At 43.0% G+C, this 70,918-nt stretch overlaps 1 protein-coding gene across 1 annotated transcript; it reads right to left on the reverse strand.

Annotated features, from left to right (window-relative positions):
• Window positions 1–2,095: 2,095 nt before the first annotated feature.
• LOC126176850 (collagen alpha-2(IX) chain-like) lies at window positions 2,096–38,215 on the reverse strand. The gene is made up of 3 exons (XM_049924038.1): window positions 38,057–38,215; window positions 8,222–8,415; window positions 2,096–2,465 (listed from the first exon to the last, which is right to left on the reverse strand). The coding sequence occupies exons 1-3, from the start codon at window positions 38,163–38,165 to the stop codon at window positions 2,289–2,291; spliced, it is 480 nt and encodes a 159-aa protein (XP_049779995.1). The 5' UTR covers window positions 38,166–38,215; the 3' UTR covers window positions 2,096–2,288.
• Window positions 38,216–70,918: the final 32,703 nt, after the last annotated feature.

Raw genomic sequence — 70,918 nt, forward strand, 5'->3', positions numbered from 1 at the left:
GTGCACGTGCCCGTCGACCTGGGACCGGACCGCAGCGGCGCACGGATGCACGCCAAGACCGTAGGATCCTACGCAGTGCCGTAGGGGACCGCACCGCCACTTCCCAACAAATTAGGGACACTGTTGCTCCTGGGGTATCGGCGAGGACCATTCGTAACCGTCTCCATGAAGCTGGGCTACGGTCCCGCACACCGTTAGGCCGTCTTCCGCTCACGCCCCAACATCGTGCAGCCCGCCTCCAGTGGTGTCGCGACAGGCGTGAATGGAGGGACGAATGGAGACGTGTCGTCTTCAGCGATGAGAGTCGCTTCTGCCTTGGTGCCAATGATGGTCGTATGCGTGTTTGGCGCCGTGCAGGTGAGCGCCACAATCAGGACTGCATACGACCGAGGCACACAGGGCCAACACCCGGCATCATGGTGTAGGGAGCGATCTCCTACACTGGCCGTACACCACTGGTGATCGTCGAGGGGACACTGAATAGTGCACGGTACATCCAAACCGTCATCGAACCCATCGTTCTACCATTCCTAGACCGGCAAGGGAACTTGCTGTTCCAACAGGACAATGCACGTCCGCATGTATCCCGTGCCACCCAACGTGCTCTAGATGGTGTAAGTCAACTACCCTGGCCAGCAAGATCTCCGGATCTGTCCCCCATTGAGCATGTTTGGGACTGGATGAAGCGTCGTCTCACGCGGTCTGCACGTCCAGCACGAACGCTGGTCCAACTGAGGCGCCAGGTGGAAATGGCATGGCAAGCCGTTCCACAGGACTACATCCAGCATCTCTACGATCGTCTCCATGGGAGAATAGCAGCCTGCATTGCTGCGAAAGGTGGATATACACTGTACTAGTGCCGACATTGTGCATGCTCTGTTGCCTGTGTCTATGTGCCTGTGGTTCTGTCAGTGTGATCATGTGATGTATCTGACCCCAGGAATGTGTCAATAAAGTTTCCCCTTCCTGGGACAATGAATTCACGGTGTTCTTATTTCAATTTCCAGGAGTGTAGTTCTAATGGAATGTTGTCTACTCCTGGGGCCTTGTTTCGACTTAGTTATTTTAGTGCTCTGTCAAACTCTTCCACGCAGTATCATGTCTCCCATTTCATCTTCATCTACGTGCTCTTCCATTTCCATAATATTGTCCTCAAGTTCATCGCCCTTGTATAGACCCTCTATATACTCCTTCCACCTTTCTGCTTTCCCTTCTTTGCTTAAAAATGAGTTTCCATCTGAGCTCTTGATATTCATACAAGTGGTTCTCTTTTCACCAAAGGTCTCTTTAATTTATCCCTATTGATATATGCCTCTACATCCTTACATTTGTCCTCTAGCCATCCCTGCTTAGCCATTTTGCACTTCCTGTCGATCTCATTTTTGAGACGTTTGTATTCCTTTTTGCCTGTTTCGCTTGCTGCGTTTTTATATTTTCTCCTTTCATCAATTAAATTCAATATTTCTTCTGTTAACCAAGGATGTCTACTAGCCCTCGTCGTTTTACCTACTTGATCTTCTGCTACCTTGACTATTTCATCTCTCAAAGCCACCCAATCTTCTTATACTGTATTTCTTTCCCCCGTTCTTTCTCTAATGCTCTTTCTGAAACTCTGAATTGTGTTACATCTTCCAAAAAACGGAAGTTTATAAATTATTAATTTGAGTCATGGATAGTTCTTACAATGAACAATTATGTATGATGTTATGTAACAGTTTTGTGAACTTCAGTGGATGTAGAGAGATCTTGTGACTTTGTGGCTATTGAACAACAAGAAGTGGAAATAAACGGCAGATATGCGAAAATTAAACAAAAACTTTTGGCTATGCTAATGAAAACTAAGAACCTTTTTTTAACAAGTTTCAGCAGACGCTGACACTCAAGTTCAAGGTAAGTAAAACCTTTCAAATTGTCATAGAGCTCTCTCCTTAAAGTTTATGCACAGTTTACTGCATTGACAGTTGTATTCAGTAGTTCGCAATGCATTCTGGAACTGCTATCTGTAAAGTTAATACATGAGAATGTAACTCTATACAGGGATGAGGGTGTGAAGCGGGTTGGGGGAGTTTGAGCCAGGATACAAAGATTTTTTGAATGAATTTTTAACATAAACTCTATTTTTCAGAAATACACTATTATATGAAAATATGCTTAACACGAGAATGTAATCAGTAAGTGAGCAACACTGGATAATTAGCTAATATGCTAGATCTAAGCAACAGCAACAGCACAATGCACGTCACCTTACTGCATTCAGGATGTATAGCCTGCATCTCAAACAACCAGGTTCACTGTGGTGGCAACACATGTCGAAGGGTGCTGCACTTGCAGCCAATGAAGGTGCTCCTCAGCTGGTGCAGCAGCTCCTCGAATGTCAGACGAAGCTGATGAAGTGACTCCTCTTGCTTCACTTGCAGCTCGTACAGATTCTGCTCCAGTTTCTGCAAGTCTTCACTCGACTCGCACTGTGAATATACACATAGAGGCTTTATAATGAGGAAATACCATAGTCACCATGTTGATTAAGACGCCATCAGACACAGACACAAACACACTCATCTACACGCACATACACACTTACACACACACACACACACACACACACACACACACGACAAACTGTAAGAAACACATCACAGTTCCGATGTCTTATATAATTGAGGGATACATTAAACTGAGCTGTGTTTTACTGAGAGTTAGTAAGCAGAGTTCAGAGTTACATTAGCACAGGTGAACTGACAATCTTGCATGAACAATCTCCATCGTTTCTACAGGCCATCTGTCCATCTCAGACGCGAAAAGAAGGGGCATCTGGGGACATATCACAGATCAGTCAGATGTAAGGATTTATAAGAACACGATGATGGCAAATGATGACGCCCAACAGAAACACCAAAATCATATTTGCTGTTACATCATATTAAAAATGCGCTGAACTTGTTTATTTATGAAGCATTAGATGTAGTTCTTTAGAGTGAGTTCAAAATGGACAAAAATGTACAAGGATGCACTTGCATCACTGTAGCTCACGAGGACTTTGCCTATCTGAGTCAGTGTTCAGACTGACAGAAAAACTGCAGTTATACGTCATTTCCTGAACAACTGGAAAGACTATGTGTTAACAGCCAAACCCGATTTTAGGATGAACTAGTTTCGCCTAGGTCGAACTCGTTCATCCTGTTACCGATAGGATACGACAGTTTAGCCTAGGTCGAATCGTTTTATCATAGTAAGAATTTACATGCCTCAGGGTAAACTTGTACGTCCTAGTCTAAACTAATTTCACCTAGTTTGTATCTTCTACAAGATTTTCAAAGTAAACTGAACAAAGGAATAGAAATAAAATAGTTAATTAGTTATTTTTTAACTAATCAGCAATTTCACATCTATCACTAGATCGACTTACATATACCCATCCACAGAAATCTTCTTATCTGCAATTTGGTTATTTACTTATTTTTCCAAGGTTTACTTTGGAGGCACTTAGAATTGCAGAGTACTTTTTTTTCTTACAGTTGCATTTGTTGTACAGTTTTTCATGCAACTACATTTCACGAAGCCTTCCCTGATCCAACAGAATGTTTTGTGGCTGCAGTCCTTAAAGATATTTCAATATCCTGGTTAACATCTCTCACATCTAAAAACTTCTGCATGCAGACGTCGAAATCAGTTTTAAAAATAAAAAAGAAGTTACAACAAATATTATTTAATATTTTATTACAAAAATTATGGAAAATTTTAATAAATTTGTATATGCAATAATGTTTTTGAAGTATGCCATGTTTGGTGCCACCTTTGTACAGGCCCTCATCAGTCTTTTGAAGTATTACTCCACTTATGTTTCCAAGGTCACCTCTATCTACATCTGGAATAGGTATGGTTACGTTGTCTCCACTGTCAGTTGGTGGATGAGATTTGTCAGAGGAAGCTTTCATTCTTTTAGCTTGTTTTTTTTTAAATTTTCTGTCGCAATTTTTCTAGCGTTTTGAATGTCGTTTGTGTCAATTTCCATGATGTTATCATCATCACTGTCTTCGTACTGTTCATTATTGCTGTCATCTTCGATTGCCTTCTTTACGTCATCTTCATCCTGAATATCATTTATGATTTCTTGAGGCAACGAGGAAGTGGAAAGTCTTACTCCAGGTTCGATTGCGATTAATGCTTTGTAAGGTGATTGTCTTATGCCAGAGTGGTGAGCTCGATTTTTCATGAATTGGACATACCTTAATCCTTCTGACCACTTCGTCGAATTGTTGTCTTTTAACCAAGAAGTTATCATATTTTCAATGTCTTGGATGGCACGTTCATCAGATGCCTGACTCTGGCTGTGCCTCGGTTTTCCACGCACAATTTTCAGTTCTGACCAAAGCTTTGCGAGTTCACTTATAACATTATTGACAAATTCTCTGCCATTATCAGATTGAAGAATGCACGGCGTCCCTACAATTAGGAATATATCATTCAAATGATAAGCCTCTTCTTCAGCCCTCTTTGATGTTAACGTTAGAAGGAGAACAAATTTTGTGAGATGGTCTTGGTAAACTAGAATGAATTTTAAATTCCCGTCTGGTTATGTTTGGAAATCAATCAGATCTACTTGGCATCTGCTATTAATTTCCGAGTGGAGAATTGGCTTTGAATCTAGCCCTCTTTTCTTTTTTGTCTTCTTTTGTTGACAAACATCACACATTATAAATAGAGGCATACCATTTCCTTTGTGATGTTGGCATATTTTTTTGATGTCTCGGCTAACATCCTATCGCGACCACCATGACGCACGGCTATATGAGCAGCGCCAATCACATCATCATAAGGTTCATCAACTGGAACAAGGTATTTTATATTCACTTCACACCGTGCAATGAGTTTTTTCACATCTCCAATTTTCAAAAAAACCAACCGTTTCAGTCTTCTTTTTTGTAATGATGTTCTTTTTTCCAATTTTTCCGCGTCTTCTACTTGTTCGACCAAACCCGCATATTCGACTACTGATAAAACATTGTAATGAGAAGACATTTTGTTTTCACTCTGCAAAATTTCCTGCATAAACTTTTCTCTTCGCAGATTTTGATTGGTATGTCTACTACACGAAGGCTCCTCCATGATGAAAGGCCTCACAATAATTATACTAGGATTATAATAAAATCCTTTAAACGCAACCAGCAACTCAACACGCGTACTCGTCGATTCAAAATACCGTTCAAAACAAAGAACAGTGCGAAAAGAGAGCGGTTGGCAGGCGAGAGGGCCGAGCCAGAGATGATTCGGGGATCCCTCGTTCGTACAGGCAGCGACATGCGTTCCGACTAGGCAAAATTAGTTCAGATTAGGATGTACCATTTTAAATTCTAACTAGGATAAAACGATTCGACTTAGGCTAAACTATTTTATCTTATCGGTAACAGGATGAACGAGTTTGACCTAGGCAAAACTAGTTCATCCTAAAATCGGGTTTGGCCAGTAACATATGCACTATTCTCCTGGTTCGATTAGCCGACCGCTGTGGCCGAGCGGTTCTAGTAGCTTCAGTCTGGAACCGCTCTACCGCTGCGGTCGCAGGTTCGAATCCCGCCTCGGACATGGATGTGTGTGATGTCCTTAGGTTAGTTAGGCTTAAGTAGTTCTAAGTTCTAGGCGACTGAAGACCTCAGATATATATATTGTGCATATTGTGCTCAGAGCCATTTGAATCTCTTGAACCAGGTTCGATTTTCTATATAGGCTTGCAAAGGAAAGATCTGAGCGATATATTCCGATTTTCAAATCTAACTCTAAGGGTTTCTTGTGGTGATCTAGTTTTATTCTGTACTCTATCATTTCACTCCACTTTATCGTTCATTTTTGTATACTGTCAGCAATATTTAGCCTTCTTGTATGTCTAAAACTTAAGAGTTTTTTAATTATAGAATACGATTCACTAACAATTAAGTAATTACTCTTTCCAAGACCAAGATACTAGAAGGTATCAGATAGATTATATAACGGTAAGACAGAGATTTAGGACCCGGTTTTAAATTGTAAGACATTTCCAGGGGCAGATTTGGACTCTGACCACAATCTATTGGTTATGAACTGTAGATTAAAACTGAAGAAACTGCAAAAAGGTGGAAATTTAAGGAGATGGGACCTGGATAAACTGACTAAACCAGAGGTTGTACAGAGTTACCGAAGAGGAATGGGTAGCTTTGAGGGATGAAGTAGTGAAGGCAGCAGAGGATCAAGTAGGTAAAAAGATGGGGGCTAGTAGAAATCCTTGGGTAACAGAAGAAATATTGAATTTAATTGATGAAAGGAGAAAATATAAAAATGCAGTAAATGAAGCAGGCAAAAAGGAATACAAACGTTTCAAAAATGAGATCGACAGGAAGTGCAAAATGGCTAAGCAGGGATGGTTAGAGGACAACTCTAAGGATGTAGAGGCTTATCTCACTAGGTGTAAGATAGATACTGCCTACAGGAAAATGAAAGAGACCTTTGTAGAAAAGAGAACCACTTGTGTATATATCAAGAGCTCAGATGGAAACCCAGTTCTAAGCGAAGAAGGGAAAGCAGAAAGGTGGAAGGAGTATATAGAGGGTCTATACAAGGACGATGTACTTGAGGACAATATTATGGAAATGGAAGAGGATGTAGATGAAGATGAAATGGCAGATACGATACTGCGTGAAGAGTTCGACAGAGCACTGAAAGACCTGAGTCGAAACAAGGCCCTGGAGTAGACAACATTCCATTAGAACTACTGACGGCCTTGGGAGAGCCAGTCCTGACAAAACTCGACCATCTGGTAAGCAAGATGTATGACACAGGCGAAATATCCTCAGACTTCAAGAAGAATATAATAATTCCCATCCCAAAGAAAGCAGGTGGTGACAGATGTGAAAATTACCGAACTATCAGTTTAATAAGTCACAGCTGCAAAATACTAACACGAATTCTTTACAGACGACTGGAAAAACTGGTAGAAGTTGACCTCGGGGAAGATCAGTGTGGACTCCATAGAAATGCTGGAACACGTGAGGCAATACTGACCTTACAACTTATCTTAGACGAAAGATTAAGGAAAGGCAAACCTACGTTTCTAGCATTTGTAGACTTAGAGAAAGCTTTTGACAATGTTGACTGGAATACTCTCTTTCAAATTCTGATGGTGGCAGGGATAAAATACAGGGAGCGAAAGGCTATTTACAATTTGAACAGAAACCAGATGGCAGTCGAGGGACATGAAAGGAAGGCAGTGGTTGGGAAGGGCATGAGACGGGGTTGCAGCCTCTCCCCAATGTTATTCAATCTGTGTATTGAGCAAGCAGTAAAGGTAACAAAAGAAAAATTCGGAATAAGAATTAAAATCCAAGGAGAAGAAATAAAAACTTTGAGGTTTGCCGATGACACCGTTATTCTGTCAGAGACAGCAAAGGACCTGGAAGAGCAGTTGAACGGAATGGACAGTGTCTTGAAAGGAGGGTATAAGATGAAAATTAACAAAAGCAAAACGAGGATAATGGAATGTAGTCGAATTAAGTCGGGTGATTCTGAGGGAATTAGATTAGGAAATGAGACACTTAAAGTAGTAAAGGAGTTTTGCTATTTTGGGGAGCAAAATAACTGATGATGGTCGAAGTAGGGAAGATATAAAATGTAGACTGGCAATGGCAAGGAAAGCGTTTCTGAAGAAGAAAAACTTGTTAACATCGAGTATTGATTTAAGTGTCAGGAAGGAGTTTCTGAAAGTATTTGTATGGAGTGTAGCCATGTATGGAAGTGAAACATGGACGATAAATAGTTTGGACAAGAAGAGAATAGAACCTTTCGAAATGTGGTGCTACAGAAGAATGCTGAAGATTAGATGGGTAGACCACATAACTAATGATGAAGTATTGAACAGAATTGGGGAGAAGAGGAGTTTGTGGCACAACTTGACAAAAAGAAGGGACCGATTAGTAGGACATGTTCTGAGGCATCAAGGGACCACAAATTTAGCATTGGAGGGCAGCGTGGAGGGTAAAAATCGTAGAGGGAGACCAAGAGATGAATACACTAAGCAGATTCAGAAGGATGTAGGTTGCAGTAAGTACTGGGAGATGAAGAAGCTTGCACAGGATAGGGTAGCATGGAGAGCTGCATCAAACCAGTCTCAGGACTGAAGACCACAACAACAACAACATGACCAAGGAGCTAAGAAAAGTACAAACCATACAAAATAAACCATAAAAAATTATACCGCAACAGATGGGTCTTCTACTATCGGTCCAGCACGTCCAGGAGGTCCGGGAGGTCCAACTGGCCCAGGAATTCCAGGTGGTCCAGGTGTTCCAGGTCGCCCGGGATCGCCCTTCCTCCCCGGTGGCCCGGGAACACCAACATATCCAGGTCTACCAGGTTCTCCGGGAGGGCCGGGAGGGCCTACCCGTCTGTCTGCAACAGACCTGGCCACTGTCATGCAGTCTTACAATTAGCACTGTCTTTACTCAAACTAATGCAGTCATAACGGTAGAAACTAGTGAGACTACCTGTTGAGGGGAAAGCTCTTTGAGGTACACCGTAGGAGTTTAAAAAAGTAACATAAGTACCAAATTATAAGAAGTTAATATCTATAACTCAGACATTTACCTTGACATATGATATGCTAGAAGCAATACATAAGTAATTATTATTTTGTAACTTGAGTAGAGTTTTAGACTGTATGAATCATGAGACACAGCAGACCCAACCGCATACTGAAACAGCGTCATACTGTTTGCATAACCAGGACTCGCCTGTAAAGACGACATGGTGCCACTGCTGTGTTTGTAATTGTTGTTTTTCGCATCTTTGTGGCGCTACTCTCTCTGCTACCACTTCAAAGGAAGCCAGAACAGTGGTCGGCCTACTGACTGCAGTGCTGCAGACATCAGCACACTGCGCCTGTTGATACCGGTCTTGCTGTAAACAAGCGCATTTGTTCATGGAAGGTATGTGACCCGCCTATACGGTGCTACATGAACGAGAACCCACTGTCTCGACTCTCGGGCGCTAGTGGAGTGGAGTCGTTGAGAAAGTGCATGGCGTTGGATAGGTTAGGTTAGGTTAGGTTAGTGTTTAACGTCCCGTCGACAACGAGGTCATTAGAGACGGAGCACAAGCTCGGGTTAGGGAAGGATTGGGAAGGAAATCGGCCGTGCCCTTTCAAAGGAACCATCTCGGCATTTGCCTGAAAATCACGGAAAACCTAAATCAGGATGGCTGGAGACGGGATTGAACCGTCGTCCTCCCGAATGCGAGTCCATTGTGCTACCACTGCGCCACCTCGCTCGGTGGCGTTGGATATGTCGCTCCTGTATCAATCGCTCTCATATTCGCATGAGAGTCTTGTTATTTCGACCACACCAAACAGCAGTATGACGGAATGATGAACAGCAGTCTCAATAGGCGACGATATCGCCGCTGCCACTGTCGAATTCTGAAATGTGCTTCTTACAAACAACATCAAATGCGATTTCTTAATGAGAACTGGCTATGTGTTTTTTGCCTTACGTACAGAATATACTCCTACCTATTTTGTGGGGTCTCACTGAAATGCTAATCATTTGCATATCCCATCATGTAGTGGACTTCTTGCTAATTTGACATTGCTTGCCTGTCACCTTCGTGGCGTTCCACTTTTAATGGTCAGCAGTTTATACATGTATAGCAATAGAATCAGACCACTACCAAATTGAAATGAATAGTTATACATGTGTATTTGTTATTGAATATTGCTTTCTGACATATGCAGTTTATTACTAATGCTGAACCACAAAATAATTTACTGGGCACAACTGAGTAAAACTGAGACACCTACCATGGCTAATGCAAGAGAGTACAGAAGCAGGTCACACCAGAGTCGACTGGATGCTGTTATATCGACAGTCTGCTGATACAAGAACTATCGCTATGACGCCAGGCAATTACCAAATCACAGGCAGCTGAGGGACCAGTATTGTAACATCAGCAGAAAGGCAGAGCAACTGCTGTGTTGGTTACCTGTTTCCTTCACATCCAAGCAAGATTTTTCTGTGGTTTAAATGATAGAAATTGATGCTGTAGCAAAATAAGGGTGTGTCAGGTTCGTATAAATACTCTTCGTTTTTAGTCAAAGGTATCACACTCTGCCAGCCACCAGTCCTGAGGATTTACCTAAGTCAGTCCGCATGTCTATGAGTCTGTGGGTCTGTGAGTCACCCTACCTGTTCTCTGCCACTACCCTGCTGCTGACGAAGACTGATGCTGTGACCTTAGCTTACTTCAGCTTCTATCCTGGTGGTCTATAGCTTGAGCCAGTGGCTATGCGGCCATTCATCCACAATCGCCCGTGGAGGACAACTCCTTGCTGCTTGCCTCTACTTGCGTGACCAGCCACCTCTGCTGCTGTCAGCCGTGTCACTCGCTCTGGATCCAGGACATAGTTCAGAACGCACCTCTGCATGCTATGTACTGGGTTGCCAGCAGTCTAATCTGCATTACGAGTCGCTGCTCACTGTTGTGGTCAGTGTCCTTGTAGAACCACTGCTGTAATCACCTCAAATGGTTCAAATGGCTCTGAGCACTATGGGACTTAACAGCTATGGTCATCAGTCCCCTAGAAATTAGAACTACTTAAACCTAACTAACCTAAGGACAGCACACAACACCCAGTCATCACGAGGCAGAGAAAATCCCTGACCCCGCCGGGAATCGAACCCGGGAACCCGGGCGTTGGAAGCGAGAACGCTACCGCACGACCACGAGCTGCGGACTGTAATCACCTGTGGGTGTCCAACACTGCCCCCTGTCTGGCCCCCAGCTGATGGCTGCACCTCCCTGCAGGCTACACACGGGTTACGTCGCAAGGGGGTTTGGCTTCTTAAAGTACCATCATGATAGTTGTGGCTGATGAACAAAATAGGAATGTCGTAACAATAATGTTTTAATGACAACACGTCAGACGACTACCAGGCATCCATTCACCACTCCACAACTATCCTGGCCACAGTGGTGAACTATTAGCTACCTCACTTCTGCCAGCCCATTACCACCACCGACCATAGAGGCTTACCACAGCCACCTCTGTACTAACATGCTCCGTATCCTCACAACACCTGTCTCAAACCACCAAAGCACTTATTAAAATTTGTACTCATAGCAATGCACTAGGTGTACACTAGAAAGATGTGAAAATTAAAGTCATGTGTCCTGGCTGTGTTATGCTAATAATTTTTAAATTTAATTAACAGGTGTGCAGCTCACTTCCCACAGAACCGTTATTTACAAGACATCAGCTATTAACAGTCAAAAGTTTGATGCCTACATTAATCGAATACATAACAGTTTGATGACTGCTACACGCACAATAGATGGTGCTGAAAGTTCATACATATTTAATACACAAATAAATAAAACAGTAAACATATTCAACATATATGGAACCCTACAAATTATGCTACAAAACCGGCTGAGAGTACCATACAAACTTTCATAAAGGATCGTTATACGACGACCACTGCATCAGTTTAAGAATCATTCCATCAGTCATAATGTCTACGTAATGACAAGGTATGGAACAAATGAGAGGATACATTAAGGCAAGCACCACTCCATCGTTCCAAATGTCTACCCATAAAAACTTCTATCAACAGAGGTTAGCTGTCAAATCTACAAAACACATGGAGTGCTGAGGAGATGTACTGTACAAAGTAGTTAGTGCATCATAAGTGCATTATCTATCTTAAATATAACTGTTTTCTCACTAAAATTTCGCTCTAAAACCACCAGACAAAGGTAACATAAATTTTACATTGTTATATGTTGATAAAACAGAGGACTGATCAACTGCCTTTATGAAACCTTCTTATATACTCTAAAGATCCAGGATGTAAGCGACAGATGGAAATAATGTTTGAGAAACTGACTCATCCTATTTTAAATAGCAGTTGCACTATTTAGTGTATGTGGAGTGCAGGGGCGGGGTGGTTGTGCAAATCGTGGGTTCCTCTGAGCCTACAGCAGCGTTCAGACGTGCATTCATCAGTGTTAAGTTCAAGGAAATGTTCAAAGTTGTATCCACCGGCATTAGTTGTGGGGCAGTATCCGGAGGTGGATCCACCTGCACAACGTAGGGTGTATGCAATGCTGTTAACCCTGTGTTATCTGTATTAATTAGGAATGACTTAACTGACCTGAATGCACCGCACTGAAATAGTAACAGTCACATGCATTAGCTTATTCAAAACTTATTCCGTAATATTTTGTTAAAGCCAACGCAATGCATTCAAACTATCACACTTAACTTTATATCGAAAATCCAATGAGCTGCTGAACAAGTTGCTACCTGCACTGTAATTTTCAGCTTAATGATGAGGAGGCTGTGGTGGGATGCATACCGTAAATAGGATATATTAATTTGAATGACTATTCCTATCGGCATATATTGTGCCACTAAAGACCAGCCGCGGTGGCCGAGCGGTTCTAGGCGCTTCAGTCGGAACCGCGCGACTGCTACGGTCGCAGGTTCGAATCCTGCCTCGGGCAAGGATGTGTGTGATGTTCTAAGGTTAGTTAGGTTTAAGCAGTTCTAAGTTCTAGGGGACTGATGACCCAAGTCCTATAGTGCTCAGAGCCGTTTTTGAACTAAAGACCAACATATATAAAACGTAATATTATACAACAGTTATATAAAAATTCACTTGAAAACAGTTAAGAGTCAACACATGTGACTTAAAAAAATGTTTTCACTGTAATTAGTTTCATCCCAGCGAATGTCCTGTATGTAATTAATTCGACTTGTTACCTGTAATTCTCACAGCTGTAATAACTTTTGTGGCACATCTTATAATTGCCTCAGCAATCTGGTTTTGTTAAGATTTAATCAACGGCATGTTTTCTTTTACCTTGTACCGCATTAACGTATATGACTATGAAGTGTAAAACAGCTTTAGAACATTGAATAAAGGAATGATATTCATTCATTGTTTACAAACTGATTCACATAAAAACAAAATCGCTTTTCACATAAGTGACTACTTAAATAATTTCACACATGCGAGAGACAGCTTGATTTTACAAAACTGCAACACTGAACTTTGCATGACGGTGTTCTGGGAACAACTTCATTGTTTCACATAACACTGGATGTAAACTTATCGAATACAGTAGACACTGTAATGAGCATTTTGACATCTTTATAGACGATGTTAAATAATTCCACCAGCAGCAGCGAATCAGACATTTCGCTACATCGTGTAGGTAAGATTCCATAACCATAGTCCAGTCGCGTTAATGTGCCCACTGTCCATGTGCGATGCCAACGTGCAATAACCTCTCACAGACGGCACGTGGCAGCACTACCAGTGGACAGAATATAAAGCGCGTCAGGGATGCGCAAAACAGTGCAGACATGTTTGTAATTTATCTGACGTCCAAAAGGGCATGATTATTGGCTTTTGGACCAAGGGAGAAGCATTTCCAAAACAGCTAAGTTTGTAAACTGTTCACATGCTTCCTTGGTCAAGGTATGCCTTGCATGGCAAAATGGCGCTATCGAAAACCGGCGTCGTGGTAACTGTGGTGCACCAACGGCCATAGATGCCACAGGTGAACCAACCAGATGAACCAAGGGTCTGCCAGCAGTGCCTCCTCAGTGACCATTCAGTGAATGTTGCTCCATATGTGCCTCTGTACTAGGCTCCTGGTGCATGCTGACTGCTGTTCATCAGACACGAAGGCTGGAATTTGGGCGCCAATATCGCAATTGGACGTCCACTAAGTGGTGACAGGTTGCCTTTTCAGATGAATCACGATTTATGCTCCATTAGGCACACGGCCGTTGGCGTGAACAGCGGGAACGTCTCAAAGCAAACATCCTGCAACAGTCGTTGGAAGGGAGTGTTATGGTCTGGGGATCGTTTCCGCAGCATTGTCTGAATGGCCTTGTCATTCTGTAAGGCACAATGGATTAAACCAAATATCCATGACACAGCAGCTTTGTCATTCTGTAAGGCACAATGGATTAAACCAAATATCCATGACAAAGCATATTTGCGGAGACAATGTCCTCAGCATTATGGCATCTACTAGCAGGACAATGCAACGTTTCACACATCTCACAGTGTGTCTGCATGTTTTGAAGAGCACCAGGACGAGTTTACCACATTTCCCTGGACACAAAACCACCTGAATTTAAACCCAATCGAGAATCTGAGGGACCACCTTGGTCGAGATGTTCACGCCGTAGATCACCAGCCGAGAAGCCTAGCGCATACGGTAAAGGCACTAGAGTAGACATACGAGGGTCACTCCAAAAGAAATGCACACTATTTTTTTAAACCCATCTTTTATTCTACATGTTTCAAAGTTTTACAGTGTGTAGATACATTCTTTAGGAACAATATTTTCATTTCTCCACATAATTTACATCCCTCTTAACTGCCTTACGCCATCTTGGGACCAGCGCCTGTATACCCGCATGGTAAAATTCTGGACCAACCTGTTGGAGCCACTGTTTGGCAGCGTGCACAAGGGAGTCATCATCTTCAAACGTTGTTCCATTAAGAGAGTCTTTCAGTTTCCCAAAGAGATGATAGTCACGTGGAGCCAGGTCAGGACTGTAAGATGGGTGTTTCAGTGTTGTCCATCCGACTTTTGTGAACGCTTCCATGGTTTTCTCACTGACATGTGGCCGTGCATTGTCGTGCAACAGCAAAACATCCTGCTTTTGCCGATGTGGTCGAACACGACTCAGTTGAGCTTGAAGTTTCTTCAGTGTCGTCACATATGCATCAGAATTTATGGTGGTTCCACCTGGCTTGATGTTAACAAGCAAGAGTCCTTCCGAATCGAAAAACACTGTAGTCATAACTTTTCCAGCAGAAAGTGTGGTTATGAACTTTTTTTTTCTAGGGTGAATTTGCATGATGCCACTCCATTGATTGCCTCTTCGTCTCTGGTGAAAAATGATGGAGCCATGTTTCATCACCTGTCACAATTCTTCCAAGAAATTCATCTCCACCATTCTCGTACAGTTCCAAAAGATCGCTGCATACCGTTTTTCTTGTTTCTTTGTGAGTCACTGTCAACATCTTGGGAACTCACCTGGCACAAACCTTTTTTAACGCCAACACGTTCAGTATTCTGCAAACACGTCCTTCCCCTATCCCAACGTAGCGTGATGGGTCTGTCAGCAGTCACCAATTCGTTAACCCTCTGCACATAGTCTGGAGTGTGTGCAGTACGAGGCCTGCCGCTGTGAGGACAATCCTCAGTATTGCCGTGCCCGCTTTCATCACGTAACCTGCTTGCCCACCGACTAACTGTACTGTGATCGACAGCAGCATCTCCACACACCTTTTTCAACCTCTTGTGGGTGTTTCCCACTGTCTCGTTTTCACAGCACAGGAATTCTATGACAGCACGCTGCTTCTGGCGAATGTCAAGTGTAGCAGCCATCTTGAAGACATGCTGTGACGGCGCCACTCACGGGAACAGGTTGAACTAAGTTTGAAAAGAAGCGGGAAGGATTTATCCACACACTGTAAAACTTGCACACATGCAGAATGAAAACTGTATTTTTACAAAAATAGTTTGCGTTTCTTTTGGAGTTACCCTCGTACCTCCACATCCCTATCGGTACCTTCCAGAAGTTCAGTGACGCTCTTCTTGCCCGTCTCGCAGTGATCCGCACTGCAAAATGTGGTTATTAAGGCTCTTGACAGTTCGTCACGTTAATGTGATTGGACAGAGTATAACTGCAAATTAGAAGCTTTATCCATGCACTGAGTCCATGACTGCTCTTTACATGTCATAGATAACTACATACAAAAGAGAGACTAACAAGCCACTTATTGTTCTTCATTATTTACCTGGTTTACCTACAAGCGTTACTCTTTCTCTGAACCTTTCTTTTTTCATTTTAACAATAATATTTGATCGTTTGTTCCACACACACCAAAAAAAGTTTTGCATCACCCCGGTTCCCAGAACCCCTGAAGATACGTGTTAACTGTCGATATTGTATCACAGACAGTCCCTCTGACTGTTCAGAGATGTCACTAAACCCGCCCAAGGATGTAAACAACCACGCACGAGCAGCGCCTATTAGGCTGAGGGGGTCCGACAGCTGATCAGTTCCAGTCATTCCCTCAGGAAGGAGGTACACACCTCATGTTGTCTGTAGTTCTACTATGCCTAGATTGTCAATACCGAGGTTCGATCGCCTCCGCATTGTTACTTTGTGCCAGGAAGGGCTCTCAACAAGGGAAGTGTCCAGGCGTCTCAGAGTGAACCAAAGCGACGCTGTTCGTACATGGAGGAGATACAGAGAGCCAGGAACGGTTGATGACATGCCTCGCTCAGGCCGTACAAGGGCTACTACTTCTGCAGCGGATGACCGCTACCTACGGATTATGGCTCGGACCAACCCTGACAGCAACGAAACCATGTTTAGTAATGCTTTTCGTGTAGCCACGGCACGTCGTGTTACGACTCAAACTGTGCGCAATAGGCTGCACGATGCGCACCTTCACTGCCAACGTCCATGTCGAGGTCCATCTCTGCAACCGCGACACCATGCAGCGCAGTACAGATGGGCTCAACAACATACTGAATGGACCGCTCAGGATTGGTATCACGTTCTCGTCGCCAATGAGTGTCGCATATGCTTTCAACCAGACAATCGTCAGAAACGCCTTAGACACACTGTCTAGCGAGTGCACCAAGGTGGAGGTTCCCTGCTGTTTTGGGGTGGCAATATGTGGGGTCGACGTACACTGCTGATGGTCATGGAAGGCGCCGTAATGGCTGTACGATACATGAATTCCATCCTCCGACAGATAGTGCAACCTTATTGTCAACATATTGGCGAGGCAATCGTCTTCATGGACGACAATTCGCGACCCCATCGTGCACATATTGTGGAGTACTTCCTTCAGGATAACGACATCGCTCGACTAGAGTGACCAGCATGTTCTCCAGACGTGAACCCTCTTGAACATGCCTGGGATAGATTGAAAAGGGCTGTTATGGACGACGTTACCCACCAACCACTCTGAAGGATCTACGCCGAATCGCCGTTGAAGCGTGGGACAATCTGGACAAACAGTGCCTTGCTGAACTTGTGGATAGTATGTCACGATGAGTATAGGCATACATCAATGCAAGAGGACGTGCTACTACGTATTAGAGGTACCGGTGTGTAGAGAATCTGGACCACCACTTCTGAAGGTCTCGCTGTATGGTGGTACAACATGCAACATGTGGTTTTCATGAGCAATAAAGAAGGCGGAAATGATGTTTATGTTGATCTCTATTCCAATTTTCTGTACAGGTTCAGAAACTCTCGGAATCGAGGTGATGCAAAACTTTTTTTGATGTGTGTATTTAGGTACTAAATACCTTAATAAGTAATAAATTTTGAAACATAATAGTCTGTATGAAGCAATATTCATTGCTGCAAGTATGCAGAGAATCAAATTAACAGATAACCAATTATAACATTGTCACTTGATGGTTGTTGTTGTTGTGGTCTTCAGTCCTGAGACTGGTTTGATGCAGATCAGAAGAAAGAAAACTGGCGTCCTACGGATCGGAGCGTGGAATGTCAGATCCCTTAATGGGGCAGGTAGGTTAGAAAATTTAAAAAGGGAAATGGATAGGTTAAAGTTAGATATAGTGGGAATTAGTGAAGTTCGGTGGCGGGAGGAACAAGACTTCTGGTCAGGTGACTACAGGGTTATAAACACAAAGTCAAATAGGGGTAATGCAGGAGTAGGTTTAATAATGAATAGGAAAATAGGAATGCTGGTAAGCTACTACAAACAGCATAGTGAACGCATTATTGTGGCCAAGATAGACACGAAGCCCACGCCTACTACAGTACTACTACACTTGATGGTATCTGTTTGTAATTTAACTATTATGACTACTGCTAAACGGTGTGGGCATGTACAAATCTAACATCTGCCACGACCTCTTCCAGGAGACTAAATTATCTTGCTGTTCATGAACGTTGAATAATGAAAATTAACTTTTCGGGTAATATATAGTAATAAGTGCATCGTTACAGGTATTTATCGGGGGGGGGGGGGGGGCGGGGGCAGCCAACCACGTTAGATCTGACATAGCTTTCGGAGGCACGTCCACCCACGTTCCGTTCAGGTGAGGATCGGGGCGGTTCCGCCCATGTTAGGTTTGGGATAGTACTGGCAGCATTCCACAGGGTTAAAAAAATCATTTGTTCCCTGCATAGTATAACTGTTAACACATTTAGGCGTGTACTACTTAATTCCTTATCATCTCTTAACAGATACTTCATAATGTAAGACCAGAACACCATTCAGAACTCAATTAATGCACATCGGAAAGAGCTAGCTTGTACACTCTGCTAACCTAATAATAACTCAAGGGTGCTGTGGGAGATGTTCATGGAATATATTCGAATCCGAAACCACAAAAACCCTCCTTAATGTAACTATTATAAATTTGTTACCTACATCCACATGTCAAAATGCTTCACAATTTCCCCATTAGTAATATTACAGACACTTAAGAAAAACAGTATACTGAGGAAGTAATCACAATTTGCAACAGATGCTGTGTGACTTTACGGCAAAAACTATATAAAAGAAGGAAGAGGACACCACATACACTATGTGATCATAAATATCCAGACACCTGGCTGAAAATGAAATAATTGTTTGTGGCGCCCTCCATAGGTAATGCTGGAATTCAATATGGTGCTGACCCACCCTTAGCCTTGATGACAGCTTTCACTCTCGCAGGCATACGTTCAATCATATCTGCAGAACATACTAATGTACATGACCTGTGAATGTCAACTTCCTATCTCTAGTCCTTCAAGGTATTCTGTTCTTTCTGAACATGAGTATCTTTTTTTCTGCCACCAGCCATGGTAGTCATGATCCGCCTCACGGGAGGATTGATGGCAATGGTTTACGAGATGATGGAGGGAAAAAAATGTAGCCCTGACACGCACTGCCATGTCTTGTGAATGAGATATGAATGAGGCAACACAGCCATCAGCTGCCTACCCTTAAGGGGTGCCTGCCTGACCAATGACCTGTGTGCTGTCAGCTGCGCAACACACAACTGCTCTAGTGTTCGCCATGCAGTCAGCAATAATTATACACTGCTCCATGCATGTCTGGGGAGGTGGGGCAGTAGTTGTTAAACCTAGAACCAGGAGGCTACCATTGGAAGTTGTGTGAAATATGTTCCTGCACTTCCACAGTGGAATTGATACACAGCAAGAGTGTACTTTGTTTAAAGAAAGCTAACCCCAAAACCACCGCAGTGTAATTATTATGTGGGAAATATGTACTTTGTCTAAGAGAAATGCTTCATTTAAACAGGTGGGCTAGATCCAAGACCTTCTTTTTCCTTGTCCAAAAAAGAAAGTTTGTAATAATAATAAAAATAATAATAATAACAATAGTAAATAATCCTAGACACTCTCCAGGTGTGCTAGAAGTTCCTTTCCTGTGGTATTGTGTGATAATAAACTATGAGCTGATAATTAAATACTGCTATAGACAATTCTAGAAGCATCTGACAAATGTTCTAAGTGTTTAAATAAACATACAACTTTTTATGATTTTTGGCCATTTTACACTGCCTTTTTTTAAAATTTGATGTTGACCATATTGGATTCCCCATATTGGGTCATAAATTATTCTGAGTAATAAATGTCAAACTATGAGGATTCTAAATAAATAACCACCGCCCACCTTAATTGGGTAAGCAATTATAGCTGGAACCTAAATAAACGCCGGTGATCATTCCAAATGGCCTAAAGTGGTGTGGAAGGGCAATGGAAAAGGGGAGTTTGCGTTGAAAACAATGGAAGCCATGAGTTAGCACCAATTGTAATCATCAAATGCTACAGATCCCAATGATTGGAAAAAAAGTGCAGCCTATGCCTATGCACAACCAGATTAACAGAAAAGATCAAAGAAAGTACTGGCAAATCTCATCAACGTCCATCTGTTGTTAAAGCCTAGAGATGTTATGAGCTCAAACACAGTGAGGCATCTCAAACAGAATTACCCTGAGCATGCTAAGCTTGGATAGCGAAAAAATCGGTCAACTGGAACATAAGAAACTTCCTGACAGATTAAAACTGTGTGCCTGACCGAGACTCGAACTCGGCACCTTTGCCTTTCGCGGGAAAGTGCTCTACCATCTGAGCTACCCAAGCACGACACACGACCAGTCTTCACAGCTTCAATTCTATCAGTACCTCGTCTCCTACCTTACAAACCTTACAGAAGCTCTTCTGCGAACCTAGCAGAACTAGCACTCCTGGAAGAAAGGATATTGCGGAGACATGGCTTAGCCACAGCTTGGGGAATGTTTCCAGAATGAGATTTTCACTCCCGAGTTCGAGTCTCGGTCCGGCACACAGTTTTAATCTGTCAGGAAGTTTCATATCAGCACAGACTCCGCTGCAGAGTGAAAATCTCATTCTTGAAACTGGAACATACCTTGCACTTTTCTCACATTACATCCTGAAAGACCGGCTGCTATGGCCGAGTGGTTCTAGGCTCTTCAGTCCGCAACTACGTTCCTGCTACGGTCGCAGGTTCGAATCCTGCCTCGTGCATGGATGTGTGTGATGTCCTTAGATTAGTTAGGTTTAAGTAGTTCTAAGTCTAGGAGACTGATGACCTCAGATGTTAAGTTCCATAGTGCTTAGAGCCATTTAGCCATCCTGAAAGCCATGAATCACGAAAATCAGATAGATGCAGAGTTTCCTAATTTCCGAAAAGCACTTAAATCTGCACCACACTAATCTTACTTGACAAAAATACGATCTTATAGGGTATCAAACAAAACGTGTGACTCGGTTAAGGATGCTTTGGTAGGATGATAGAGCATCCTATCAATAAAAATAGAAGTAACTTCGGATGTACCCCAGGGAAGTGTATTGGGACACATTTTGTTCATGCTGTATATTAATCATGTGGCAAGAACATTAATGGCTAACTCAGACTTTTCGCAAATGATACAGATATTTATAATTATAGTACTGTCTAAAATACCTTATAAATATTCAGTCAGTTGTTAATAAGTTTTCAAATTTGTATATTAATCATGTGGCAAGAACATTAATAGCAACCTCAGACTTTACGCAGATGATACAGACATTTATAATTATAGTATTGTCTAAAAGACCTTATACATATTCAGTCAGTTGTTAATAAGTTTTCAAAGTTGTACAAAGACTGGCAACTTTGTTTAAATGTACAGAAATGTAAAATTAAACACCCGACAAAACGAAAAAGCGTAGTAGCCTATGTATCCCGTGGTTACAGTATCAGTGACTCATAACCAGAATCAATTCACTCAAATGTCTGGATGTCACAATTTGCAGGAGTATGAAATGGAACCATCTCATAGGCTCAATCGTACTTGAAGCAGGTCGCTGACTTCAATTAATTGTCAAGATATCGAGAAAATACAGTCAGTCTACAATGGAGGCTGCGTACAAGCCATCTGTACGTGTTATCTTAGAATATTGCTAAAATCCGTTGAACATATACCAAATAGGAATAACAACGGATATTAAATGTATACAAAGAAAAGTGACACGAATGGTCACAAGTCTGCTCATCTCACTGAAGAATGCCGCAGAAATCTCAAAAACCTAAATTGGCAGACCAATCATTCCACGATAACCTACCAACGCCAGGTAACTAATATTTAGTGAAGAAACTAGAGATAGTCTTCAGCCCCATATGTATCACTCCCACTGCTCGTAGGAACTTTGAAGAGAAAATTAGACTAATTTCAACATTTAATGAGTCATTCTTCCCGCGCTCCGTAAACAATTGGAACAGAAACAAATCTTGACATGTGATACCACGGTCAGAACATTCTGTCATGCGCTTCACAGTGGCTTGCAGAGTATGAATGCAGATGTAGATGTAGAGGTTGGTGAATGCTTCCAGATCATGATGACAGCTTCTCTGTCTCCACTCATTATACCCGTCGTTTGCAACAATAAATAGCATTAATAAATATAAATATAAATAATTTGTTGAATACTCTGTTTGCCATCATTGATACACTCTATGAAGGAAATAACCTTAACAAAAAATAAAGAAATGAAAAGGAAAAAAGAGAATATCGAGGTCTTTAGAGATCTTTAATGACGAGACAGGTCTGTTTGCAACAGTGCGTTCAGCATGAGAAACAAATTATTTAACTGTGTCAAGCTTAATTTCTTACTCAACGACAGATCTGTCATTTCGAGTACGCTGTTAGTGATGTTTTTTCCTCATTGACCTACATGTTCTCTTTTTTTCATTTTTTTTAAGTGATTGCGGTTCAGACAGAGGGCAGGAGGGACCAAAATAATATATACGACTAACTTATGGATGCAAGTAAAAAGAATGTTATCGCCAAGTGACCCAAATATGTTGCTGATACTCACTGATGAGTCATTCAGCCAAAGTTTACGTTGGTGTATTAAGTCCTCGTAGGCATACGTACCGTATCTACATCTACATCTACATTTATACTCCGCAAGCCACCCAACGGTGTGTGGCGGAGGGCACTTTACGTGCCACTGTCATTATCTCCCTTTCCTGTTCCAGTCGCGTATGGTTCGCGGGAAGAACGGCTGTCTGAAAGCCTCTGTGCGCGCTCAAATCTCTCTAATTTTACATTCGTGATCTCCTCGGGAGGTATAAGTAGGGGGAAGCAATATATTCGATACCTCATCCAGAAACGCACCCTCTCGAAACCTGGCGAGCAAGCTACACCGCAATGCAGAGCGCCTCTCTTGCAGAGTCTGCCACTTGAGTTTGTTAAACATCTCCGTAACGCTATCACGGTTACCAAATAACCCTGTGACGAAACGCGCCGCTCTTCTTTGAATCTTCTCTATCTCCTCCGTCAACCCGATCTGGTACGGATCCCACACTGATGAGCAATACTCAAGTATAGGTCGAACGAGTGTTTTGTAAGCCACCTCCTTTGTTGATGGACTACATTTTCTAAGGACTCTCCCAATGAATCTCAACCTGGTACCCGCCTTACCAACAATTAATTTTATATGATCATTCCACTTCAAATCGTTCCGCACGCATACTCCCAGATATTTTACAGAAGTAACTGCTACCAGTGTTTGTTCCGCTATCATATAATCATACAATAAAGGATCCTTCTTTCTATGTATTCGCAATACATTACATTTGTCTATGTTAAGGGTCAGTTGCCACTCCCTGCACCAAGTGCCTATCCGCTGCAGATCTTCCTGCATTTCGCTACAATTTTCTAATGCTGCAACTTCTCTGTATACTACAGCATCATCCGCGAAAAGCCGCATGGAACTTCCGACACTATCTACTAGGTCATTTATATATATTGTGAAAAGCAATGGTCCCATAACACTCCCCTGTGGCACGCCAGAGGTTACTTTAATGTCTGTAGACGTCTCTCCGTTGATAACAACATGCTGTGTTCTGTTTGCTAAAAACTCTTCAATCCAGCCACACAGCTGGTCTGATATTCCGTAGGCTCTTACTTTGTTTATCAAGCGACAGTGCGGAACTGTATCGAACGCCTTCCGGAAGTCAAGAAAAATAGCATCTACCTGGGAGCCTGTATCTAATATTTTCTGGGCCTCATGAACAAATAAAGCGAGTTGGGTTTCACACGATCGCTGTTTCCGGAATCCATGTTGATTCCTACATAGTAGATTCTGAGTTTCCAAAAACGACATGATACTCGAGCAAAACACATGTTCTAAAATTCTACAACAGATCGACGTCAGAGATATAGGTCTATAGTTTTGCGCATCTGCTCGACGACCCTTCTTGAAGACTGGGACTACCTGTGCTCTTTTCCAATCATTTGGAACCTTCTGTTCCTCTAGAGACTTGCGGTACACGGCTGTTAGAAGGGGGGCAAGTTCTTTCGCGTACTCTGTGTAGAATCGAATTGGTATCCCGTCAGGTCCAGTGGACTTTCCTCTGTTGAGTGATTCCAGTTGCTTTTCTATTCCTTGGACACTTATCTCAATGTCAGCCATTTTTGCGTTGGTGCGAGGATTTAGAGAAGGAACTGCAGTGCGGTCTTCCTCTGTGAAACAGCTTTGGAAAAAGGTGTTTAGTATTTCAGCTTTACGCTTGTCATCCTCTGTTTCAATGCCATCATCATCCCGGAGTGTCTGGACATGATGTTTCGATCCACTTACTGATTTAACGTAAGACCAGAACTTCCTAGGATTTTCTGTCAAGTCGGTACCTAGTATTTTACTTTCGAATTCACTGAACGCTTCACGCATAGCCCTCCTTACGCTAACTTTGACATCGTTTAGCTTCTGTTTGTCTGAGAGGTTTTGGCTGCGTTTAAACTTGGAGTGAAGCTCTCTTTGCTTTCGCAGTAGTTTCCTAACTTTGTTGTTGTACCACGGTGGGTTTTTCCCGTCCCTCACAGTTTTACTCGGCACGTACCTGTCTAAAACGCATTTTACGATTGCCTTGAACTTTTTCCATAAACACTCAACATTGTCAGTGTCGGAACAGAAATTTTCGTTTTGATCTGTCAGGTAGTCTGAAATCTGCCTTCTATTACTCTTGCTAAACAGATAAACCTTCCTCCCTTTTTTTATATTCCTATTAACTTCCATATTCAGGGATGCTGCAACGGCCTTATGATCATTGATTCCCTGTTCTGCACTTACAGAGTCGAAAAGTTCGGGTCTGTTTGTTATCAGTAGGTCCAAGATGTTATCTCCACGAGTCGGTTCTCTGTTTAATTGCTCGAGGTAATTTTCGGATAGTGCACTCAGTATAATGTCACTCGATGCTCTGTCCCTACCACCCGTCCTAAACATCTGAGTGTCCCAGTCTATATCTGGTAAATTGAAATCTCCACCTAAGACCATAACATGCTGAGAAAATTTATGTGAAATGTATTCCAAATTTTCTCTCAGTTGTTCTGCCATTAATGCTGCTGAGTCGGGGGGTCGGTAAAAGGAGCCAATTATTAACCTAGCTCGGTTGTCGAGTGTAACCTCCACCCATAATAATTCACAGGAACTATCCACTTCTACTTCACTACAGGATAAACTACTACTAACAGCGACGAACACTCCACCACCGGTTGCATGCAATCTATCCTTTCTAAACACCGTCTGTGCCTTTGTAAAAATTTCGGCAGAATTTATCTCTGGCTTCAGCCAGCTTTCTGTACCTATAACGATTTCAGCTTCGGTGCTTTCTATCAGCGCTTGAAGTTCCGGTACTTTACCAACGCAGCTTCGACAGTTTACAATTACAATACCGATTGCTGCTTGGTCCCCGCATGTCCTGACTTTGCCCCGCACCCGTTGAGGCTGTTGCCCTTTCTGCACTTGCCCGAGGCCATCTAACCTAAAAAACCGCCCAGCCCACGCCACACAACCCCTGCTACCCGTGTAGCCGCTTGTTGCGTGTAGTGGGCTCCTGACCTATCCAGCGGAACCCGAAACCCCACCACCCTATGGCGCAAGTCGAGGAATCTGCAGCCCACACGGTCGCAGAACCGTCTCAGCCTCTGATTCAGACCCTCCACTCGGCTCTGTACCAAAGGTCCGCAGTCAGTCCTGTCGACGATGCTGCAGATGGTGAGCTCTGCTTTCATCCCGCTAGCGAGACTGGCAGTCTTCACCAAATCAGATAGCCGCCGGAAGCCAGAGAGGATTTCCTCGGATCCATAGCGACACACATCATTGGTGCCGACATGAGCGACCACCTGCAGATGGGTGCACCCTGTACCCTTCATGGGATCCGGAAGGACCCTTTCCACATCTGGAATGACTCCCCCCGGTATGCACACGGAGTGCACTTTGGTTTTCTTCCCCTCCCTTGCTGCCATATCCCTAAGGGGCCCCATTACGCGCCTGACATTGGAGCTCCCAACTACCAGTAAGCCCACCCTCTGCGACTGCCCGGATCTTGCAGACTGAGGGGCAACCTCTGGAACAGGACGAGCAGCCATGTCAGGCCGAAGATCAGTATCAGCCTGAGACAGAGCCTGAAACCGGTTCGTCAGACAAACTGGAGAGGCCTTCCGTTCAGCCCTCCGGAATGTCTTTCGCCCCCTGCCACACCTTGAGACGACCTCCCACTCTACCACAGGTGAGGGATCAGCCTCAATGTGGGCAGTATCCCGGGCAACCACAGTCGTAGTCCGATCGGGGGATGCGTGGGACGAGCTGGCCGTCCCCGACAAACCCCCATACGGACCCCCACAGTGATGCCCATTGGCAACAGCCTCAAGCTGTGTGACCGAAGCCAACACTGCCTGAAGCTGGGAGCGAAGGGATGCCAACTCAGCCTGCATCCGAACACAGCAGTTGCAGTCCCTATCCATGCTAAAAACTGCTGTGCAAAGAACGTCTGAACTAATCTACAGAGAGCGCAAACAAAACGACACAAAATTGAAACGGTTATTAAAATACAGGATTGCCTAGTAAATGCAGTAATGCTGCCACTTGTGCACTGCTGACACACTGCTCGGCGGCGGAAGGAGACTACGCGATTTAACACTATTCGAGTACTAAAACGCGATGCTACAACTCTCAAATACTATAATACGCCCGAAATTTATGAATTAAACAATGCAAGTACCAAAAACACGCAAAGAAATTAAGAATTAAACTATGTAACAAATGAGTGAGCTAGGAGTATACGACTTGCTGCTGCAGCTGCTTATCCAACGGCGGCAGGGAGCACTCCTTAGGACCTACATGGTCTTTTTGTAAACGTGCAATGCTTTTCGACTTGCATAAAAAGCAGCTATATTCCTATCGTTTACCACGCAGTAAAGCTATCACGTTTTGCGTAAATTCACTATCTGCTCTGTTACGAAATCATCTCTTGAGGTAATGAAACTAAGGATGAAAAAGTATTTATTGCATATAAACGAGTTATATGCTTATTATATCGTAGTGATAATGCATCACGCGGAGGAGTCATCAACTAACTCGAAATTCTAAGAGTTAACCGCTTTTAAATTTACTCTTTCGCATTGTTTATAGAAACAGCAGAAGTAAGTTACTAATGCATTGTTACATTCGTTGCAAATAATTTCCATATAGATTGGTTGCTTCCATGTATGTTAATGTGTTGTACCTTCTGGTGAAAATAACTGTAAGAAGGTGCCCGGATACCAGATACAGGAAATTTAAAACTAAATTAAAACTATATAATAGAATCTGACTTAATGATCTGCAACGTTATCCTTCAATACAGACTCTTCATATTTGTTAAGCATGTTCAGTTGGGAAGCTGAAATGTTTCACGTTTCTCGGTTGTGTCTGACAGTTAATATATGGAATCTAACTAAATTTAAAGGCTTCATACAGTTAACTCGTGTTATTCATCTTCGCTGATGGGTTTTCTACTTTCGTTTGATGTGGACCCACAGTCAAAATCTCCCTTACATGACACGTCTTGTGTTTCACCTGATTTTACAACGTGCCAAACTATAATGTAAAATTTTCGTTCAGGGTAAAAATATTGATACTTGCCTTTCTGATGAAATTTGTGCTTTCTTAAACTGTTTTCTTTTTTTGCATGGTCATCTGCCTTATTATTATTCTTTTTTTATTTTTTATTATTGTTGGGACAAGACGCGAACCTAACTCCTGACCTTTAATTTACTAGTAAAGTGAAATAAAAGAAAGGTACAGCTGAGGAAAAGGGCGTAAATGTTATCCTGTGCAGAACGTACTTAGATCGACTGTCTTAACATTTAGGAAGTATTCGTTGGTCATGATATGAGGAAGACATCATGTGCTTATAACGTATGGCCTGTCTAGGAAAAATTTTGGGTTAAGAACGAAAATTAGTCACCTAAAAAGAACTTAGGAGTGGGAAGGATAATATAAATCCAACATCGTTATTATTGTGACTAGGTCTAAAATTTTTTTTGAGACGTAAATGTTAAGCATTTGCTTAGCTATGGTTACAACGCATGAACATCCTATTGACTTAGCACACAAATGGTCATGAATGAACTTATGAATAAGTCTCTAACATCCCGCAATACGGGCCATATAAAATAGATGGTCATTATGCAAGATTAGTATATTTGACCTGAAATGGTCTATCAAGTCAAAATAAACTAATGCACGTGCCTGATTGAGCTTCATGACGTAGTTATGGTCATGAGTTACAGGAAACCCTAAAGTAGGGGATAATGTGGCGGCAATGGGTTACTCAATTTGTCTTCGTGGAGGCGATCCACACACATATTGTAAAAACTGTGTGTGGAACACCGCCACCATAATTTGGGGCTGGTGACCACTGCTATTGGACTTAGGGAATGACAGCGGAATTATATTTAAAGCTAAAGTGTGACTTGGCGAACATCGCTCTGGTCAACACACTTAAAACTGTTGACCGACAGAGGTCAATTGCGCTCAAAGCTAAAGTGTGACTTGGCAACATCGCTCCAGTCAACACACTTAGAATAATTGACCGACAAAGGTCAAAATGTACTTAAAGAACTAGTCTAAACTATGGGAGGATGACGGGAAAATGGTTAAATTATGATGTGATTTGGCGAACAATGCTCCAAAGGACACCTTTAAACGTCATTGAGTAAGATCAATTCAAACTGCTCCAGCTAGTCTGAAACAAAACTTCGTATCCAGTAGATTGTGGCAAGGTGACGTTACCCTCCCGTGATACTTATATGTATGTGACTGCCATTCATTATGTTAATAAAAAGTTGTGTATGAGTAGGTGATGGCATCACTGCTATCATACACACATAAAATTGTCCACAGTCGGTCATATTGAAGGATTATGTGGTAGCACCTATATTCTATAATGGGGTAGTGACTTGGTGATCGTCATTCCGATTACTGCACGTACATGCTATTGACCGACGAAGTTATTATCCACTAATTAAATCAAGTGTTGAAAGCGTTCTTAACTCTAGAACGTGCATACCGAATATCGGTTGACCATCTGTGTGCATATTCAACGTGTTCAATACGCCAAATATTTGCTCCGACTCAATGGAGGTCGACCCTTCGGCCCCTCCTGACAATCTACGGGCGCATACACCTCATGTTGGCGTGCACTCTGGAGCAGGTTTTCAGGCGTTTCTTAGCTCCCTTCGGACCGAATGGCCGGGTGCGTGTGGCACAGCCTCGCCTGTTGTTAGGCACCCCACCTCGTCGCATACGTCAACATGGGGTCCTCCCCACGGCGGGCGGAAGCCTTATAACACAACCGTTCGCCGATTTGCGGGGGAGGCATGTGGTGTCAGCGCCAGACACCACACTTGCTAGGTGGTAGCTTTTAAATCGGCCGCGGTCCGCTAGTATACGACGGACCCGCGTGTCGCCACTGTGAGTAATTGCAGACCGAGCGCCACCACAAGGGAGGTCTAAAGAGACGTACTAGCACTCGCCGCAGTCGTGCAGCCGACGTTGCTAGCCATGGTTCACTGAGAATTACGCTCTCATTTGCCGAGACGATAGTTAACATAGCCTTCAGCTACAGTTGCTACGACCTAGCAAGGCGCCGTATTCAGTTGCTATAATACTTCTGTATCATCAAGAGCAATGTTCTACAAATGTGGATTAAAGTTAAGTATTCCAGAAGCTACGTACTTTTCTTTATAGCATTCATTACGTATCCTGTTTCAGACCTCACGCCAGACTGCTTGAGTTTATCGCGTGCATTTCGGGCTTCTCTAGCTATACAACAATATTAACCATTTACGCTCCTACCCTATTATGGTATAATGGAAATCGGGATCTCTCTGGCAAGCCCATGGTTTACCAGTCGTGTAGGCTGAAACCGGTGTGGTCATGAGCCCACGAGACGCGCGGCAGGCTATATCGTGCTGTTAGCAAAGGCACTCGCGTCGGCCGTCTGCTGCCACACCCCACTAACGCCTAAATTTCGCTGCACTGTCCTGACTGATACGTTCGTCGTGCATCTCACGTTGATTTCTGCGGTTATTTCAGACGGCGCTGCTTTTCTCTTGCCACCGACAGCCACACGCAAACGGTGCCGCTCTCGGTAGTTAAGTGACGGCCGTCGACCACAGCGTTGCTCATGGCGAAATGTGAAGCCTGAAATGTAGCATTCTCGTCACACTCTTGACACTGTGGATCTCGGCGTATTGAATGCCCTAAATATTTTCGAAATGGAAAGGCCCAGGCATCTCGTTCCAACTGCTATTCCGCGTTCAGAGACTGAATTCCCGTCGTGCGGCCGCATTCACGTCGGAAACCTTTTCACATGAATCACCTAAGTCAGGGGCGCTGCACGTGTGCTGCTCGCGTGCAGGCGTCGACCGGGGCTGTGGCGACAGCCGGCAGGTTGCGGCAGTGTAGTGCCAGGCTAAGCTCCGGACGTCGATGCGAAGCGAGCACTATGTAGTGAACGTTGTATTTCAAGAAACGGAGGAGATTTGCTATCTTTTAAAAAGTAATGGGAGAATCATTTTTTCTTTGTGCAAAAACGTCAAAATTCGAAAGGTTTAATATGTGGCAGTATTCTCGCTGGTCAACGGAATTTTAGTATTGAAGGCCATTATAATAAATTTCACAAGGACGAGTACAATTTATTGTCGGATTCTGAGCGGATGGGGAATTGACTGAGCTTAAGAAGAGCGATCTGACGATACCAGATGAATCTGTCGTAGTTGGCCGGCCGGAGTGGCCGAGCGGTTCTAGGCACTGCAGTCTGGAACCGCGCGACCGCTATCGTCGCAGTTTCGAATCCTGCCTCGGGCATGGATGTGTGTGATGTCCTTAGCTTAGTTAGGTTTAAGTAGTTCTAAGTTCTAGGGGACTGATGACCACAGCAGTTAAGTACCATAGTGCCCAGAGCCATTTGAATTTGTCGTAGTTGCTGTTGTGACGAGAGATCTGCGACTTTCTCTCGTCATGTCTCTCATCTAACTGATTTAACATTCTATGGAGCACTCTTTTCAAGTTTTCAGGACGACAACAATAATAGCCCAGCGGTACGTGCAAGTTATAAGACTGCGTTTAATATAGCGAGAACTGGAAAACCGTTTGCTGAATTAATAAGTCTCGGTTAAGAGCAAACATCAGTGATGAAAATTTAAGTAACTGTTTGTATTTGTCTGTATGTAGAAATTTTGTTCCAGATATTAAACGTATTGTAAACTCCACCTGTGATAATTAAATAAAACGTATCGTATGTAATAGGTACTCTTTCAAACCATGATTTCTTTCAAGCACTCCTACTAACCTTATTCATTCACTCAATAAAGCAAGCTAGGAAACAAAAGGCATTACAGAGGAAGGAGCGGACAGAAGGTATGGTGGGGATGGGAGATAAGCGGGTGGCCAGCTTGCCCCTGTGTGCACGCGGAACACCTGTTAACTGCACGCGTGCAAGCGCACCGCACATGTGCAGGATTCCTGCCCGTCCTTGAGCTAAGTACAAGTGACAGCTTCTCCAAGCCACGGGCCTTGTGTACACGATACTACCGCCATCTGTATACGTGCATACCGCTCTCCCATGCCACTCACTGTAAATACCTGGGCGTGCGAGAGGGTAGTCATAAAGTATTGATTATCACATTGAAAAATAAAATACGTAACTAATATTGTGTTTCAATTGTTTACAGATAAAGGTCTACAGCCCATGTACGCACAAAAACCCACGCAAGACAGTACCACAGCACGCCGATAGAGAAGTCAGAAGCAAATGGCGCAGATCATCCCTTCTTTATGAAGGGGCTGTAGAATTTTGTGTGTTTCCTGTAGCGGCGTGCCACGAGGTTGTGGGGATTTCGTTGTGTACAGACACGTGCCTGTAAACAAGTAATAAAATCATTAATTTCGGGAATTTATTTCTTTGGAGGTCGTAGCTGAAAGTCTGTGTCTGCCGCTCGTAACAATTGCGTAGAGGTATGAAATAGTTTTACGACACTACCACTCTCAATATTAAGCAGAAGGTAATTATCTGCAATATTGAGAGTGGTAGTGTTGTTCAGTCCCAATGGAGCACTGTTAAGTGGGGCGTTCCCCAAGGGTCGGTGCTGGGGCCACTGCTGTTTCTTATTTATATAAATGATATGCCTTCTAGTATTACAGGTGATTCAAAAATATTTCTGTTTGCTGATGGCACCAGCTTGGTAGTGAAGGATCCTGTATGTAATATTGAAACAGTATCAAGTAATGTAGTTCATGAAATAAGTTCGTGGCTTGTGGAAAATAATTTGATGCTAAATCACAGTAAGACTCAGTTTTTACAGTTTCTAACTCACAATTCAACAAGAACCGATATTTTGAGCAGACAGAATGGGCATATTATAAGCGAGACGGAACAGTTCAAGTTCCTAGGCGTTCGGATAGATAGTAAGCTGCTGTGGAAAGCACATGTTCACGATATTGTTCAGAAACTAAATGCTGCTTTATTTGCCATTAGAACAGTATCTGAAATAAGTGACAGTTCAACACGAAAATTAGTCTACTTCGCATATTTTCATACGCTTATGTCGTATGGTATTATTTTTTGGGTTAATTCTTCTGATTCAAAAAGGGTATTTTTGGCTCAAAAACGGGCTGTTCGAGCTATGTGTGGTGTAAGTTCGAGGACCTCTTGTCGACCCATATTCAATAGTCTGGGAATTCTGTCATTGCCCTCACAGTATATATTTTCTTTAATGTCGTTTGTTGTTAGCAATATTAGCTTATTACAAGAGTTAGCAGCTTTCACTCAGTTAATACCAGGCAGAAATCAATTCTGCATGTGGAATGCACTTCCTTGACCCTTGTGCAGAAAGGAGTGCAGTATTCTGCTGCATCCATTTTCAATAAGCTGCCACAAGAACTAAAAAATCTTAGCAGTAGCCCAAACACTTTTAAGTCTAAACTGAAGAGTTTCCTCGTGGCTCACTCCTTCTATACTGTCGAGGAGCTCCTGGAAGAGCTGAAAAATAAAAGCAAATTCCAGTGTTACATTGTTGATTTTCTTTATTAAAACTTACGACTTGTCGCCTGAATATGTTTCTTATATTTCATTTTATCTGTTCCTACAATCGTGTTATAATTTCATGTATTGACTAGTTCCATGACCATGGAGACTTCTCCTTAATTTGGTCCTACGGAACAATAAATAAATAAATAAAATAAACACGGGCTCAGTCGAAAGGAAAACAAATGGTACTGCGATAGGTTACTGGGGAATTGCACTTCATCTACAAAGGGGATTGCACACAGAACGCTTGTACAGTTCACACTAGATACTGCTCAAGTGTGTGGAATCCACATCAAATCGGACTCATTGAGGACGACCTGGGAATACAAAGAAGTTTGGTGCGAATGGTCCAGGGTGGAAACTGATCCAAACTCGTATGTGGCAGACGCCTGAAGACCGTCGCATTACACCTCCTGAGGACCTACTTAGAAAACATGAACAGCAGCCTTTGATGGCAGAAACTACATCTACATTTACATGGATACTCTGCAAATAACATTTAAGTGCCTGGCAGAGGGTTCATCGAACTACCTTCACATTTCTCTATTATTCCAATCTCCTATAACGCGCGGAAAGAATGAACACCAATATCTTTCCGTACGAGCTCTGATTTCCCATATTTTATCTTGGTGATCGTTTCTCCCTATGTAAGTCGGTGTCCACAAAATATTTTCTCATTCGGAGGAGAAAGTTGCTGATTGGAATTTCGTGAGAAAATTTCGTCGCAACGAAAAACGCCTTTCTTTTAATGACGTCCATACCAAATCCTGTATCATTTCTGTGACACTCTCCCATTTTCAGCGATAATACAAAACGTGCTGCTTTTGTTTGAACTTCTTCGATGTATTCCGCCAATCCTATCTGGTAAGGATCCCACAGCGCGCAGCAGTATTCCAAAAGGAGGACGGACAAGCGTAGTGTAGGCAGTCTCCTTAGTAGGTCTGTTCTAAGTGTCCTGCCAATAAAACGCAGTCTTTGGTTAGCCTTCCCCACAACATTTTCTATGTGTTCCTTCCAATTTAAGTTGTTAGTAATTGTAATTCCTAGGTATTTAGCTGAATTTACGGCTTTTAGATTAGATTGATTTATCGCGTAACCGAAGTTTAAAGAGTTTCTTTTAGCACTCATGTGGATGACCTCACACTTTTCGTTATTTAAGGTCAACTGCCACTTTTCGCACCATTCCGATATTTCTTCTAAATCATTTTGAAGTTTGTTTTCATCTTCTGTAGTCGATAAACGACAGCGTCATCTGCAAACAACCGAAGACGGCTGCTCAGATTGTCTCCCAAATCGTCTTATATAGATAAGAAACAGCAAAGGGCCTATAACACTACCATGGGGAACGCCAGAAATCACTTCTATTTTACTCGATGACTTTCCGTCAGTTACTACGAACTGTGACCTCTCTGACAGGAAATCACATATCCAGTCACATAATTGAGACGATATTCAATAAGCACGCAATTTCACTACGAGCCGCTCGTGTGGAACAGTGTCAAAAGCCTTCCGGAAATCCAGAAATACGAATCGATTTGAAATCGTTGTTCAATAGCACTCAGCACTTGATGTGAATAAAGAGCTAGTTGTGCCTCACAAGAACGATGCTTTCTGAACCCATGTTGACTGTGTGTCTATAGACCGTTTTCTTCTGGGTAATTCATTATGTTCGAACACAATACATGTTCTAAAATCCTGCTGCACATCGACTTTAACGATATGGCCTGTAATTTAGTGGATTACTCCTACTACCTTTCTTGAATATTGGTGTGACCTGTGCAACTTTCCAGTCTTTGGGTACGGATCTTTCGTCAAGCGAACGGTTGATATGATTGTTAAGTATGGAGCTAATGCATCAGCATACTCTGAAAGGAACCTAAAACTAAAATTATTCCTCTGCCTCTACGTGCTTATCCCGACATGTGTAACTAGTGAAGATAAAACTAGGCAAGTAACAGCTCCCACGGAAGGGTACGACGCGTCTTTCAAAAAAAATTTTCTAATGTATGTGAAATCTTAAGGGACTTAACTGCTAAGGTCATCAGTCCCTAACCTTACACACTACTTAACCTAAATTACCCTAAGGACAAACACACACACCCATGCCCGAGGGAGGACTCGAACCTCCGCCGGGACCAGCCGCACAGTCCGTGACTCCAGCGCCTTAGACCTATTAAAAAAAAAAAAAAAAAAAAAAAAAAAAAAAAAAAAGATCCTTAAGGGCCGTAATTTTATTTATGTTTATAGTGGTGACAGAATAATATTGCGTCATTGTGCTGTCACTATGTAGTTGTTTCGGTTAACTAATTTAGTTTCCTGTGGTTCAGGGTTCAGTCAAACTGTAACAGTTTTCTCGGAAGGCTGAACAGGTTCAGGGTTCAGTCAAGCTGTAACAGTTTTCTCGGAAGGCTGAACATGGAATAACACTTCAATCAGTTTATTAGTTACTGTCCCGTTTTTTTCTACTTCTGATGTTTTCTCTTGTACCGCAAGCAGACTGATTTCCTGGTGAACTTCCTGGTTTTTCCTCCAGTGATTCGTATAAGACCGTTTCGGACCGAACATTCTTTGGGCTTGGGTCACCCCTACCGGATTTTCCCTTCCCTTCCTCGTTCTTTATTAATTTCACTCACTTTCTAATCGAGGGAAACAAATGGAGACTGCAGTTTTGTAACCTCTCCCTGAATTTGTTTATTAACAGATAGCTGCTGATCTTTGCAATCGGCTACTGCACCTGTTGTTTGTTGCAAATTAATGATGATTACACCCCCTTCATTTTGTGGTACCGTATGTGTATTATCTTTCTGTTCATCAGTTTCTATTCGCATTTTGCCTTCAGGTTCCTCTGCCTCCTCATCGCACTGTTTTTGCTTGCGAAGTGAGGGAGTGGGACAAGACAGCTCGTCCTCTGAGCAACTATCAGTTATTTCGAGAGGTCGTTTTTTCGATTGCATTTCAGTTTCACGGGTAGTGGTAACAGGGTTTCCCTTTGTTGTTAACGGGGGAAATTGACTGTTATCGTGAACGGAGACACGAGCTTGGCCCGCTCCGTTAACATCCTCAACCAGTTGATCCGGGCTATTCTTTGGTAACAGATCATTTAATGTAAGCTTCTGAAGCTGTATCAAATTACTTTTAAGAACAACAGTTTGCAGCGGACATTCCTGTCTGAAGTGGCCGGTTTCGTTACATATATGACATGTACCTTCCTGACCTGTATAAACAATTTGTGCCTTATACCAACAAACAGTTATGTGAGACGGAATATTCGTCTTAACGTCCATCTCTACAGAGCGGACCCCTTTGAAACACTGCAGTTTAAAGCGAGGCGACCATCTTTCATTTGCAATTGATTTATCGTCTCCGTAGTTTGAAAGAGCTTCCTTAATCTTATCATTTTCAATTTCAATGGGAAGATTCAAGACACGAACGGTTTTGCAATGAATGTCCGCTCTATAGATGGAAACCTTACTTTTATAACCATTTCTATGCGCAAAATCTACTTCATAGCCCCACTTCCGTAACACTTTATCAACAGTCGAAGCACTGATTAACTTGACAAAAACACAGTATTTTTCCTGATCCAGTTGCCAGGTATGGACGGTTTCAGAATTTAGACCAATTACCTGTGTAATCCAGTCATCTATTTCCAGGGATGTCGGCTGAAGAGGACGGGATTCCTTGTCAAAAGCAAATAGCACAGTATTCTTCCCGAGGTTTGTAGCCATGGTTAATCCAGCGAAGCAATTTCGGTTAAACAACCGAAATTCCAAGTAGGAGCAGCAAGACCAGAAAGAGCGCTCAGATCACAAGGAATAGGAACGAACACGGAGATTAACGGACGGACGGCACTCGGCGAAGCGCAAGTACAGCGATGTAAAACGCTCGGCTAATCGCGTGCGGCGACGCGTCTTTCTTCGCATGCTGCATAAGCGAATGGAACAATGCGAAACTTTAACATGTGGCACAGTCAAAAATTTTGCAAAAACAGACATAATGTCTTATGGGATAACAGCAATCAGTGATTTTATAATGTTACTTAAAATCCGTCTTGATTGCAAAAAAATTTTTTTTATTATTATTCATATGACCGGTTTCGGTTCATTCAGAACCATCTTCAGATCTGTAAAAATAATTATACTAATTTAGCATTTCACGGAAGCAAATGTTTTTCATCCTATCTAATCAACATCAAATGTACCAGAACGTACCTGATATTTCAGTTACAGGAGTAACCCTTCCAAATCCAGCAACTTTCACATGCTACGTCACATAAAATTGGTTGGCAGAGTGCACGTCATTTATATTAATTATAACACTATTACCGACAGGTGGCGTCTGGTACATTTGTTACATTCCATTTGTACATACTGTATTCAGTAGATCACACCAGCACCATAGATATATAAATCGCCCTATGCTTTTAGATCGTATAAAAATGATAATTTTACTGTTTTTTAATCCTGACAAGTACAGATTTTAACTTTGACATCTACATATTTTAACCAAATATTTTTAATATAAAAAAAGATCTACTGAATACAGTATGTACAAATGGAATGTAACAAATGTACCAGACGCCACCTGTCGGTAATAGTGTTATAATTAATATAAATGACGTGCACTCTGCCAACCAATTTTATGTGACGTAGCATGTGAAAGTTGCTGGATTTGGAAGGGTTACTCCTGTAACTGAAATATCAGGTACGTTCTGGTACATTTGATGTTGATTAGATAGGATGAAAAACATTTGCTTCCGTGAAATGGTAAATTAGTATAATTATTTTTACAGATCTGAAGATGGTTCTGAATGAACCGAAACCGGTCATATCAATAATAAAAAAAAATTTTTTTTGCAATCAAGACGGATTTTAAGTAACATTATACAGTCAAAAATGCCCTCTTCCACGAAGTTCACAGCAGTTTATAGAATGTGGATGTAGAGTACATTCTTTCCAGCAACTTTCATCTGTGACATTTTTGTCTCTCACTGGCAGTGACTACGTTAATGCGGTCTGTGATGGGACTAATTTAGTACACTGGCTCAGACAAGAATAGAGGCGCAGCTACCGTACCTTCGTTGTCCTCCGGAGGTTGCGGAGGAGGAGCTCCGCCCACCACCATCGACACCGACAGTAAAATCAGCAGCGCGAGGGCGCAGAGCGGTGTGCTAGCGGCAGACATGGCGGCTGCTCTGGCTGCCCCCGCGCTCGGCCAACTACGGCTCTGTCCGTGACTCAGCAGCGCAGCCACCTCGACCCGTGACGCCAACAACTGGCCGCAGATAACACGACGGTCAACACGGCGCCGTCAGATCGGTTCGGGTCTCCCTAAAAGTTCACGTTGTACCGGGTGATCAAAAAGTCAGTATAAATTTGAAAACTTAATAAACCACGGAATAATGTAGATTATTTATTATTCTGGATTTACAATGTGAGTACATTTTTCCAGCACCTATTCTAGATTACAGTAAGTCACTAATTATTGTTCTCCACTCTTCTCTATTTGTCCATAAATCTTCAGGAATGTTGTTCTTCCTCATTGCTGACTGAACTCCCTGTTTCCATGTGTTTCCCGTGGTCGTCCCCTTTTTCTTCTTCCAATTGGTACCTAGTCGATTATGCATTTTGGTAGCCTTTCCTGTTCCATTCGTCTGATGTGTCCATAGCATTTAAGTTGTTTGTGCTCGATGAAATCAATAATTGAATTTTTACATTTCATCTTGTCTCTGATTACTTCATTTTTTATTCTTTCTCGTCTTGATATTCTTGCTGAACGTCTCCAGAAATCCATTTCTGTGGCTAATAATTTTGATTTCAGTTGCCATTTTGTTATCCACACTTCTGAACCATATGTAATAATGCTCCTAACTATTGTTTCAAAAATCCTTATTTTGTTATCAGTTGTTATGTGTTTGTCCCAGAGAATTCCATTCAATAAAGAGATTGTCGTCTTTCCAGAATTTATTCTTGATCTAATTTCTTTGTCCTGTTTCCCATCATTTGTAATTTTCACACCTAAATATTTATATTCCTCAGTAGCTGTTATTGTTCCCATCCCTTCTTCCAATATTAAGTCTCCATTCACTCCACCAATTACCATGTACTTTGTTTTATTCATGTTTACATTTAGACCTGATTTTTTATATTCTTGAATCAATTGTCTGGTCGTATACTCTATGTCCTCATAGTCTTGGGCTATAATCAGTTGGTCATCTGCAAATTGTAACGAGTATATTGTTCTATCATTTATTGGCATTCCCATAGCGTGACATTTTTTCTTCCAATTCTGTAAAGTTACTTCTGTATATATTTTATACAATGTAGGTGAGAGAGGTAAAAATTGACACACATGCTTGGAATGACGTGGGGTTTTATTAGAACCACCCTATATTGCTAGACGCGTGAAAGAGCTCTTGCACGCGTCGTTTGGTGATGATCGTGTGCTCGGCCGCCACTTTCGTCATGTTTGGCCTCCCAGCTCCCCACACCTCAGTCCGTGCGATTATTGGCTTTGGGGTTACCAGAAGTCGCAAGTGTATCGTGATCTCTAGGGATGCTGAAAGACAACATCCGACGCCAATGCCTCACCGTAACTCCGGACATGCTTTACAGTGCTGTTCACAACATTATTCCTCGACTACAGCTATTGTTGGGGAATGATGGTGGACATATTGAGCATTTCCTGTAAACAACGTCATCTTTGCTTTGTCTTACTTTGTTCTGCTAATTATTGCTATTCTGATCAGATGAAGCGCCATCTGTCGGACATTTTTTGCACTTTTGAATTTTTTTGGTTCTAATAAAACCCCATGTCATTCCAAGCATGTGTGTCAATTTGTACCTCTCTATCTACATTATTCCGTGATTTATTCAGTTTTCAAATTTATACTTACTTTTCGATCACCAGGTAGATGCTGGACATTATTCGTCTGTCTCTGTATCTAAGCTCTAGTCTTATTCTTCTTTGTATCGTACAATACAAAAAGCAACACAAATATCCAGTCAAATCTTGATAACAGTTCGAAATCGTGTAAAGACTGACAACACGTTTTACAATATCAATAAGCCATTACTGGAATCAGTAAACTTACACAAGTTCTTGGATGTAATAAATTTGTATGCATATGAACTGGAACGATCAAAAAGGGTCAGGTATAGGTGAAGCAGGTGGCAGACTTCAGTTCATTGAGAAAACTCTCACACGGTAAACTGTCACAGCCGGCCTGTGTGGCCGTGCGGTTCGAGGCGCTTCAGTCTGGAACCGCGTGACCACCACGGTCGCAGGTTCGAATCCTGCCTCGGGCATGGATGTGTGTGATGTCCTTAGGTTCTAAGTTCTAGGGGACTGATGACCACAGATGTTAAGTCCCATATTCCTCAGAGCCAAACTGTCACTGTCATTTTGAAAAATCTGAATTGATATATGTTTCAAGATAGACGCCAATAGATGCTAGAGCCTATTTACAGACTTAACAATAAACAGTATAAGTGATGAGTCTAGAAGTACAGGGTGAGTCACTAACTACATCCGCCAAGAATAACACCGAAAGTTTGAAAGGTGGCTACACTGAGTCACAGCGCAAGAGATTGCGCCAAAGATTATTATTCCGCCGCCTCCACTGGGCTGTAGTAGTTCAGAGGATGTCGAGAGCGGCCGGCCGAAGTGGCCGTGCGGTTAAAGGCGCTGCAGTCTGGAACCGCAAAACCGCTACGGTCGCAGGTTCGAATCCTGCCTCGGGCATGGATGTTTGTGATGTCCTTAGGTTAGTTAGGTTTAACTAGTTCTAAGTTCTAGGGGACTAATGACCTCAGCAGTTGAGTCCCATAGTGCTCAGAGCCATTTTTTTATGTCGAGAGCAGTCGTCGTTCTGTTGGGCGAGAGAGTAGACGATCTGAGTGTTGACTGATATGTTGTACTGTTCGGTTGGTGTTACGTATAGATGGAAGACGATGCAATTGTCAGAATATATTTGAGAAAGGAGATGGGCTTTTGATTTATGATGCTGGTGTAATGGAATATTTTTGTCAATATTTAATAAGGTGAAAAGGTATTACAGTTTTCTTTAATAACAATCCCTCTTGCTCACAGGTACAGTCAACAAAGCATCTGACTTGTGTTCATTTATTAGACTCAAATTCTGGTTTCTATGTGCAATTATAGCATTTCTGGTTTTTCAATAAGTTCATTGTAAATGGTGTTTAAAATATTTTGACGTATTGAGAAAGAACAGAGCCCGTTACATGTACGTTGAGTCACACTACCACACACAGAACAGTAACATTTGTGTTTTATTGTTTCGTAGCTTTTATAGTTGCAGGGTACTTAATTAATCAATTGTGTTAATGGAAATTCCTTGTCATTCTTTATTTTTATTTTATGTAGTCAGATTGCGTGCTAATACTAGTCAGGGCCAAGCGCTTACGAGACTTCGTAACCGGTCACACAGCTAGTAAAATTATTGCATTTATTCATTAATATCAGTCTTTTCTTTTTAATTAAGCCCCCTTGCAAGTTTGATAGGAGCTGAAAAGTTTGTCGGACAAAAGATGCGTGGGAAAAGAGGGGCCATAATGTGACGTTGGTTCATTGTTGCTGGGTGGGATCGCTTCAGCGATATGAAGGTAAATTTTGTTTCTTTAAATGGGATGCTATAGTTGGTGCTTATTTTCTGATAGCGGCTATCGAGACGAATCCAATGATGTGTGACAGTAAGGTCTTCGAAGGTCAGCAAAGGTCACAAAGATGGCATCAACGTCCATTTACAGAAAGTGTTTGAAGTGATCACCATTGGTATCAATGCAGTGTTGCAATCTTCTTACAATGGCTTTAGTGGTATTCCTTGTCACATTGGAACTTATCGAAGCACATGCTCTGACAATTCTCTCTCGCATATCTTCAGCTGTAGTTGAAACGTCTCTATAAACAATGTATTTTATGAATCCACACAAGAAGAACTCCAGAAGGATCAAGTCTGGCCAACGAGCCAGCCACGACACATCTCCTCCGCGTCCAATCCAACTCATTTCTAGCCATGTCCGCCCCCGGTAGCTGAACGGTCAGCGTGACGGATTGTCAATCCTTTCGGCCTGGGTTCGACTCCCGGCTGGCCGGGGAATTTTCTCCGCCCAGGGACTGGGTGTTGTGCTGCCCTCATCATCATCCTTTCATCCTCATCGACTGCAGGTCGCCAAAGTGGCGTCAAATTGAAAGACCGGCACCCGGCGAACGGTCTGCCCCACGGGGGGCTCTAGCCATACGACAAATTAAATAAATTAAAATTTCTAGCCATCAGCGAAAAATGTGCCGGACACCCATCGTGTTGATACCACATTCTGTTCCTTGTTCCTAAAGGTATTTCAACCAATAACAGGCCTAATGTTTATTGCAGGAATGTGGTATACTTCCTTCCATTAAGATTTCCTTCGATTAAATAGGGGCCTATAATTCTGTCTTCCAGAATCGCACACCATTCATTCACCGACAACGGCTTTTGGTGTGAAAACTAGCCGCAGCCAACATACATTTTCACTTGCCTAATAATGCATGTTAAGCAAATTAACATTTCCATGGTTCATGAGTGTAGCCACGACAGTAAATAAAATCAAATTAGTAAATGTCTCATCCCTCTGAATCTGAAGTTGAGCCCACCGGCAGAATTCAATGCGACGCATATAAACCGACCAGTTAATTCTTGGTGGAGACTGTTATGGTAAGGGTGATATTTATGGCGATGCAGAACACGAACAACACTACTCTGGCTCATGCCAGATTTCTTTGCGATCTGACGCGAACTAACACAAGGATCTCGAACAACAGTGGCAAGAGTACCAATTTCCGTTTCCTCGTTAGTAACTTTCCTTTGCCGGATATGTTTCGATGCGTTAAAGATCCAGTTGTTCTCAATTTACCGTACACCTGTTATATGTACGACGTGTAGGAAGAGTACTCCGGCCGTTGTGGCCGATCGGTTCTAGGCGCTTCAGTCTGGAACCGCGCGATCGCTACGGTCGCAGGTTCGAATCCTGCCGCGGGCATGGATGTCCTTAGGTTAGTTAGGCTTAAGTAGTTCTAAGTTATAGTGGACTGATGACCTCAGATGTTAAGTCCCATAGTGCTCAGAGCCATTTGAACCATTTGTAGGGTGAGTAAGTTGAGCATATCTTTCAGCGTGTAAGTCTCCAGCTCTCACTGAATTTCGTTGGCATTCTCTGTAAATGAGAAGCATATCGACTAGTTCTTCGAAGGAATATACGATTCACATCGCTTTATTCGACGATACTAGTCTTACTGTTCCTATTTGTGTTGTATTATGAAACCGTCGAATGGTGTTTACATGTCAATGGCAAGTTAGATGGATACGCCGTATTCGGCTAATATTTACTATTTGCCCAATATACGAGAGAGAATTGTCAGAGAATGTGCTTCTGTAAGTGCCGAAGTGATAAGGAATACCACTCAATCCATGATAAGAAGATTGCAGCACTGCACTGATACCAATGATCATCACTTCGAACACCTTCTGTAAATGGACGTTGATTCCATCTTTGTGACCTTCAAAGACCTTACTGTTGCACATCATTGGATTCGTCTCGACAGCCGCTATCAGAAAGTAAGTACCAAACTGTAGCATCCCATTTAAAAAAAACAAAGTTGACCTTCATATCTCTGACGCGACCCCACTTAGCAACAAAAAACCAACGTCATATTATGGCCCCCGTTGTCCCACGCAACGTTTGTGCCACAAACTTTTCTGCTACTGTCATACTTTCGGAGTCATTCCGGGTGGCAATAGTTAGTGACTCACCCTGTATACTACAGCCAACTCCGTATCGATCCCACACGAACAGCTATGACATGATTAGACTCATTGACTCAGCTTGCACTCTTCGCGAATCTCTCGCCCAAAGCGCAGTCCCAAGCGACTGGAAAAAAGCGCTGGTGACTCCCGTATATGAGAAGGGTAAAAGAACGGACCTACAAAATTACAGACCCATATCTTGAACATCGGTTAGCTGCAGAATCCTTGAACGTATTCTCAGTTCGAATATAATAAATTTCCTTGAGAAGGAAAATCTTCTGTCCACAGATCAGTACAGTTTTAGAAAGCATCGCTACTGTGAAACTCAGATTGCCATTTTGTCACATGAGATGCTGTGAATCACGGATGAAGCGCAAGAAGCGGATTCGTTATTCCTAGATTTCCGTCAAGCATTTGACACGGTGTTAAACTGCCGACTATTAACGAAGGCACAAGCATACGGAATAAGTTCTCAGATATGCGACTGGCTCGAAGACTTCTTGCATAAAAGAATTAGTATGTTCCCGACGGTGAATGTTCATCAGAGACAAGGGTATCGTAGAAGTGCCACGGGAAAGTGTGATAGGACCGCTGCTATTTTCGGTATACAAAAATAGTCTGGCGTACATGTTAAGCAGCAGTATGCAGCTGTTTGCTGATGGTACTGTGGTATGTGGGAAGGTGCCGTTTAGTGATTGTAAGAGGATATAAGATGACTTAGACAAATTTTCTAGTAGGTGTGATGTATGTGATTTAGCTCTAAATGTAGGAAACTGTACGTTAATGCGTATGAGTAGGAAAAACAAACCCATAATGTTCGAATACAGTATTGGTAGTGTGCAGCTTGGCAGTCATATCGATTAAACATCTAGGCATAACGTTGAAAAGCAATGTGAAATGCAAGAGCTGTAGTAGGGAAGGCGAATGGTCGACTTCGGTCTTAGGGGAGAATTTTACAAAAGTGTGGGTCGTCTGCAAGGGAGACAGCATATAGGGCACTAGTTCGACCCAGTGTTGAGTACTGTTTTAGCAGGGCCGGCGCAAGCCCAAGTGCCGTCCCGTGCGAGCTGCTAAATTGCCCCCCCCCCCCCCCCCCAAATCCGTTTTTTTTTCTTTTTTTACAAAACGTTTGTGGAATTTTATTTAAACAAATATGTAGGAAATGTCAGCAATCAGTCGCAATTTTTCTTACGAAACGCAATGAAAGTGCTTATGACCAATCTTGACTCCCTTGGCCAACTACCGAAACGAATTCTGTAGCTTTCGTTGTAGAGAACGCAACAATACCTATTGCCTGGAAAGGCGAAGTGGTGACGCGGCAGTGCCAGAAACTATGTCACGTGACGAGGTACAGCGAGGCTACGGTTAAACTGGCGCCCAAGAAGAAGAAGCAAAAGCTCACAATAACTATGTGACCGATGATATGGATAAAAGTATTATCAGGCATCAATTTCTATGGAATTACGAACAATAGAAAGAAATACGAAATTTGCGAAAACTGCACAACTTTTGTCAAACAGAAATGAGCTTCAAAGATAGCAAGGAAACCCTTAGAAGCAATGTTCTGTCTGGATTTTCGTTTTAGAAGGTGTCAAAATTAACTTTTTGTTTTGTGCGGACGAGAGAACATTGTTGCTAAAAGACAATACTTCTTCAGGTTTTCATCAGAATCAAAGTGACCAGTAGTTTACTAAGATGAAACATGGATTCACACGTATTATACAGTATATACATGTTGGCAAAGTGATAGTGTGTGAGTAGTGCTGTCAAACAAAAGTGCCGGCCAGAGTTTAATTGTTGTTCATGCAGGCGGAGACAGGTGTTTCATCGCTCAAAAACAAAAACGTCCGACTATCACTCAGAAACGGATAGCAAAAATTTTCAAAAATAAGTCGAAACCCAACTTATGCCAGGCTTATTAGCAATGTCTTTATCCCTTGTAATTACTCGCAGCGTGTTTACCCATTCGACATACTTCTAGCCATTGTAGGTGTTGGACATGTTTGACTGTAGTAATGTTCAACCATTTTTTTCCATAATGCGGGAAGAATAAAACACTCGGAAACTGCCACTGAAGGGCATAGCAAAATTGCTTCAGGCTTAACATGTAACCACAGTATTGAACATTGCATTCGAATTTCCAAATTAGATTTCGTCTTCTGCAAAATTAGTTGTGAGTAAATGCACGGCACTAACAGGCTGGCAGCGCTCTCTCATAAGAATACTGGCTAGACTTGGTCACTGTTTCTATGTTTCGATACAGTGTATCGATACGTGGAACTGTTTCAGTGTTTTGAAACTGCTAAGTTTCACTGTTTCGAAACAGTAGTGTGTCGGATAACGGGACCAGATTCGATCTCGAGCCAGTCACAGAAACTGTATCGTTGTTTCAAAATAACGCTTTTTCAGTCCACTTGTGCTTGGAACGGACTAATTGTATCGAAACAGTGATGTTTCATTTCGCTTTGTCTCGGACGAGATTCGGGTACGGCACAGATACGGAAATACGTTTAATATACTACTTCATCAAACTCTTTCAAGAGCGTCGAAATCTTTTTGACACACACCAGCATTAAGCATAAGATTTCCGAAAATAAAGCTTCGTTTCTAATTCCGAAATGGCATAGTGTATGCTTTATAAACATTAACAAACAATAAAATAAAGCACACTATTCGCATTCAAAATAATAAAAGTGTGAAAAACATTCAGTTAAATTACACATCTCCTATAACATATGCTTCTCTGTTCATGTACAGTAATCACATTAAAAAACGCAAGTAAACCTACAACATTTTGAATTAAAAAAGGCGTAGATTGGCAGTTTTTAGACATATACGTAAATTGGATGTACTTTCAAGCAATGTGATTGACGGATCATTGATGATGTAATGGTGAATGGGAAGGGCTGGGAAGCATGGTGGATTTATAGTAATGATTTGAAACACCTTGAGGGACAAAAATTTTTTCCCTTATATTTTGTTATATTTTCGAATTATGTGGCTTTATTCACGAGTCGTTAGTCAATGTGCCTATTCTCCGCAATGATTTCTTTTGTGTGCATGGATGTTAGCAGACCGGGTATATATTATCCATACTAACGAAGTTCGGGAATCCCAGTAGCGTAGCCGTTGTTTCTGCAGTCTGTTCCCGCCTCCAGTACCGTTCGTGTTGGTTCCTCTGTCTTCAGCTATGGCGTTACGAAGTGCGGTGTGGGATTATTTTATGAAGATAAATCCTGAGAAAATTAAATGTAACTTGTGCCCGGCAGTGTTGTCGTTTAAAAGTAGTTCAACTTCTTGCTTAAACAGACACTTGCGACATAAGCATCCAACAGTTAACTTAAGTGAAACTCGTTCCAAATCAGTTTTTATAAATCTGGGCAGTGACGACGCCAGTTCAGTTTCCACAGCAACTGTTCAGGAATCTGCCATTCCAGTGCCTGTGCGTCAAGATGAACAATCTGTGCAAGAAATACCCAGTACTTCCACCAGTTCAGTTCTGGGTAGGTGCGGCAGGCAAACAAAGATTACTGGATTTGCATCAAGACCAGTGCCTTCATCCAAACGAGCCAAAACAGACGAACAGATTTTAAGACTTGTTGTTAAAGAATACCTTCCATTTAATGTAGTTGAGAGTGTAGAGTTTAGAAAAATGACTTATTTATTAAATGAAAACAATGTATCTCCCAGTAGAAAAACACTCTCCTACAGTTTACTCTCTCAAGTGTTCGACAGCACACTAGTGCGAGTAAGATCTGCAGTGCAAGCTGCATCCTACATCTGCGTTACAACTGATGGATGGACATCTGTGAAAAATGAGAATTATATTGCAGTGACTGCTCACTTCATTGATGAAAACTGCAATCTGAAGTCATATTTGTTATCTAGTTTTAAATTCCATGACAAGCATACAGCAGAAAACATTTCCAGTGAATTACAAAATGTGACTTCAACTTGGGGTATTACCAATAAAATTGTAGCTTGCACTACAGATAATGCACCTAATATGGTGAAGGCAGTGATGATGTGCAAATGGCGGCATGTACCTTGTTTTGCACATACACTGAATTTAATTGTGCAAGCAAGCCTTAAACCAATTACAGACACAAAGGCAAAAGTGAAGTCAGTAGTGGAATTTTTAAAAGAAGTCCTCAAGCACTTGAGAAATTACACAATAGTCAGAAGCAAATGGGAGTTCCTATTTTAACACCGAAACAAGATTGCCCTACGAGATGAATTACACGTACGAAATATTTGACAGGCTTTTGAAAATCAAAGAGCCTTTGCAAAGCACCCTCGCCATCCTCAGTGTGGATTCACAAACAAAACTGTCCAATGAAGACTGGTCAGTTATTGAAAAATCTTGTGAAATACTATCTCCTTTTGAAGAAGTCAACAACAGAAATTAGCAGTGAAAGAAATGTAACCTTGTCAAAAGTTGTCTTATTAAGCAAAGGTTTACAAAGTCATTGTCTGAGACTGAAAAACTCAGATCACAGCAATGAAGCCACTAATACAGTAATTACTAAACGTGAGGACGGAATCTGTACCCGCCTCGTTCAAAAGTTTGCAGGTAAAGCAATTGCTTGTGAAGCAACATTATTGGATCCTCGCTTCAGGGAGCATGGTTTCCCAAAAGCTGGGCATCGATTAAAAGAAACAAAAGATGGCATAATTAACAAATGCTGTGCAATACTACAGAAACCCACTCGGTGTTCTACAGAAAATCGACCACCAGCCTAACCAATTGTAGTGAGCACATTCACCTACAGCAGGGGCAACATTTGTCAAGATTTTGACCAAGCTGTAGGAGGCTTGATCCGAAGTGTAGACAATCCACGTGCTGCAATTACAGTCGAGCTTGATAAATATATGAAGATGCCACTGATACACAGATCACAAGATCCATTGCTGTGGTGGAAAGAAAATCATGTGTTGTTTCCTACACTGTTTGAAATAATGAAACGACGTCTTTGTATATTATGGCCACCTCTGTTCCATGTGGGCGCATATTTTCAAAGCAAGGGCAAACAATAACAGGCAGACGATCCCGTCTTTCAAGCGAAAAAGTATCAAAAATGATATTTCTGAACTACAACTTAGAATAGGCACAGCAGATCTACTCAGAAATGAAACAGTAAAATTTCAATTGATTTTGTTCTTCCCTGGACCGAGTGCACTGAATTTATATTTAATTGTATTTTGTTTAGTCCACTAAATTGTGCATGTAGCTACCTTACAAGAACATTTTCCTCAAATTTGTTGCACACAGAAGACACGTTTTTGCTCGCCATTCAGTGAGTTTAATTTATTTTTGAGTATGTTATTTATTCGTTTATGTGATTGAGAATAAGTATTTGATTTGTGTATTTATATGTTTTTGTGTTTATTTTTGTAAATGTGCTGTGTTTGGTTATGACACTATAGGCATCTTGATACTTGTGTATGATAAATAATTCTCAGGCAAATCAACAATAGTACTTCGATACTTTTGTTTTTGGCGTTCAGATACTGTGATAAAATTGCATTTAAACAGCAACGCTTTCCTCATAGTTCATGTTTCACTACCATACAATGATATGCTCCAAACGGATATTCTCAGAAATTTCTTCCTCAAATTAGGGCCTATGTTTGATACTTGAAGACTTCTCTTGGCCATGAATGCCGATTTTGCCATTGCTAGTCTGCTTCTGATGTCCGCCTTGCTCCGTCCGTCATTGGTTATTTTGCTACCTTAACTTCACCTACTTCATGAACATCAATCCCGATGTTAAGTTTCTCCTTGTTCTCATTTCTGCTACTTGTCATTACTTTCGTCTTTTTTTTCGATTTTCTCTCAGTCCGCATTCTCTACTTGTCCACATCATTCAGCAGATCATGTAATTCTTCTTCTGTCCACATCATTCAGCTGATCAAGTAATTCTTCTTCACTTTCACTCAGAATAGCAATGTCATCAGCAAATCGTGTCATTGATATCCTTTCGCCTTGAATTTTAATTCCACTACAGAACCTTTCATTTCCATCCCACGCCCGGGTTCCCGGGTTCGATTCCCGGCGGGGTCAGGGATTTTCTCTGCCTCGTGATGACTGGGTGTTTTGTGCTGTCCTTAGGTTAGTTAGGTTTAAGTAGTTCTAAGTTCTAGGGGACAGATGACCATAGATGTTAAGTCCCATAGTGCTCAGAGACTTTACTTTTATTTCCATCACTGCTTCTCTGATTTACAGATTTGCCAGACTCATACATTTTACGCACCAACGTGAATAGTCGTTTTGTTGCCGTTTCCCCTAATTTTAGAAATTCTGACGGAATGTTATCGATCCCTTCTGCTTTATTTGATCTTAAGCCCTTCAAAGCTTTCTTAAATTCAGCTCTTATACTAGATCCCAGTATCTTCTAAATGGGCTCCTGTTTCTTCTACTATCACATCAGACAAATCTTCCCCCTCATAGAGGCCTTCAATGTACTCTTTCCACCTATCCGCTTTCTCCTCTGCATTTAACAAGGGAATTCCGGCTGCACTCTTAATATAACGAACCTTGCTTTTAATTTGACCGAAGGTTCTTTTGACTTTCCTTTATTCTGAGTGAGTTCTTCCGACTGTCATCTCTTTTTCGATTTCTTCACATATTTATGCAGCCATTTCGCCTTAGCTTCCCTGCATTTCCTATTTATTTCATCTCTCAGCGACTTGTATTTCTGTATTCCTGAAATTCCCTGAACATTTTTGTACTTCCTCCTTTCATTGATCAGGTGAAGTATTTTTTCCGTTACCCATGGTTTCTTTGCTGTTACCTTCTTCGTACCTATGTTTTTCTTTCCAGCTATTCCTTATTGCTGTATCTGCAGCCTTAGGAAACTTCAAGTGCATCTCGTCATTACTTAGTACTTCCGTATCTCACTTCTTTGTGTATAGATTCTTCCCGACTAATGTCTTCCAGCCTACTCTTCGTTACTACTACATTCTGATCTGAGTCTATATCTGCTCCTGGATACGCCTTACAATCCAGCATCTGATTTCTGAATCTCTGTCTGATCATGATGTAATCTAACCGAAATCTTCCCGTATCACCCTGCTCTTTCCAAGTATACTTCCTCCTCTTGTGGTTCTTGAACAGAGTATTCGCTATTACTAGCTGAAATTTTTCACAGAGCTCAATTGTATTTCTCCTCTCTCATTCCTTGTCCCGAGCCCATAATCTCCAGTAACCTTTCCTTCTACTCCTTCCTCTAGAACTGCATTCCAGTTCCTCATGACAACTAGAGATTTTCATCTCCTTTTGCGTGTTGTGTTACCCTTTCAACATCCTCATATACTTTCTCTGTCTCTCCATCTTCAGCTTGCGACGTCGGAAAGTAGACCTGAACTATCGTTGTCGGTGTTGGTTTGCTGCCGATTCTGATAAGAATAACCCTATCCCTGAACTGTTCACAGTAACACACTCGCTGGCCTACCTTCCCTACCTTCCTATTCATAACGAATACTACTCCAGTTATATCATTTTCTGTTGCTGTTGTTATTAACATATACTCATCTGATTAGAAATCCCTGTCTTCTTTCCATTTCACTTCACTGACCCCTACTATATCTAGATTGAGCCTTTGCACTCCCCTTTTCAGATCCTACCACATTCAAGCTTCTGACATTCCACCCCCCCCACCCCCCACCCCCACCCCCCGATTAGCAGAATGTTATCGTTTCGTTGACTTCTGTTTCTCATGGTCACCGCCCCCTTGGCAGTTCCCTCCCGGAGATCCGAATCGGGGACTTTCCGGAATCTTTTGCCAATGGAGAGAAGATCATGACACTTTTCAATTATAGGCCACATGTCCTGTGGTTACACGTTATGTGTCTTTAATGAAATGATTTCCATTGCCTTTTGCATACTTATACAGTTGATCATTGCTGATTCTTCCGCCTTTAGGGACCGTCTCCCACCACAAGGGTAAGAGAGTGCCCTGAATCTCTGTCCGCACCTCCGCTCTCTTTGATAAGGCCGTTGGCAGAATGAGGGTGACTTCTTATATCCGAAGTCTTCGGCCGGCACTGCTGATTATTAATCAAAATGTAAGCGGTGGCAGGTTTCGAACCCGGGATCGAGGACGTTTTGATTATAAATGAAAAGGACTACCGATAGACCACGGACGGCCGTTTTAGAGTCTCCTGATTATTGAATAGTTACCGAAAGTTTGAAACTTGAACTTAAGGGATGGAGAGGAAAACCTGCAGTGGTAGACTGTGCACGTAAAGGACAGGCGAGCTCGTCAGCTATTCAGGCCCAGACTCAGTCCACGCTGACGCCCTGAAGTTCTCGGAAATCAGCCAACAGCTGCCCCCCCCCCTCCTCCAGGCCTCCCCCTCCCCCACGCTAGGAAACACCTGTTCGTCTCCTGGCGGCATTAGGCCTGGACGCAGCCAGTAGTTCTGCACCTAGCAACGCTGCCGCCTACTAACAGCAGCTACGTCACACAATTCAGATCAGCGACTAAAGGGGTACCACTCGCGGCTGGCTGCATCTGGTGACACACACTGCATAGCTGAAAAGGCAAATCGCTGTTCTGATTAACAATCACACCTCGTCATGTTGACCAAGGAAGTGTCACAGAATTGGGCACGGATATGTGGCAACCCGTCTTGCCGTCGTTACTAGAATCTACCAGATTACTTCTATGTTGTCAGCGAGCCGTGGTGCGCCTTTTCCGGCACACCAGCTCTTTGGCACGACTATCGATTACCCAGCTGTACTACGATCTTTGCCCCTGTTGTGATCTGGCGGCGGGTATTCGCGGTCGGGGAGTTGGTCGTCGGACTGGCTGCGAGGCTCTAGGACAGGGCCGGCCAAACGCTGCACAGTGTGCAGACGTGCGGAAGTGCTGCACAGGTGCGCACGTGTGCGACAGCGACATCTGTTGTTAGACATGTGTCCTAAATGAACGGCGGCGGCTCCACTTCCCTGTTTATGTGGTACAAGGAAGAGCTTGTTTGTGAAAGATTTTTCTCGGTGATGAAAATGAATAAATCAAGGTTTCGATCAAGCATAAGTGATGAAAATCTTCGCAACTGCTTGCGTTTGTCAATGAGCCGTGCTTTTGCGCACGATTTTAACTACACTCCTGGAAATGGAAAAAAGAACACATTGACACCGGTGTGTCAGACCCACCATACTTGCTCCGGACACTGCGAGAGAGCTGTACAAGCACGCACGGCACAGCGGACGCACCAGGAACCGCGGTGTTGGCCGTCGAATGGCGCTAGCTGCGCAGCATTTGTGCACCGCCGCCGTCAGTGTCAGCCAGTTTGCCGTGACATACGGAGCTCCATCGCAGTCTTTAACACTGGTAGCATGCCGCGACAGCGTGGACGTGAACCGTATGTGCAGTTGACGGACTTTGAGCGAGGGCGTATAGTGGGCATGCGGGAGGCTGGGTGGACGTACCGCCGAATTGCTCAACACGTGGGGCGTGAGGTCTCCACAGTACATCGATGTTGTCGCCAGTGGTCGGCGGAAGGTGCACGTGCCCGTCGACCTGGGACCGGACCGCAGCGACGCACGGATGCACGCCAAGACCGTAGGATCCTACGCAGTGCCGTAGGGGACCGCACCGCCACTTCCCAGCAAATTAGGGACACTGTTGCTCCTGGGGTATCGGCGAGGACCATTCGCAACCGTCTCCATGAAGCTGGGCTACGGTCCCGCACACCGTTAGCCCGTCTTCCGCTCACGCCCCAACATCGTGCAGCCCGCCTCCAGTGCTGTCGCGACAGGCGTGAATGGAGGGACGAATGGACACGTGTCGTCTTCAGCGATGAGAGTCGCTTCTGCCTTGGTGCCAATGATGGTCGTATGCGTGTTTGGCGCCGTGCAGGTGAGCGCCACAATCAGGACTGCATACGACCGAGGCACACAGGGCCAACAGCCGGCATCATGGTGTGGGGAGCGATCTCCTACACTGGCCGTACACCACTGGTGATCGTCGAGGGGACACTGAATAGTGCACGGTACATCCAAACCGTCATCGAACCCATCGTTCTACCATTCCTAGACCGGCAAGGGAACTTGCTGTTCCAACAGGACAACGCACGTCCGCATGTATCCCGTGCCACCCAACGTGCTCTAGAAGGTGTAAGTCAACTACCCTGGCCAGCAAGATCTCCGGATCTGTCCCCCATTGAGCATGTTTGGGACTGGATGAAGCGTCGTCTCACGCGGTCTGCACGTCCAGCACGAACGCTGGTCCAACTGAGGCGCCAGGTGGAAATGGCATGGCAAGCCGTTCCACAGGACTACATCCAGCATCTCTACGATCGTCTCCATGGGAGAATAGCAGCCTGCATTGCTGCGAAAGGTGGATATACACTGTACTAGTGCCGACATTGTGCATGCTCTGTTGCCTGTGTCTATGTGCCTGTGGTTCTGTCAGTGTGATCATGTGATGTATCTGACCCCAGGAATGTGTAAATAAAGTTTCCCCTTCCTGGGACAATGAATTCACGGTGTTCTTATTTCAATTTCCATGAGTGTATATCATAAACGTGTTCGGATTTATTCCTTTCATAATTAAAAATTATTGTTTACAAATTGTGCATTATTGCCTCATTCTGCTCCATGTTACATTATTATCAGGAAAATTGGTCATTAAACCGATTGTTCCAATGTATACTTACATTTAGGGGTTTTTATTAATGTGTGAAGGGCTACGCTCAGCTGAAGTCGATAAAACATAACATTCATCTAATTGTCGGTTATTATGCAGATTTCAGACGGAACTGATGAAAGATACAGCAATAATGGTATTGAAATAACAGGTGACCATCGAGAGGTCTGCGGTTATGATTCTGTTCAGAGATAAGTGTGACAGAAATTATGTGGGTGTAACTCAGGGCACCGAGAATTAGTTATAGGAGACCTTGCATTAGTTTAATGTTATTTGAAATCATGAATATGGTTCGTTGGAAGTCGGTAAGTGCTCTCTTTCTTAAATATTAGATCAAAAACACTACACGTATTTACGTGGCGTCAATCAATCTGCCTTAATAAAAACCCACGGTTGTTAACTGTATTGCTTGTCTTACTGGGTTAAACTGTTAACATAAAAGTAGACGTCTCAATGAGCAGACTGTGACAGTAATGTTTAATACGCGAAATACCTTCCCATGGTTGGATTGCAATCTGTGGAAAGAGCACTAGAATTCGCCGGTACAGTGGATAAAGCGACATCTATGCGTAGAAACATGCACTACATGAACGCTAACGGCTCCGGCGTGCACGCTGTGACCCGGAAGTTGCACATGTGCAGGAGCACCGCACGCGTGCAGAATTTCTGGTCGGCCCTGCTTGAGGGGACAAAGGAGCATACCACACGGGCTCGGGCAGCAGCGGCGCGGCGGGTCTACCTTGCAAGACGGTCGCGAGTTTGTGGTGCACCTGCCTGATGTCAACTCCGGGCGCTGCTCGTCGCATTGTTTCGGTGCCTGTTTTCTCGGACAGACCATTTCCTCGAGACCATCTCGAACAACGCTCTCCATCGGAGGTGCAAGTTGTTTTGGCGCCATCGTTTCGTGGAACCATTTGCGTTGTAGCGACTGTGACTTGTTGGTTGGTTTGTTGCCCTAATGTATGTGTTGTTGAAGTAAGAGCAGACGGCAAGAGGTGTGATCGCATGGAGACCAGCAGTCACTACTTCCTTTAAGGAAATCAGCGTCCCCAAAAGATGTAGTAACTGTAAGGTATTGAAGATATTAGGTTATAGTCCGGTTGTAATTTTCTGCATACCAAGCTTACACAATTGGCAGTGTAAGTAGGCTGTTTAGGTTCTTATATTGGTAACGCCACCACCACGTAGCGCTCTGTACGAAAATCACTGGCTGTGCTGTGTGCAGTCTGTGGCTCGGTGGCATTGTTGGAATTTGCTATTGTAGTGTTGGGCAGTTGGATGTGAACAGCGCGTAGCGTTGTGCAGTTGGAGGTGAGCCGCCAGCAGTGGTGGATGTGGGGAGAGAGATGGCGGAGTTTTGAGAGCGGATGATCTGGACGTGTGTCCATCAGAGACAGTAAATTTGTAAGACTGGATGTCATGAACTGATATTTATTATGACTTTTGAACACTGTTAAGGTAAATACATTGTTTGTTCTTTATCAAAATCTTTCATTTGCTAACTATGCCTATCAGTAGATAGTGCCTTCAGTAGTTAGAATCTTTTATTTAGCTGGCAGTATTGGCGCTCGCTGTATTGCAGTAGTTCGGGTAACGAAGATTTTTGTGAGGTAAGTGATTTTTGTGAAAGGTATAGTTTAATGTTAATCAGGGCCATTCTTTTGTAGGGATTTTTGAAAGTCAGATTGCGTTGCGCTAAAAATATTGTGTCAGTTTAAGCAGTCATTTATAATTTTTCTAAGGGGACGTTTCAGCAGTTACACTGCAGACCTATGCAAGGAAATTAAAGTGCACAAAACCTAGTTTGTGGTGGTGATGTGCATTTGAATAACGTAACATTATCTTGAAATTATTTCCATTTCATCTTTGTGCACATTGTAGGCCTTATAGTCTGATACTATTTTATAACATTGCATTTTTGTACAGGACTTAGTTTAAATGTTTCACCACATTGTTATTGCTGCAAAATTTAAGGCGTTATATTGAAAGCACTTATTGATTTTTTTTAAAATTATATTATTATTTATTGGTTCTCACTTATATTAATTGTTGTTTGCTTGTTGTTTGCCATGTTTTCTGAGGTCTGTTTGTATTCCAGTTTTCTGCGAGTTGGGGTGTATGGGAGCGGCGCCACGTTCTGCTTCGGTGCACAGAAGCTGTGACGTGTCGTCTAATTTTTGGAAGTGACTCCCGGTTGGTCCCCGACGTTTAGGTGCTGTTTTGGACGGCTGGTCTGCTGCTTCCAGCATTTTAAGTCAAGTCACCTTTTTCCCAGGGCAGCCTGGCGTCACTGCCCGTTTGGTAGTTATTGAACCTATTTTATATATATGTAAAAAAAGGGGTTTTTAATTGCTTGGGAATCAATTGCATTAATTAACTTGTCGTGCTCCTTGTGTTATTTGGGTTCGTAACGAACTGGTGTGCCTTGTAAATCACTTTCATATTATTGATTATTGCCTTTAAAAAAGGAGAACATTATATGTGACACCTTTTAAAATCACCTTCAGATTGTAATTTGTTTATTAACTATTGAAATCTCCAGTAAGTTGTTTTAATTGTACATTTTGATATTGTCTTAAGAAGGGCCTCGTGATGATTGCCTCTGATTTGTTTTATAAAAGCTTGTTTTGAATAAATTGTTAATAATTGATTTGCTAGTTGTTGTGTTAAGGAGTGACATAGTAGGGGCCTTGTCCTTTCATGCTAACTTACAGAGATGGTACAGCCTCGACAGCGGTCGTTGAAGCTGGATGTGTGGTAACTGGTTCCCCGCCCAGGCGGCGACTCCAGATGCGACAGCAGATTTTGCTTGAAGCTACTTGGGAAATTATGCTGAGCTGGCTACCGGGTACTCAGTTTCTCTAAGGCTTCTTGCGTCAGCCAGTGGTTACATTTTCCGTGCGTTCAATGACCAAGTAACAGAAGCTATGGCACAACAACCCACTGGAATTCCTCATACCCTCTGTCTCCATCTAGTTTGGAACCAATTCTGTCTTTCTTTCTGATATCGAATTTTTCACCCGAATTACATCCACACTACCCTTTCCAACCATGAATCGAATACAATTTCCATCCCTCTAGGTTTATCACCTAAATAAGAATTTCAATGATCAGCCCACTGTCTCTCCTGCTGTGTCATTTCCTTGCTCCCCAGAATTCATCATCACATCCTTTTCAAATATCTGTGCAGTCTCTCCTACATGATCGTACACAATTATATCATCCATACAATGTATCATTTTTGTCGTCGTTTTATTACCCCATATTCGTAGCTGAAATGCGGCACATCTTAATTTTCCGGATAATTATTATGATTCTGTGGGCCATACATCATTGGTCCCTCAGATCTTCCATCTCTATTGTGACTGCTATGTTGAAAACTGTCATTGCTATTACCCTGTTAAAAATTATTATTTATATGATTTTGCTGTAAATTATTATTATTCTGGTTAAGATTTTGAGGCATATTCTAGTTTCCATTTCTTGTTTCTTAGCTCCTGCTCTAGTTTCTTAATAAGTTCTAAATATCTATTCACTGAGTTTTTTGGACTATTCACAAGATCACATTGTAAATGATTTGGCAATCTTCTTTTGAGCATTGTAATTACATCAACACACCAAACAGCTTCTTTACATGCATCAGTTTTCCCAGTTCTCGCACACAAAATTCCCTTAGTCATAAACTGCTTTTCCTGCAACTTGTTCTGTTTAAAAATTCGCCTTGAAGCCATGTTTACTTCACCTTTTCCCGAAATTTGTTCGTAAAATATCTCTCTAATTCATCATAACTAGGATAACCAATTAATTGGTGATTAGGTTTGCATGGTAGTGTGCATCTCCTACCAAATGCTCCTCTGTGAACTTAATTTTTGCGCCTGACATCACTGGCACAAATTCATCTCTGCAGGCAGCGAGAAAACTAATTCGGTAGTACTTTCCGTAATTCATCAAACATTTTCCATTTGAAGACCCCGAACCAAAGTATACCTACTTCAGCAGTGATCTGATCTGCTGCTACAGAATTCACCTTGTAACTCTCATCATTAATTTGTTGTTCACACTGTTTGGTCTGCATTGCTTCCCACTTCTAAACACTTTCTGCTATTTACAATTTCATCCTGGCGTTGTATAATTTTCCCGGCAACCTGCTGATTACCTCGTTCATCTTCTCTTCAAGTGTAGTTTGCTCACAGCCATGCTGTTACTTAAATTGTTTTGTACCACATCAATTTTATACCCAAGTTACTTGTCTACCAAACAGACTCTTTTGCTATCATGGCCAGTATCTACCAAAAGTTTTCCCATTTGTGCTTTTAAATTTTTCAGTTATTTCTCTAACATTACCTAAGTATCAGATTTAATTTTCCCAGTATTAGAGTTTCGTTTTCATTATTTTTACTAACCTCAGGTTTTCTCCTTTCAATATTTGAATTAAGTGCAGGTTATACACTATGCATGTTAGCTGCTAAATTAGAAATAGCATGCAATACCAGTGCCTTCCGATCTAACGTAATAATGTCACCTAGCTACCATGCCACTTTCTGCCGCTGTCCTGTTCTGTAAATTAGACTATGAGTTCCATGTGACGTATCCACAGCTAACTTTCGCTACTGCACTTGTTCACTGGCAGCTGCTGCAAAATCATTAGTTCAGGAGCCCCAACGGAAAACTGCCTAATTTACATTAAGATGCTGGATCTGTTTCACGTTATGGGATACTAGCAATGCTATTTGTGAGTTTCAGGGTAGGGGCCTCATTGCAACGGTATGTTTTTAAGCGCAGTCGTCTATCCCAGAAGAGAAAACCGATTGCGTCCCATCATTAGGCAAACGTACAATCTGATTGTAAAGAGTTTGTTGCTAATGTTATAGGATTGTGACATACAGTGTCTGCTTTAGGCCCAGCAACTAAACTCACTCCAAAATATTGGTTTCGTAAGTGATTCTCTAGTCACAACGACGTTTTGCGAATGAAATCAAAATAAAAGTTCGAAATTAATAAGCAAACAAATATGATAAATGACTGTATTCTGTTGGATAAATAATAGTAGGCTACAAAGAAAGGGTGATTTATTCATTTAAACAGTTACACGATAAACTGAAGTGGTGGCCCTACAGAAGTAGGCAAATAAAGCATAAAATAATTAACAACAATAGAACGCATGCGGATAAGAATGTTTAAGTTCGAAAGAAAGTGCTAACAGATTCCCACAATGCAACTAATCATCACGGATGCACATAGCAGAAAGTTTCATGCCGCTGAGTCCGGTAGCGCAATTAACACATATAAATTTCTGCTGATATACAACAGTTTTTATCAAACTTGCCAGTTATCATAATCAAAGTCCATTAAATTGATAAACCCAACTAATTCAAATTAAAGTCCGTCGAGAAATAAAAGTACGAATATTAATCAAGTTAACATCAGTGACTGTCATAACGAACTATCAAAAATTCCATGCTAATTTCTTCTTCTGGAGGATTGTTTTAATGAGTAGTTGAGAGTCCTGTTGGATGCGTTTTGAGCGAAGCCTTGAAGATCAGTGGCGAAAAGGCCAATATCAAGCAATTAATCCCAAGTGGACTCGGGTGCTTTTCAAAAAGTGCCGTCACCATGAAGGGGGGGGGGGGGGGATGCCATGCGCGAAGTCGTTGGGCCCGGTGCATCGTGTGTAAGCAGAGGCCCGGCGGACAGGTGCTGTCTTCAGTTTCCCGCACGGCAGTAATGTTCGTATGCTAAGAGACGGGAGGCTACTTGGTAATAAGTGTCTTATTATTATATACGTCGTGTCTGTTCTTTCGGATATATCCAAAAGAACACACGCACATCTACATTATGAAAAAGAAATGCAGGTACCAGATGTATGAGGGCGTTGAAATATTTCAATGGCAACAACTGAAAATATGAGCCAGACCGGGACTCAAAACCGGATTTCCCACTTCACACCAGCTGTCATCTTAACCGCTTCTGCTACAAAGCCCAAATTCTCAATTTGTCGCACACTACTTGCGTAGCGCCGCCCTGTCCTCTATCCTCATTCCTCGCAGCACTTTGCACGGTGCCCGCAAGACATGGGGCCTGGTGTGCGTGCAGGGTGGGTTCACAAAGCTCCAAGACTGATTTTTTCCTGAATAGAGGCGGGCACGCTAACCGGTTCCATAAACAAGATGAAGTATTGAGGAGTGTCACAAAACGGTTACAGAGATTTTTGATATCACTCAAGAGGCCTACAAAGAAGCCATCTCACGTGCAATGGTTTCCATGTGGCATAAGAGGTTCAAAGATGGTCGCCTGGATGCTGAAGACTGAGAAACCCTCAGCAAGCCGAACTGATGATAATTTGTTCCTGCTGGACAGACTGTCATTGGTCAGTTCTGTGCTGGAGTGCTCCGGTGTATGAAGAATCGAGACCTCTGCGTCCGCCTGGAGATCAAAGACGATTTGGTTCTTCACCACGATAATCCGCCTTTTTACACGTCGCTCGCCGCCAACAAAATTCTGGCCAAGCCACCCTACAGTCCGACCTAGCTCCCAGCTACTTCTTCTTGTTCCCCTGAGACGTCGACACTACAGGGCAGTATAGGTTGCAAAACACATGTACTGACAGAGGTCCTGCAAATAGCACAGGAAGCAGCTATACTGTGGTCAGTCCGCAGCTCGTGGTCGTGCGGTAGCGTTCTCGCTTCCCGCGCCCTGGTTCGATTCCCGGCGGGGTCAGGGATTTTCTCTGCCTCGTGATGACTGGGTATTGTGTGATGTCCTTAGGTTGGTTAGGTTTAAGTAGTTCTAAGTTCTAGGGGACTGATGACCATAGATGTTAAGTCCCATAGTGCTCAGAGCCATTTTTTTTTATACTATGCCCAACAACTGGGTGGGGATAGGAACAACCGTGGACGCCAGAACTGGCGAGATTAAGGAAGAATTCACAGGACAAAAGAAAGTAATACCAACAAGCAAAAACAGATCCTGAAAGACAGATAAGACTCGACCTGTACCGTGACGCTAAACAGAAATAGCAAAGACAGCTAAAGACAACAAGGCAAGACCACTGGACCAATTTGGTCAAAATCCAGCTACAGAACGACAACTGGGGACAACAATTCAAAACAGAAACAGAACAAGTTTGTCAGTACTAAAAAAAGCACACGGCAAAATAACCAGAGGATGGAGCAGCACAGCAGAATAACTCCTGAACAGCCTCCTCCGAGATGACGACCCACACAAGACGAGCGACACCACACTGACATAAGAGAGAGGATGAGCGACCATACATACAGGGTGTTTCAAAAATGACCGGTATATTTGAAACGGCAATAAAAACTAAACGAGCAGCGATAGAAATACACCGTTTGTTGCAATATGCTTGGGACAACAGTTCATTTTCAGGCAGACAAACTTTCGAAATTACAGTAGTTACAATTTTCAACAACAGATGGCGCTGCGGTCTGGGAAACTCTATAGTACGATATTTTCCACATATCCACCATGCGTAGCAATAATATGGCGTAGTCTCTGAACGAAATTACCCGAAACCTTTGACAACGTGTCTGGCGGAATGGCTTCACATGCAGATGAGATGTACTGCTTCAGCTGTTCAATTGTTTCTGGATTCTGGCGGTACACCTGGTCTTTCAAGTGTCCCCACAGAAAGAAGTCACAGGGGTTCATGTCTGGTGAATAGGGAGGCCAATCCACGCCGCCTCCTGTATGTTTCGGATAGCCCAAAGCAATCACACGATCATCGAAATATTCATTCAGGAAATTAAAGACGTCGGCCGTGCGATGTGGCCGGGCACCATCTTGCATAAACCACGAGGTGTTCGCAGTGTCGTCTAAGGCAGTTTGTACCGCCACAAATTCACGAAGAATGTCCAGATGGCGTGATGCAGTAATCGTTTCGGATCTGAAAAATGGGCCAATGATTCCTTTGGAAGAAATGGCGGCCCAGACCAGTACTTTTTGAGGATGCAGGGACGATGGGACTGCAACATGGGGCTTTTCGGTTCCCCATATGCGCCAATTCTGTTTATTGACGAAGCCGTCCAGGTAAAAATAAGCTTCGTCAGTAAACCAAATGCTGCCCACATGCATATCGCCGTCATCAATCCTGTGCACTATATCGTTAGCGAATGTCTCTCGTGCAGCAATGGTAGCGGCGCTGAGGGGTTGCCGCGTTTGAATTTTGTACGGATAGAGGTGTAAACTCTGGCGCACGAGACGATACGTGGACGTTGGCGTCATTTGTACCGCAGCTGCAACACGGCGAACGGAATCCTGAGGCCGCTGTCGGATCACCTGCTGCACTAGCTGCGCGTTGCCCTCTGTGGTTGCCGTACGCGGTCGCCCTACCTTTCCGGCACGTTCATCCGTCACGTTCCCAGTCCGTTGAAATTTTTCAAACAGATCCTTTATTGTATCGCTTTTTGGTCCTTTGGTTACATTAAACCTCCGTTGAGAACTTCGTCTTGTTGCAACAACACTGTGTTCTAGGCGGTGGAATTCCAACACCAGAAAAATCCTCTGTTCTCAGGCATAAACCATGTTGTCTACAGCACACTTGCACGTTGTGAACAGCACACGCTTACAGCAGAAAGACGACGTACAGAATGGCGCACCCACAGACTGCATTGTCTTCTATATCTTTCACATTACTGGCAGCGCCATCTGTTGTTGAAAATTGTAACTACTGTAATTTCGAAAGTTTGTCCGCCTGAAAATGTACTGTTGTCCCAAGCATATTGCAACAAACGGTGTATTTCTATCGCTGCTCGTTTAGTTTTTATTGCCGTTTCAAATATACCGGTCATTTTTGAAACACCCTGTAAGTGACAGTGTAGCAATACCATTCTCACAAGAAGAAGTCGCGACGGCAATCAGCAGGCTTAAAACCGAATAGCACGTGGCCCAGACAAAATTCTATCATAAACATTAAAACAAACAGCAATGCAAATCGCACCTTTTCTTACTAACATATTCAACAACACACTACTATCAGGCAGAATTCCAAACCTCTGGAAAATTGCTGATGTGGTAATAATCAGGAAATCAAAAGACGAAGAGCCAACTTGACCCTAAAACGTACCGACCGATCTGCCTCTTAAACACTCTAGCCAAGGTACAAGAAAGGCTCCTGTATGACCGCTTACAATCGAACTGACACTTCCTCAGCCTAACGCCCCATCAACCAAGCAATGACTGTAACAAACAGCATCAGCGACAAATACGTGGCCGCCATACTAAACGACATAGCCACGGCTTTTGACAGCCTGTGGCGGCCCTCCCTCTTCGCCAGCTTAAGGGAAATGAGGCTATCAGCTTCCCTCTACAATAGCCTCCTCGACTATTGTAGCGGTGGAGTGGAGGGCTGGTACATGCAAGGTTGTGAAGAGGAGAACAAAGGGGTGTCCACAGGCAAGATCTGCGGACCATTATTTTGGGGTAACGCAATGGCGCCCTTGCTAAACACCCTGGATGGTGAGGGCAGTGTAATAGGTGTGGTGGTGTACACAGATGAACTGCTTTTAGTGGTATCAGGCAACTGAGAGCAACACTAGAGGCAAAAGGCACGCAACTGCTTGAGAAAATTAAAATTGCTGCAAAGAAAATAAACTAAACATAGCGCCCAACAAACCTGTATGTTTAGTGCTCGGAGGTGCACTACAGAGAAACGCAGTTCTAAAATTAGACAATACTAGCTTACAGAGGAAGCAAGCCGCACGTTATCTAGGACTGTATATTGACGAAAAACAGACTTTCAACAATCATATCAAACTGACAATTGACAAAGTTGCCAAAATCGTACACAAACTAGCAAGACCCAATACAACTCAGTACAAATTACCTATTAAGACGATAAGGACCTCGCACATTGCGATATTTGAATCCATCGCATGCTTCGCCACAAGTTCTTCGGCTCACAGACTAAAGATGCAGACTAACAAGACAATTGTAAGGCGAGGTCAATGTAATGCACTCCTGAGAATGAACGGAGCCCTCAATACCACATCACTGGAGGCCCTATGCATTGTGTTGGGGATCTCTCCCATAGACATAACAATACGTTATAGAGCTGCACTTTACTGACTCAAGAGTGAAAGACTCGATAAACTCATAGAAATACAGGAACCAACATTGTAAACAAAACACACATGCAACAACGGCGGATTCAAACATGGCGAAGAGAGTGGGACGCATCCGACAAGGGTCGCCCAGTACACTGTTTCTTTCCTACGCGAAAGATTACAACTGAAACATTTCGATCCAAGCCGGGGAATGCTCCATGGGCGGTGCACGCTACATATAATCCACAACGGACTAACTAACGATGAAATATGCATTTGCTGAGAAAATGGGACACTAGAACATGTCAGACTGCCATGCAACACGCTAGCACAAGTGAGACCTGTACAGAACGACAGTGACATATCCAGATTAATACGTAATCCCGATGATTGGGATACAATAAATAGCGTAACCGATATTGTAGCGAAAACACTGCTCGAAGAGTACAAGCGTCAAAACCCGCATGGAAAGAGGCATGGACAAACACGAACACCACAACAAACCACACGGGAGGACACAAGCACGATCACAGATTCCGAAACGGAACCAGCACACTAAGTGAATATGACTCAGATGGGATCAACACATAAGGGACCCAACCAACAACACATGACACTGCATACCATAACACTGTCACAAACAACACAACAAGCAGTAACAATAATAAAACGAACAACCGATACCACATACTAAGACTCTAGTAATAAGGTAACATCTCTTGAGAGGACAAGGCGTGAATAACTTTTACCCTAGGCTCCTCTTCCCCAATGACACGTTGCATAGATCTTAAAGTACACTGCACACAAGCAGTAATGTATTATTCGTCTTATTATGTATAGACAGAAGTATATTCTCTTTTTTATGTAAAGCAACAATCAATGAATTTTACATACCTAATGTATTTTTGTATAAATTATGAAAAAAACTAAAAATTTAATGTATTACGTTATTCAAGGAATACTGCACTCAAGTAGCAATAAACTAAATTCTGTTTCTGCTAACAAATTTACGAGTAAATGTATTCTTCATGAGAAGTTAAAATTCATGTGTTCCATGTATCAGATCCTCAGTTAGTATTTAATCTACACAATACCAGGTGTATGTATCTAAGGTATTACACGGAATATACTACAACTACTATCGATAAGGCAAACTGACAACTACTGAACATAATGTAGCGTCCTGAAATGCAACACTCCAAGTAAGATATCAATACACACAAACACAAGAAACATATTGAAATACAAATCCTTTCTGATGAGAATAGCTTTCTCACCTGAAATAGGTAGAAATAGGCTATAATCAACCATACTTAGACTATATTACAACTCCAAGTACAGTATACCACTTCCTACTGCACACTGCAATTTATTTTCTCCACAGTTACATTTCTTTTATTTTTCTTTGACATTTGCATTGTATAGATTATATTCTAATCAACTAGGCAGAAACAAATTGTATAAAACCACTTAAACAGTTGTTAGGCATTTACTTCTCTGTAACGCTGAGAAATTTTTATACGATTGTAATAACAAGTCTTTGATGTTAGATTTAGAAGCATCCGACCCAACTTACATTTCAAGGTGGTGGGTTACTCTATTCTGTTAATGAAATAAATAAATAAATAAATCTCTCCGATTCAAGAGAGACCTGAAAGGGAAGCGATTCTGAGACCAGTCTTGAAAGTTTGTGAATGTACGATATATTTACTGTAGATATATCATAAAATTCTGTCAGGACGTATCTATATTACTACTATATCTGTGATGTCTGTTGTTTCGGACATGTCTGAAAGAACAGACAGAACACATGTAACAGTAATATCTATATACTTGTTGGCATTTCATGATATATCTTCGGTTGTGGATGCATCCTACGTTCGTCATGTTGCGGGAATCATACTAATTGCTGCGAGATGATAGACACAAGGGTGCTATGGGAGTAGTGTACGGACTGAGATTTTGGGTTGGGCATGAAGCGTGTTCAGGCAGCCAGATTCAAGTCCCGATCCATCACAGATTTTCATTTGTTGCCTCTGAACTACTCTGACGCAAAAAATCGACATAAACGATAGTTGGCAGGCGTATTTCTACATCTAAAAGACGATATCTATTCAAATTTTGTGCCAGTCGAGTAAGAGCGGCGCTAGTAGCACCACTATAAGGATGCAATTCATGTTTGCTTTAAATACACTCTGTGACGGTCGTGACAATTAGTTACCTTTGAGATTGGAGGTGGTGAGTTAATGTTAGTGAAGAATGTCTTCAAGGCGACAAAAACTCCATTATCAACACCTCATTAAGTTTGAATGAGGTCGTGTAATAAGGTTACGATAAGCAGGTTGTTACTTGTGGGATACTGCAGAAAGATTCGGCAGGAATGTAGCCAGTGTACATGACTGCTAGCAGCCGTGGTCACGGGTACTGAAACGTCCCCTTAGAAAAATTTATACAAGACTGTGCTTAACCTGACAGACTGTGCTTAACCTGACAGACTGTGCTTAACCTGACAGACTGTGCTTAACCTGACACACAAAATTTTTAGCGCAACGGAATCTGACTTCCAATAATCCCTACAAAAGAATGGCCCTGACTAACATTAACCTGTACCTTTCACAAATCACTTACCTCATCAAAAATCTTCGTTACTCGAACTACTGCAATACAGCGAGCGCCACTACTGCCAGCTAAATAAAAGATTCAAACTACGGAAGGCACTAACTACTGATAGGCATAGTTAGCAAATGAAAGATTTTAATAGAGAACAAACAATGTATTTACCTTAATAGTGTTGAAAAAGCATAATATACATAGCAGTTCATAATATCCATTCTGTACTCAAAAATCCGCCATCTCATTTCCCACATCCACCACTGCTGGCGGCTCACCTCCAACTGCGCAACGCTACGCGCTGTTCACGTCCAGCTGCCCAACACTACAATGGCAGACAACAATGCAAACTAGCCACAGACTGCACACAGGACAGCCAGTGATTTTCATACAGAGAGCGCTACGTGGCGGCGGCGTTACCAATAAAAGAACCTAAACAGCCTACATACACTCCTGGAAATTGAAATAAGAACACCGTGAATTCATTGTCCCAGGAAGGGGAAACTTTATTGACACATTCCTGGGGTCAGATACATCACATGATCACACTGACAGAACCACAGGCACATAGACACAGGCAACAGAGCATGCACAATGTCGGCACTAGTACAGTGTATATCCACCTTTCGCAGCAATGCAAGCTGCTATTCTCCCATGGAGACGATCGTAGAGATGCTGGATGTAGTCCTGTGGAACGGCTTGCCATGCCATTTCCACCTGGCGCCTCAGTTGGACCAGCGTTCGTGCTGGACGTGCAGACCGCGTGAGACGACGCTTCATCCAGTCCCAAACATGCTCAATGGGGGACAGATCCGGAGATCTTGCTGGCCAGGGTAGTTGACTTACACCTTCTAGAGCACGTTGGGTGGCACGGGATACATGCGGACGTGCATTCTCCTGTTAGAACAGCAAGTTCCCTTGCCGGTCTAGGAATGGTAGAACGATGGGTTCGATGACGGTTTGGATGTACCGTGCACTATTCAGTGTCCCCTCGACGATCACCAGTTGTGTACGGCCAGTGTAGGAGATCGCTCCCCACACCATGATGCCGGGTGTTGGCCCTGTGTGCCTCGGTCGTATGCAGTCCTGATTGTGGCGCTCACCTGCACGGCGCCAAACACGCATACGACCATCATTGGCACCAAGGCAGAAGCGACTCTCATCGCTGAAGACGACACGTCTCCATTCGTCCCTCCATTCACGCCTGTCGCGACACCACTGGAGGCGGGCTGCACGATGTTGGGGCGTGAGCGGAAGACGGCCTAACGGTGTGCGGGACCGTAGCCCAGCTTCATGGAGACGGTTGCGAGTGGTCCTCGCCGATACCCCAGGAGCAACAGTGTCCCTAATTTGCTGGGAAGTGGCGGTGCGGTCCCCTACGGCACTGTGTAGGATCCTACGGTCTTGGCGTGCATCCGTGCGTCTCTGCGGTCCGGTCCCAGGTCGACGGGCACGTGCACCTTCCGCCGACCACTGGCGACAACATTGATGTACTGTGGAGACCTCACGCCCCACGTGTTGAGCAATTCGGCGGTACGTCCACCCGGCCTCCCGCATGCCCACTATACGCCCTCGCTCAAAGTCCGTCAACTGCACATACGGTTCACGTCCACGCTGTCGCGGCATGCTACCAGTGTTAAAGACTGCGATGGAGCTCCGTATGCCACGGCAAACTGGCTGACACTGACGGCGGCGGTGCACAAATGCTGCGCAGCTAGCGCCATTCGACGGCCAACACCGCGGTTCCTGGTGTGTCCGCTGTGCCGTGCGTGTGATCATTGCTTGTACAGCCCTCTCGCAGTGTCCGGAGCAAGTATGGTGGGTCTGACACACCGGTGTCAATGTGTTCTTTTTTCCATTTCCAGGAGTGTATAAGAACCTAAACAGCCTACTTACAGTATATACGTTCGCGAGAAGACCAGGCTCCAAAGAGGGAAGACCATAGCGTTTGGCGAATGTCTCTGGCACATCGTACTGCATCTGCAGCAGCAATCTGAGCAGCAGCTGGCACCACACTGACGCAGCGAACTGCTACACATGGGTTACTTCAAGTACAGCTCCAAGGCACACGCCCTTCCATCGACAACCGGCCACCGCTGTTAACTTCTATGGTGTCAAGCGAGAATTCATTGGAGGGCAGGGTGGAGATCTGTTGGATTTTCCGATGAAAGCAGGTTCTGCCAGCGATATGTAGCGGGACTTTGAACTTCGCCGCGCTACACTCGTTCCCTCAGATATAAATTATACCGTCGCAGCTGTACGAGCGCTCGACGGAAGAGAAAATATATAAGAAAATGAAGGTACTAAAATTGTAAGTCCTTTAGTTTTTCTACCCGCTTTTGTCTTTGAGAGCGGAAGCTTAACTTACTTATTAGCTAGTCGTGGTCGGATTAAGACGAAAAAACTCATTGATGTGCAGACGTATTGTGGAAATTGGTATGAAATTCGCAGGATGGAAGTAGCAACGTAAAATAAATTGCATTCAATACCAATATGGTTTTGATTTGTATAAATTAGTGATTCCTGGACGATTGCGATTTCGGAGTAGCTACGACTTTTCACGCAGAAATGAAATAGGAAATTTTTGGTGAACAAGACCTGGACGCTGCACGAGAGAAGACATGTTAACATGGTAAAGAATTAACGCTTATCTACGCCATTTCCCCCTGTTAATCACATTTTGTTATTCTCTGTTCTGGGTTCTGGGTTGGGTTGGGGGTTGGGTTGTTTGGGGAAGGAGACCAGACAGCGAGGTCATCGGTCTCATCTGATTAGGGAAGGACGGGGAAGGAAGTCGGGCGTGCCCTTTCAAAGGAACCATCCCGGAATTTGCCTGAAGCGATTTAGGGAAATCACGGAAAACCTAAATGAGGATAGTCGGACGCGGGATTGAACCGGCGTCCTCCCGAATGCGAGTCCAGTGCGTAACAACTGCGCCACCTCGCTCGGTTTCTCTGTTCTCTTTCAAATAATTTTTGTAGTGGAAATTGGTTTGACGTTTGCTCAGAAACGCCTCAAGGACCACGAATCACGAAGTCCGATAACTTTTCAGTAATACGAAGTCCGACTTGCATTTCATTCTTTCCCTTTTTCACGGTCATTAACGATTTTAAAAACCCCTTTTTATTCACGATTTCTTCCCACATCTTCAACCTTTTCTTTTCTTCTCTTTTTCTTTTTTATTAACCACTACAGATGGTCATGTGTTGGTCAGAAAGAGGCGAGATGAATGCCTGCAACCAACCTGTCTGCGTGCTACACGCAGTGGACCTACACCTGGATTTATGGTCTGGGGTGCAATTTCGTGTGACAGCAGGAAGTTATTCCGTGCACTCTGACTGCAAAATTGTACTCAGTCTAGTGGTCCGACATGTTGTGCCGCCATTCATCAACAACATTCCTGGGGGTGTTTTCCAACAGGACAACGCCACCCGCATGATGCTGTTGTAACCCATCATGCTCTACAGAGTGTAGGCATGTTGTCCTGGCTTGCTCGTTCACCAGATCTGTCTACCATCGAGCTGTTACGTAACATCACTGGACGAGAACTCCAGCGTCATCCACAAACAGCATTAACCATCCCTCTATTGATTGTCAAGTGTAACAGGCCTGGAACTCCATCCCACAAACTGACATCTGGCGCCTGTATAACACAACTGATGCAAGTCTGCATGCCCGCAATCGACATCCTGGCAGTTTCTCCGGTTACTAATGTACCAGAATTTAACATTTGCGATGGCTTATCTCGCACTTACATTAACCTGTGTTCTTGCAATGTTAAAAACAATACATTATTGGCCATTAAAATTG

The sequence above is a fragment of the Schistocerca cancellata genome, chromosome 3 (genome assembly GCF_023864275.1).
Source record: "Schistocerca cancellata isolate TAMUIC-IGC-003103 chromosome 3, iqSchCanc2.1, whole genome shotgun sequence".
NCBI lineage: Eukaryota > Metazoa > Arthropoda > Insecta > Orthoptera > Acrididae > Schistocerca > Schistocerca cancellata.

Bases quoted from the DNA above. Each gene is read 5' to 3' on its own strand.
- LOC126176850 (XM_049924038.1), bottom strand. From the start codon at position 38,165: ATGTCTGCCGCTAGCACACCGCTCTGCGCCCTCGCGCTGCTGATTTTA. The intron at 8,416-38,056 runs GTACGGTAGCTG...GGTCTGTTGCAG, and splicing joins ACCTCCGGAGGACAACGAAG to ACAGACGGGTAGGCCCTCCC. The intron at 2,466-8,221 runs GTATAATTTTTT...GTATATTCACAG, and splicing joins TAGAAGACCCATCTGTTGCG to TGCGAGTCGAGTGAAGACTT.